We start from the raw sequence: 70,363 nt of genomic DNA, 5'->3' as shown, positions 1-70,363 counted from the left end.
CTTGGGAGGGTTTCTGGATAAATTCCGGGACGAATTTCTGGGGAAATTTCTGAAGGAATCCTTGGACAATTGCTTGGAGAATTTGTTGGAGGAATTCCGGTAGAAATTGCTGTAGGAATTTCTGGAAGAATTACTTGTTCGATCCCTATAGAGGCGAACCAACCAAGGGCTGAAAGTCTCTTTAATAAAGACAAATCAATCAATCAATCAATCAATTGTTCGACTCCTGGAGGGAATTCTAAAAGAATCACTGGAGAATTTCTCAGTGAATTCTTGGAGAAATTGTTGGGAAGTCACTGGATGAATTCTTGGAGGATTTCCTTGTGCAATACATAGAGGCAAGCCTAGAGAAATCTCTGGAGGAATTCTTGGAGGAACTTTTGGAGGAATGCCTGGAAGTATTCCTGGAGGAATCCTTAACGTAATGTCTAAAGGATTCCTTAGAGGAATTCCAGGAGAAATACCTGAAGAATGCCTGGAATAATTGCCTGTAGGAATGCTTGGTAGAATCTGTAGAGTCATTCTTGGAGGAATCTCTATAGAAATTCCTGGAGGAATCAGTGCATAAATTCTCGGAGGAATCCTTAGAGTAAATCTTGTAGGTTCATTTCCAGGAGAAATCCGTAGAGGAATTCTTTGAAGACTCCTGAAGGTCCCAAGTAACAATCTTGTTACAGAAGAGTCACGTCGGTGCAGGTTTTTGTTGCGCATAAGTCACTGTGACTTACTTCTAGCGAGTCAGTATTTATTTGTAAGAAGTAAGTCGCAGTGACTTCTGCGCAACATAAACCTGCGCCGCCGTAACTCTTCTGTGACAAGTGTGTTACTTGGGATATTTCTGGAGGAATACCTGTATGAATTCTCGGAGGAATCTCTAGAAGAACTTCTGGAGGAATCTCTATTGGAATTCCTGGAGAAATTTTTGGTGCAATCCCTGCAAGAATTCCCAGAGAAATTCCAGGAAGCTTTCTTAAATTTACGCAGGAATTTCTTGAGATATTGCAAGAATCCCTGGAGGTATTTCTGGAGAAATCCCAGGAAGAATTCATGAGGGAATCCCAACAGAAGTTCTTGAACTTGAAGGAGTTCTTGAAGAAATCCTGAACGGATTCTAAGAAGATTTCGCGAAGTAACTCCTGTATGCATCCCTATAGCAGTTCCTTAACCTATCAGAATGCGCGCCATCAAGCAGCTAGAACTGCACCACGCTCACGCTGTATACTACGAGCAAGGTTTTTAGGTAGCGTTGTACTTTTTCACAACGGCGCGCGTCCTGATGGGTTAAGGGATTCCTGTAGGAATTCCTAAATAAACCCCAGAAGGTATTCCGGAAGCAATCCCAAGATGAATTCCTAAGCGAATCCCTAAAGTTTCTGAAGAAAGTTCTGGATTAATTCATGGTAGGGTTCTTCAAAGAATTCCGGGAGGAATTCCTGAAGAAATCCCAAGAAGAGTTCCCAGGGAAATCTTTAAAGGAATTTTTAAAATCCTTGAAGTTGTTTCGAAAAAAATACGGAAGGAATTCTCGAGTGAATCTCTGGAAGAATTTTTGAAGGAATACTTGGAGGAATTCCTGATGGAATTCCGTGAGGAAGTCCGGAAGTAATACCATGAGAAATTCGTAAGGAAATCCTAGAGGAGAGCTTTCTAAACGAACACATAGAAAAACTCTGAAGGAAACCATGCCTGCAGTAATTTCTAGACGAATTATTGAAGGAATACTTAGATGAACTGCTCAAGATTTTTCTGTACATTTTTTGAATAAACTCCTGGATTAATTTTTGAATAATGTCAGGTAAAATTTTCTGAGAAAAACCTAGGAAAGATATTCGACAAAAACATTTCGAATAATTTCATATGGAATTATTGGAACAATCTCAAGCGGAATTCATTGAGAATCTGTGGATAAATCTCTGAAGGAAACCTGACGAAAAACCTAAAAGGAATCCTCAAAAAAAGCACTGGAACAATTAATCACTGGAGGAACCTCTACAGGGGAAAATCCCGCAAGAATGCCTGGTGGAATCTCTAGAGGAATTCTAGAAAAAATCACTTTAGGAATCCATGATGGAATCACTAAAGGAAGCTATGGGAAAATTGCTGATGAAATTCGTCGATGCATCCTTGCTGAAGTATCTGTAAGAAATTTTGAAGGAATCGTGCGAGGAGTTCCTGAAGCATTTCTTGAAACATGCCCTGAAGCAATCACTATCGGAACTTCACAAGATGTTCAAGGAAGAATTCACGAATTAGAAATTCTTGAAGAAGTTCCCGAATGAATACCTGGAGGAATTTGTGGAGGTGTCGCTGGAGGAATTCATAAAAAAATCCCAGGTTTTTGCTCTGAGCATGATGTTTATTTGAATTGAATACAAGTGAACATTTGTAAACTTCTAGCTACTACACTTTATAGAAGCATATGTTTCTAGTAAGTCCTTTTCTTTCCCTACCGGAGCTGGTTCCGGCATATCCGGGAAATTGGGCATGTTGTTATTGTATTCTTTGGATGAGAATCACAAAATTCAGCCATTCAACCAAGCTAGTTATTAGGAATAAAATTCTATGATAAGATTTAAGTGGTAGGGGGATTAGAAGCGTAATAGGTACTTTAGGCCTGTATAACAGAGTAAAACTTAACATATTATAAATTAACTTACAACTTTAACTTGTTTTCTACGTCTTTCAATCATTTATAGGAGGTAGAATGTCTTCAATGTGAAGAAATAATGTATTTCTTAGAGATGGCAGAAAAGGTACGGGGCATAATGGACAACCCTGCATATTTTATGCCAATTCTTTGGTTACATCGACTAGTTAAGTAATTTGCCTACGGAGATCAATACCACAGATATAATACTCCATCTTAGAGTTTACATAACATCAAAGTTAATTAACCTAAATATTCGGATTTTTAACGTACTCATTTGCTTAGGGTGCCAATGGATCATTGAAGCCGACTTTTCCGCTACTCACCGCATCAAAACAAAAGCGCCACCATATATGGACGGCAACACAGTGACAGCAGTCGAGTTACGTCAAACACACAAGACTACGGTGGCGCTATCTTTTCATTTCATAGCGGCCGTTTTAGTTATTTTAGTGATCCATTATGCTCCCAATCCTCTACCTCTACCTATTTCTTCGCGGGATGTCGCTTATTATTTCATCCGGTATTTCTCTTATAGGTTCTCAAAATACCTCCTGGATTTTCTTCCAATTTTCTCTCGGGATTACTCACAGAACTTTTTTTTAGAGATGACCCGCTTTTTCAGGATATCTTCCAAAGTTTCTTGCGTGGCTTCTCGCTAGATTTCACTTGGATTCTGTGGGAATTTAGTTGATGGTTTTTGATGAGAATCGCCCAGCGCAGCGACCTGATACACTGACCGAAGAAAGAGAAAGAGTCGCGGCTTGCTATGATCTCGTCAGCAGCTGTCACTCGATAGAGTAGGCGTTATCCCGGATGGGCAATGTGCGTGCGTTATCAACTGTCTGTTGACATATTGAGGGATAAGACTCTCAACACACTGAGAGATGCTCATTGTCAGATATACTTATACCACACAGATTTCTTTCGTTAGTTTTCTCCAAGGTATTTCTTGGGTGATCCCAGAGAGTATTCCGAGTTGAAACGCCTGAAAATACCTGCAAGAATTCCTGTAGCAACTTTTAGAGAAATCTCGAAAAGAACACCCACAATTTCGGCACAATGGCCGTTAGGGATTTCGGGAAGAATTCTGGGAATAATCCCAAGAAAATCGCTAGAAAATAACCGCAGGATGATTCTTTCAGGGATTCCTATAAGAAACTCAGAGGAAGAAAATGGGATGTGTTAATCACCGTTAACTGATATTTATCTGTTCTATTGTATCTCTCGGTAAGGTAATGGTTGAGCTTTGGTGAGATAAATGAAAAGATAACTAAGAGGTAAAGCCTAACAAGTCTCTGAAAGAAATCGTGGTAAGAACTCCATAAGAAATATCAGTATTAGCTCCAGCAGAAATCCAGAAGAAACCCTGCATAAAATCTTGTGAGAAAGTTCACCATAGATTCAGAAAAATCTGAGAAACAGCTCAGAAGTAACAACGAAAAGAAACTGCTAAGAAACTCCCGATTGAAATCTTAGGTCAAACTTCTAGAGAAATCCCGGGAGGATCTTTAGGAAATAAATGTGTGAGAAACTCTTGTAGAAATCCCAAGAGAAACTCTTTACTTGACTCTAAAGCAAAGCTAACAAAAATTGCTTAAAGAAATTACGAGAGCAAACACCGTCAGGGACTATGGGAGTAATACAGGAAAAACCCCCGGAAAAAAAATCCTTGGAGGAACTCTAGCAGAAATCCCAGATTTTACTCCTGTACAAATTCAGAGAGAAATCCCGGGAAAACTGTTGGAGAAATCTCTAGACAAACTCCGAAAGAAAGCGGGGGGAATAATCCACGTGAAAACCCGAACGAAACCCTAAAAGAAATACCGCAACAACATCTGAGAAATATTTTAAGAGAAACTCCTTTCCGCAGTAAATATGTTGAGAGTGACTTTGCTAAGAAAGTCGATGTCACTACGTCGAGACTCTGGACTGTGGAATGAGACAAAAAAATACCTTATGTCCTAGCTCGAAAGACCAGACTTAAGTGTCATTACTCGGTCTCTGGCTGTTGACTGTTGGGTAGTACGCAGATCGTGAGAATTTTCTTGGCCTATCTCGATGCGTGGAAAATTCAGGCAAAGGAATCGCTCATGAAATAATAAAGCGTCGCTTTATTCCGGATCCTAGTACGGAGCTGAAACGAAACGTCAAATCAAAAAGGGCTTGCTGTGTTAAATTTCTTAACCATTCCGGTCATGGAAAAATTAATTACTGAACGAAAATTACTTGAGCGAATCCGTTTGAAGTGCATACCTCGCATATATATACAACTACACAATTCAAATAGGAACGAACTCACCAAATTCATAAATTCAAGAGTGCCATTGACCAATAACAGAAACGGATGTCCCTCTTCTCTGATTAGCCTCACTTCTGTCTCCAAATGAAGCACTAACAACACCATCATCAGCATACCTCATAGGTTCCAGAACGTTCCGGTGTACAAAATTCTTTACACAATGCCTTCGTCTATCGATTGGTTTCGATGCAATGTTTTGTTTGCTTTTCAGGTATCAGCAATCATTTTCCATTCGCAGGAATAAAAACCCATATAAACACGAACTAGAAAAAACGCGAACGCGAAAAACACGACGACAGCACAGAATTTAGAACACCGACTACTACGATTTCTTTTAAAAGAATTCTCCGAATCTTGTAAAAAAGTCGGTACGAATCTTGGTACGAATTCGGAAAAGCCTTCGGGATGAAATCATGAGAAATATGGAAAGAATCTGGTGAAAAAACCTGGAAGGCATTTCCAAGAGGTATCTCTCGAAAAATGAGTTGCAAATAATAAGAGCGTACTTCTTGCGATTGACGGCATCGTACAGCTAAATAAAATTGTATTATTTTAAGGGTCAACAAGATCTATACAAACAGTAATATTACGCCACCGTGAATCCGATTTAACCGAAAGATAAATATGCCATTCATCCACATTGCTTACACTGTTGTAACTCACTTCACACCTTTAGATTCCTGTTTAGATTGATTGAGTGTACAATTAGCAACTTCCACCTAACGACGGGAAATTTTCCTATCAAAATCGCCAATTACAGACAGAATAACAAACAAACATCTCTCACAAAGTAGGCACGTGTGCACAGCAACATTTCTTCGCATCGCATGTACGACCGCACCATTACCGTTGCTAAAATTGTCAATCAGTCAAATTGCACGCATCAGGCCTGCTTGGATCCTCCAATTACCGCGAACTTGAACCGATCTGACGGAGGCCATGACGATGATAATCGGGAACCGATTGGGGAACGGTCCCGAACAGGCTAATTTCTTTCCACAAAACTGTCGTCGCTTCCCACGGTTACCTTGTTTACTACACTACTGGGGGGCTGTTTATTGTGTTGTACTGTTCGAGTACCGGACGCATCTTATCGTACACATCGGAGCGGGCGTTTTTCGCCAGTATGAAATCGAGATGGTTGAACTTCCGGTCCGTCACCAGGTTGGCGGCAACTACGCGGGGTAGCATCTTGTAGAACTCTTGGACGTCCTTCGGGTGTACCATCCAGTCGTTGCGGCCGTAGAAGATCAGGACCGGTGCGGACGAAGCTGTGAGATTGTAGGCCGGGGGTTTGCCGTTGCTGTAGATGTGGAGATTTCCCTTCCGGCCGTGGTCGTACTGCCGGAAGTGGCCCGATCGGGCCACCTGGACGAAGTGCATCAACTGTCTGGTGGAAGCACCTGCGGGGGCGTGACCCATGTAGGCCGTTGCGAGTTTCTAGGAGAGGATGGGGGTATGATAAGAGATTGGGTAGGGTGGTTGATGGTTGATGAACTTACCGGCGAGTAGGACTCCGGATGAGGACCGGTCAACTGCCCCAGCAGTTCTTCACAGACAGTTTCCCTTGCGTTTTTCGGACAAAGGGATTCCATCACTTTGTGGTTCTCGTCATTGTACGGCAAAAACTCGAACACCCTTAGAGAATCCAAAACTTCCTTAATAGTGTCCGAGAGATCGATAAGGACCCGAAGTATGGGACTCCGTATTCGTTTGAGCACAACTGCTGGCGAGAGGGCCGTCATGAGGGCAATCTTTTGGTTGTACTCAGGACGTGCACTGGACATCACAAAGTACGTGGTGGTACCTTGCGAATGTCCGATGTACTGGAGTTTGTTCAATCCGGTTACATTCAGCACGTAATCGATCATACCAGGGAGATCGTAGTAACCGATTTCATGCCAGCTGAAGTCCCAGAATTCCTCTGAATGGAGCGGCAGGTCCTGGTGACGCCTAGAATACCGCGTTCCTCGGGCGTTTCCCAACCACACTTCGTAGCCATCGTCCGCAAGATAGTAGGCGAGGCTATTGTTCGGACCACTAATGACGAAATCTGCTGAACTACCAAGTAGACCGTGCATCACGAAAACGGGGAGCTTTTGGGTTTGGGATGGTTGCCGTGGCATTATCCGAAACAAAGTAAGCATGTAACCGTCTTCTGTAGTAGCCGAATGGACTTCCACCTTGTAACCATACTTTTCGATCAACTCTGGCTGTGAACAAAGAAAACCATGGCATACTAATCCTTTACGCCGGGTGAGTTAATTTTTACTTACAACTGTCATATCTCCATCCACATCTTCAATTTGAAACCAAGTGTCGTCCGGCAACGATTGGATTTCGTTTTCCTTTTTGAAGAAGTCATCTTCGTCAGGATATCCTAAGGCAGAACCGCCGAATAGAGCACCTGCCAAAAATAGCACCCACCAGCACCGAATAAAAGCCATCGAACTACTTTGAAAATTCTCAATATCCGGAAGTCAGTACACCGCGCGCGTATCAACCGGTCGGAATGACAACCGCCGAGGCAACGTTCTGATCAGAACTGAGCCAAGTTCAAGATTTGATCAAGTTCATCAGGCTCGTACCCCGGCTGGCTGACTCCGTCGTCAGCGCCTACTCCTCGCGCGCCGAGCGCTAGAGGATGATATTCCTCCTCCTCCTCCACTTCCACATCGTCATCGTCATCATCATCATCATCACATGTGAAACACCCCTCCGGGGGAAGATTACAGCTGCACAGCAAAACCGCTCAGCACTAAAATGTGTAAGCCCTACTCATAAGTGCATAATTTCCAGACCACACAAAAATGTGTTACAGTTACACATTTTCAAAAACAGCTCGTACACTCCTCCAGATGCGAAATGTTGATATTTTTTTTGTTTTCCAAGGTCACTAGTAAACCTAGCTAGATTTCTGTACAAAAATTTTTGCGAATTTAACGATTTTGCGGACACAGGAGCTGATTTTGTGAATGTGCAAGGGTTACACATTTTTGGTGTAGTCTGGAAATTATGCACTTTTGTGCTGAGCGGCGTTAGCGTGTGTACAGTTGCCCACCGCGCCGTCGTTTACTTACATCGCAACCACAGTAGCCTGGATGGAAGAACTGCTCGAAAAGTAATCGTGATCGCGGCGCGGCAAACGCCAGACGACGCGACGCGGCGCAAAGCGTCGTCGCCGTCGTCGCTTGCAGTTCTGCAACGAATCGAAATGCATTCGGTTACCCGCCCGCCAAGATTACAACCTGTTATAGGAACGCGCGCGCGCGCGATTGCATGCATAGAATTTCCTATGCTGACAACAAGCTTCGTTCGGAACAAGCACGGCGACGCGACATGACCCCACGGAAGGTTACACTCACTGCATACGTAGATAAACTAGCGTGCGCGTGACAGCCAGCTAGGGGTACAGCAGCGACAAGTTTTCTTCCGCGTGTGCCAGTCAGATCTTCGTTTCGATTACTCCATAGAACCCGAAGGGCGATGCTCGTCGTCATAATCAACGGGAAACTGGGTAGCATCCCGCGGCGAAAAGAAGAAAAAAGCCTCTTGGAGAGGGCTTGCGCGCGAATTTCTAGAACTTTGTCCTGCGATGAGCACCAGGCGGACAAAGCCGATCACCCTGAACGAGAGCGTTGTGCACTTGAACCGCTACGACGAATGCACCTCCTTAGACTGATGCAAATTTTGAAGGATTCGCTCGTCTATGACGTCAGGATAAAGTCGTGGATGCAAATGATGTGCACAGGCGATCCAGGGCTTCGTGGTACGAGGAATAGATCGAAGTAATCCATGCTTTCAGGTCTTACGACAAGGAGCAATCAAAATAATAGAATAACAATTAATTATCAAATCAAAATATGCTAGCCTAGTGAATTGCTCTGAAAGGCAACAACAACCAATGATCATCGGCGTCGTATCCAAGGCATCCTTGGGTTGATATACTTATGATACCTTGGTGAAAATCAGTAAACTGACAGCTGCGGTATATCCAATGAACAAAAGAGAAAAGAAACACCGCACTTTGTACCAGTCTAATAATTGCTTGCTGGCATCTTTGCGTTCCACCAATGGGAACCGCCGGTTTTTGTGGGCTTGACGGTGTTGATCCGATGCTCTTTTGTATGAAGTGCGTTAATTTATAGGTTAACAGAGGGAAGGATAAAGGATGAAATCCAGTTGCATTGAACAGGTTACAAATTGATTGAGGGGCTGGTCACATATCATGTCATGCTTCATGGAGTTCAGAAGAGAGTATTTTGTATAGTCTTATGTTTATTTTTGTGGTAGCTTAGTGTTTATCAAGTAGGCAAAGGGTAGAGTTTAATTCATCAATAGTACAGCTGTTAAGCAGCAAGTTCTAAACCCACTCAAAATTTGTTTAAGGGCTTTAGAGAATATGTCCACAGTTTTATGACATCATTTGTGTATGGTTCCTGGTGATAATAATAAAAAAGTTGTTTCTACAACGTCAGAACTTCACTTTTGCATACGTGTACCACAAACAAACAGACGAATCGCACAACACAGTGTTTCGGGAAACATGTTCACTAGATGGTGATGAAACTAAACTGGGCGATAGATTTATAAGAGAAGCATTACTTGTATTACGTCTGTTTGTCTGTGGTATGGTAGTAACCAAGGGGGAGGTCACCTCAGTGATAAAGTTTTAATATCAGGTTGATATTTTTGATATTTTTAATATCATCAAAGCAGCTCTAGATTACCGAAAATATTTTCCCATCAACAAACATCTGTCAACAGAAACACAGAGGTCGAATGCAAGGGTTATTGCGAGAGTATATTTGTTTGTCTGATTCAATATCTATTACTGCATTTAATCAATTCAATTATTTTCAGGGCAAATGGTCAAGTTCAGTTCAATGGTTATATAATGTGAGATAAGCACTCCGCGAATTTCTGCCTGTTGGAACCTTGGTACCTGCTCCACAGAGAACAGACGAACATGCTCGAACAAAATTGCTTGAAAATCTTGTGTAAAGAAAAAACAAGCTCAGTAGCGACATCGACGGTGACTTTCCCACTCAAAAACTTGTTTCGACACCATGATGGCGCTTTCTGAAGAAATATTTCACTAGCGCACCTTTAAATTTTCCTACTCAGATTCTGAGCTGTATTTGCTTAAATAACAAGATGTTTATGATTATTTTACTAATCCAGCAACAAAATTTGAGCAACCCATTGATAATAAGTTTCATTATTTTCAATAAGAAACAAGTTGAACAAGAATTCAATTATTGTTTTCCAAGTAAAACCACCACATTCTCTTGGTGGAACTATACTAGGGTGCACACTTGGTGACACTAGCGCCAAAAGGTAAAACAACGGCAAATTTGTACCCCGATTCGAAATGTAACAGCGCCGCGTAATGGCCACATTCCCAGTTATTTCAAAATAACCGTTGCAATGCCTTACACAATAACACTACATGAGCTTGGACGTCTGTTCTCTGTGCCTGCTCTGTGTTGGAGGTTTTCCACGTCTTACGATCATAATTACTTTTTATAGTATCCCTGAACAAGTTTGATGCAGCAAATAAATAAATGAGGGAAAATGGTAGACATGACTTTTTGATTTCCTATACAGCGACTCCCTTAAATCCACCCAATCCAATGCTGATGAATAGAATGAAAAATGTGAGAATAGTGTCGTAGAAAATTTGGGCTCATCTGTTGACGTTGCATTCTAATTTGTCGGTCGAGTATTATGTATATTATCGGCCTATGCATGCATGTCCAGGACATAGGGGGTCGTTTGCGAGGTTTGAAACATCAACTGTGCATTCCTAGCTACTATTAATAGTACCTACCAAATAGGCACTTAAATAATACTTAAAAGGCAGAAATCGGTTCTTTATACGATAATTGAATCGAGTGATTGGGATATTTCAGCTACGGGAATATTAGTCACTTTACTGATCCGCATCTCCTGAACAGCTCCAAGTCTAATTACATAACTCTACTTTCAAACCGCTGAATAACTTTATAAGTGTCAGTTGTAAACAATTCTAAAAATCAAAGCATACCTGATGATATTTTTAATATTAGGATTAATATTTGTGATATTTTACTAATTTTGATACGAGATCGGGCTGTCCGACCCCTTGGTAGTAACGTAAACTGGACGGAGGATTTTCAATGATGCCGTTTCTAGATGTAACGTCTAGTTATCTGCCCTTATATACTCAGTACATTTTGGGTGTGATAAAATTCACACACAAAATGCATGCTGGATGGGCTTGTCCGATCGGTATGCTAAAAAAAACAATCGTATGATAATTAGTAACTGATAAAGCATGGGTCGTTGTCGAACGACTTGTTTCTGCAATGATGCCATAAACAGGTTCTTCCTGCTGTAGATCTACACTCTGTTTTACATAGCTAATGTGTGTTCAAAAATGTGTGAATCCCGAATTATTATAAACCAAATTTGCAGATATTTACTGTAAACTTCATTCGATTGCCGTGTTTATAGGCAGGCACAAACGTTTGTCGAGTGACACAATTTGTTATACACTTCTGAAAGTGTGTACTGAGAGGATCGTAGTAGGCTTTAATGTGACCGGTCGAGTTGAGAAACGGCTGGTGGTGCTATCTTCCACAAATTTTACTTCGTAAAGTGCTTGCAAATTGATCTTCGGTGTTCAACATATTACTTTTATCTGACGATTTAGCAGATCGCGTACTGTTGAATCAAATAATTTGCGATTGTTGAGAGAGTTACAACAGACAGACAGACGGACAGACGGACAGACGGACAGACGGACAGACGGACAGACGGACAGACGGACAGACGGACAGACGGACAGACGGACAGACGGACAGACGGACAGACGGACAGACGGACAGACGGACAGACGGACAGACGGACAGACGGACAGACGGACAGACGGACAGACGGACAGACGGACAGACGGACAGACGGACAGACGGACAGACGGACAGACGGACAGACGGACAGACGGACAGACGGACAGACGGACAGACGGACAGACGGACAGACGGACAGACGGACAGACGGACAGACGGACAGACGGACAGACGGACAGACGGACAGACGGACAGACGGACAGACGGACAGACGGACAGACGGACAGACGGACAGACGGACAGACGGACAGACGGACAGACGGACAGACGGACAGACGGACAGACGGACAGACGGACAGACGGACAGACGGACAGACGGACAGACGGACAGACGGACAGACGGACAGACGGACAGACGGACAGACGGACAGACGGACAGACGGACAGACGGACAGACGGACAGACGGACAGACGGACAGACGGACAGACGGACAGACGGACAGACGGACAGACGGACAGACGGACAGACGGACAGACGGACAGACGGACAGACGGACAGACGGACAGACGGACAGACGGACAGACGGACAGACAGACAGACAGACAGCTAGATGAACGTAGGCGCTGGCGCAAGAGGAACAAGTGTGAAAGGTGGTACAGTGCCTGAGGAAGCACAGATGACGGGTGCAGACCTCACGCGGGTGCTGAACCGCAATAGAAGTGGATCACCTAAGATGTTGGTAGTGGCCGAGTCATCGGCGGCGACTTCAACGGCGATTGAGTGGGGTAGCCGATCGACTAACACGAGAGGCTGGGCACTACTCGAAGCCATGGCAAGGCTGAATTTGGATGTCGAGAATGTAGGTGAAAAAATGACCTACAGTAGGAACGGTGCAAAGTCCATCATTGACGTGACCTTCTGGAGCCCGGGTTTAAACCCTAGCTCAGACTGGAGGGTCAATGATGGGTACACGCACAGTTACCACCTGGCGGTACGATATAGGGTGGAACATGGTGGAAGGAGGACGCAGCCGAAGGTCATAGACAACCATCGAGGATGGCTGACTTCGCGCTTCGATAAGGCGTCATTCGTCGAAAGGTTGCGTATGGAGCCTAACATCGACGATCTGTTCAGTGATGATATAGTCGGATCTTTAAGCCGTGCATGCGATGCAGCGATGCCTAGGCGTGTGCTACGCAGAAATGGACGGAAACCGGTATACTGGTGGTGTCCTGGAATCGCAGAGCTTCCTGCCTAAGAGCGAGGAGGAGGATGCAAAGAGCTCGTACCGATGAGGGTACAGCGGAAAGAGGTGAGGCCTATAGGGCGGCTAAACTGGCACTGAGCAAAGAGATTAAGGCACGAAAACGAGCGTGTTTAACTAAGAGATGAACCAGCCTAGGGCTGAAAATCTCTATAATAAAGAAATAATAATAATAATAACGAGCGTGTTTCGAAAATCTCTGCCAGGCAGCCAACACGACACCCTGGGGCGATGCCTACAGGGTAGTCATGGCCAAAACGAAAGGAGCGTCGGCGCCCCCGGAATGCTCACCCGTGATGCCTCAGAGGATCGTGAAAACGTTGTTTCCACGCCACGATATAAGACCATGGGCTGCCATCCCCCCTGGCCGAATGGACCAGGGGTAGGTAGCCCTAGTGAAGAACGATGAGCTCATCGTAATTGCGAAGTCACTCAAGTTGAACAAGGCTCCGGGTCCGGATGGTATCCCGACGGTAGCCATCAAGTCGGCCATCGAGGCATGTCCTGATATGTTCAGAATGGCAGGCAAATGTGCCTGGACAGAGGCGAATTTCCGGAGAGGTAGAAAAGGCAAAGATTGGTTCTGTTGCCCAAACACGGGAAGCCACCCGGCGACCCGTCGGCATACAGACCTATCTACCTACTGGACACCTCCGGGAAACTGTTGGAACGAATCATTCTGTCGAGGTTAATGGTCTATACCGATAAACCTGACGACTCTGGGCTCTCGGATAACCAGTTTGGCTTCTGGAAAGGTCGATCGACGGTGGACGCTATTAAGGCCGTAACGGAAACGGCTGAGATAGCGATCCAGCATAAACGTAGAGGAATTCGTTACTGCGCGGTAGTCACGTTGGATGTGAAGAATGCGTTCAATAGCGTCAGTTGGGCAGCCATTGAATGCGCCATCCAACACCTAGGAGTCCCGGATAGTTTACGCCGGATGCTGGAGAGCTATTTCCACAGAGAACAGACGAACATGCTCGAACAAAATTGCTTGAAAATCTTGTGTAAAGAAAAAACAAGTTCAGCAGCGACATCGACGGTGACTTTCCCACTCAAAAACTTGTTTCGACACCATGATGGCGTTTTGTGAAGAAATATTTCACTAGCGCACCTTTAAATTTTCCTACTCAGATTCTGAGCTGTATTTGTTTAAATAACAAGATGTTTATGATTATTTCACTAATCCAACAACAAAATTTGAGCAACCCATAGATAATTAGTTTCATTATTTTCAATAAGATACAAGTTGAACAAGAATTCAATTAATGTTTTCCAAATAAAACCACTACATTCTCTTGGTGGAACTATACTATAGGGTGCACACTTGGTGACACTAGCGCCAGAAGGTAAAACAACGGCAAATTTGTACCCCGATTCGAAATTTGACAGCGCCGCGTAATGGCCACATTCCCAGTTATTTCAAAACAACCGTTGCAGTGCTTTACACAATAGCACTACATGAGCTTGGACGTCTGTTCTCTGTGCTATTTCCACGATAGGGTGCTACTCTATATGACACGGATGAGAGGTAGAGCATCACCGCGGGAGTACCACAAGGGTCAATCCTTGGCCCGGTACTATGGAACGCGGCGTACGATGGCGTATTGAGGCTCACACTTCCACCGGGCGTAAAGCTGGTCGGCTTTGCTGATGACATTACCCACACACCACAAGACGGAAGTGGTGGTGGTGAACAATCGCAAGTCTGAACAACATGCGGTGGTCACCACCCGAGCAGGAACAAATAACTGACACATAACTGCAGCATACCAAAATCAGGTATCATACCAAGGCGAGGTATTGGTCGGTTACCCAGGTTTTAAAAAATAACTTATTTTGGTATTTTCTAGGTATTTATAAAATACCTTGACGAGTTATTGGTTTGGTGTTGAGGACTGCTTGAGCTATTATTCAGTTATGGAAAAATCACTATTTCTATGGAAAAATCGCCTATTATTATTTAGGTATTGCGTATTGCCATACCTGATGTCATTATTCACGTGTTATGCACAGAATACACACCAGTTATTATTTTAGGTATTTTACCTCTTATACAGGGCTTCTTAATACCTCATTTAGGTTGTAGGTATTCGGTTTTCCATACCTGAGTTTGGTATTCTTCAGCTATTTTCTCCTGCTCGGGCACAGGCGGGTGCGAGATCAACTCCAAGCGCTCATTGAAGCAACTCGGAGTCATAATCGATGATAAGCTGAACAGTAGAATAACTAGCCACAGAAGTCCAATGTCGCGACTGATCGTGTGACTAACATCTAGTTTGCCACGCCCTTACAGCGTCACTAGCGGTACTAGAAGTGTCAAATAAATTTTGCTTATCAAAACAAAAGATTCTCTTCAAGTTGGACACTTAAAAACAATCAATAATTACAATAAAAGTTATAAATTTAATTTAATAGGAAAAGTGATTACAGCGCCATTGGAGTTCTAGTGTATTTCTATTAGCTGAACATTGGCAGCCACGTTGTTATAATATTCTACCTTGTATTCAAAACCCTTGTTTTCCTTTACCAGTCCATTATGCTCATATGTCATTGATACCATGATACACAATAATAAACTGGCATTCATTTGTTATCGTTGCTGTGATCAACACGCGTTCTTACTCAACCCCCTGAAGAAAGCGTTAGTTCTTGAAGCCGCCGCCTTTGGTGGGGCGCCACAGGTTTGTTTACGAAATATCAGTCTGCTGGCCAATCTGCCACGTGCGGAAGCGAACTTTGTCGTGCGAAGATAAATTCGTGAGCGAAAAACGATCATTTCCACATATTGTTCAATGGGTTTAGTGTTCTTTGTTAAATTTACAAGACGCACAAGTATGAAAATACATTTAACCCATTTAAAACAACACTGAAGTCAATTAAATTTGAATGTCGCACCTGCTCCAACAGAAAAATTCACTGTGTTTTCAGCCTTATGCAACCGCCGATTCAAATCAGCACCACGTCCAGCACCATATTTTTGGCTTCAATCCAGTTGTATGTGGATGACAGCCGTTTCATGGGGTTGTTCTTACTCTGTGCGACTATCCGAAAATACAACAGTTGGCGACGAAAGAAGAAGAAGAACCTACGAAGATTCGGCCGATTGCAGCCGTTTGGCTGGTGCTACGTAGCGGGGCCGATCGCCGGAAAAGAAATTGGACATACGAAGTTGAGGTTACGTGTTTGCTGAGGTGTTGGTTGCTGCTAATTGCTTTCTGCTACGACGCGGGCTGTACATTGCCGTTTTGCTGCTGCGCTGTTGAGTGTTTTGATGCTGCCAGGTTGGACCCTGTTCTATTGCTGCTACTGCTGATTGCGCTTGATGTGAGTGATGGCTAATCCGACGAATGTTGCTGCTGCTGCTGCCGGAAATGCCGCCGGAGCGGGGATTCCACCGACGTTTAATTTCGAACCCTTCGATAGAACGAAAACAAAGTGGGGCCGTTGGGTGAAACGGCTGGAAGGTGCAATGCGACTGTTTGGTGTGAACAACAACTTCGTCGGTGCAACAACGTCATGCAAAGTGTACTGCACTACTGCACTACATAGGCTCGGAGACATACAACATCCTTGCGGATAATGTGTCTCCCGACGAGCCGGAGAACCAGACATATCAACAAATCGTGGACGTGCTTGGGAACTATTACGATCCGGAACCTCTCGAGATGGTAGAACTGTGGAAGTTCAGATCCCGGACACAAATGGAAGGGGAATCGATTGTGGAGTTCATCACGGCGCTGCAACGTGAAGCGAAATACTGCAAATTCGGCGACTATCTGCAGAATGCGCTGCGAAATCAGCTGGTGTTCGGGCTTCGCAACCAGCGTATCCGGTCGCGTCTAATCGAGGAAAAGGCGTTGACGTTCGACAAGGCGAAGGACATTTCACTTGCGATGGAGGCGTCCGGTGAAGGTGCTGAAGTTCTCAACCGGAGGTTGCATGAGCTGAATCTGATTGACAATTCCGCTCACCACCAACGATCGTCGACGAGCAAGGTAACTAACAATACTAACAAAACGTTACCGATGTGGTAGTGAGACGCACCTTGCAAACGTCTGCCGACACAAAGATACTGCTTGCAGGGATGGGAACACTCACTTGCAGAGAGTTACACTCACTTGATGTTTTCTCAGCTCAGAAGCGTGCAATCAAGAAATGGTGTATGGACGACTTTTGCCTTTTGGTTTTGTCTAAAAGTTTGCCGAATAGAGTAGGGGTCGCACACGCATATCAAAGTCGTGACAGAGCTGTGAAAGCGACTCTCCACGAGGTGAGTGTAATTTACATTCACCTCGTGGAGAGTTGCCTTCGCAGCTCCTTCACGACTTCGGTATGCGTGTGCGACCCCTACTCTATTCGGCAAACTTTTAGACAAAACCAAAAGGCAAAAGTCGTCTATACATCATTTCTTGATTGCACGCTTCTGAGCTGAGAAAACATCAAGTGAGTGTAACTTTCTGCAAGTGAGTGTTCCCATCCTTGACTGTTTGTGGATTTTGCCGAAAGAAGGGACATTTGCAACGTGTTTGTCTCAGTACGCCACCGGACAGTAAATTCAAGAAAGATGATAATAAGAGATTGAAAACTCATCTGGTCGAGGAGGGGGGTGAAAATGATAGCGATTCTGGGGACGAAACGATCGATGAGATCTGTGTCATTGATGTTTGTAATTGCAATGTAAGTCATGAGAATAAACCGTTGTCGAAAATCTACATACAGCTTAAGGTAAATCAATCACTGATGAGGTTTGAGGTGGATAGTGCTACTGACAGGGCGAAATATCTCACAAACCTTCCGCTTAATCAGACAAATACAAAATTGCGTAGTTATTGTGGTCACAGAGAACAGACGTCTATCTTCGCTTTCTGCCTTGTGTAAAACTTTGTAACGGTCATTTTGGAGTATGTGGTTATGCTCCCGTTGCGCGGCGCTAGCGTCCCATCACTTGCATTGTTGTGTTGTCAAATTTGTTTTCAGTGCTCGCCGTTTTTGACCGTTTGGCGCTCGTGTCGCTTTATGGGCTAGTGTATTTTAACGATGAACACTGCCATCGTGGGGTCAAATCGACTTTATATGTGGGGCAGTCCCCGTTGGTGGCGTTGAGGTACACTTTAATCCTTTACACACGATTTCGACGTATTTTTGTTCGAGCTTAAATGTCTGTTCTCTGTGTTGTGGTGGTCAAATAAAAGTTCATGGTACCGTCGATGCTGATGTGGTATACAAAGGCAAAGTGGAAACCTTACGCCTGTTTGTGGTGGATTCGAACCGGCATCCCCTTCTGGGAAGAGAATGGATGCGTGCATTGCAACTCAATTGGAATGAAATTATGGCAGGCTCGGTTACTTCTGTCGATAAAATCACTATTCGTCCACCATTGTCAGATTCCGTAAAGTCTCTCATTGATCAATTTCCTTCCGTGTTCGATAATTCCGTCGGCAAGATGACTAAAATACAGGCTAGTCTTACTCTCAAACCGAACGCCAGACCAGTGTTTCTAAAATCTCGTACTTTACCTTTCGCTATCCGTGATACTGTTGAACGAGAAATCAATGAAATGTTTGACAATGGGATTCTGGTGAAGGTCAATAATAGCGAATGGGGTACTCTGTTGAAAAATGTGAGATGTGGTTAGTGGATGCCCGGACCGTCCGACCTAAACCTCTTGTAATTATTACTGTGGAAATCTCCACCAGACGTAATCATTACAAGTGCCTTTCTAGGCAACCAAGGTGGACATCAACGATCCAAGAATGGAACAAATATTGTGGAAACCTCCACCAGAAATATTTGTCCCAGGACCCTTTGGAACACGAGAGTTCTTTCAGAGAGAAAAACTCTCTACAAAAACTGTTCTGGTTTAGAACATTTATTTGACTTACCAAATGTAAGCTGGCATAACAGCGTGAGCGCCTGAATGGATTAATCGATCAAACAATCTGAAAGCTGCATGAGCCATGCCCTGCCACTAAATGCATGGCGACCTAACTACTCTATCGATGCATAAGCCTGGTCGCACATCAGTGCATTTGTGTGCGTGAGCACTCCTAACACTCCCGCCACCTCTCCGACAGTTGGCTCTTTAACTCCTGTAAACAACCCGGGCCACGTGGTCACTGCCAGCATGGCACTGACAGCATTTTCCTACACTGAGAATAAAATACTTTTGAAATTAAGAAATGCTAATTTCAACACTTCCCCTCATTTCTTCAATTTCAAAATATTTAACATTTCTTAAAGCTTTTAAGCTCCTAATGATTTCTGCTATTTACTCATCTGATACTGACTATGCCAGCATGAGCTTTTGCTCTCTTAACAATTCTCGAATATAAATATTCCTTACATCTATGTGTTTTGTTCTTCTGTTTTACCTACACTATATTCTTTCCTTGGCCGCTGCACACTCAGCAATCAGCTCTGCTTCGGTTGAAGTTAGTTCGACAAAATTGTTTCGTTGCACTCCAGGTTGCCAAGCCAGGTTTCACTACCTCCGGAAATGGAGTGCCTATCGTCCACATCGCCGCCATAGTCAGCATCGGCATATCCTGCCAACGGTTTGGTATCCTTGTCTCGATGGTATGCAACACCAAACGTTTTGGCTCCCTGATGACAACGAAGGCTGAGAAATGTCCAGTGGTGTTGACGAGGATCACTCTGAAATTGACTTGAGATATTTAAAGCAAAACAAACATCTGTTCTTGTCATAGAAACCAGATATCCCTGTAAAGCTCTGTATGCCTTTGAACGGATTGCTTCGTAAAAAATCAAGGCCAAACCTCTGTAATCATCTTTCGACGATCCTCGGTTGTCATCTGTCGAAGAAGCTCGGTTGCCATCTATCGACGAACCGCCTTCTGGCGAACCTTTTCCACCTTCTGATGAACAATTATCATCTTCCGATGGACAACCTTGCCGTGAATCTTTACTACCTTCTGGTAAACCATCATCTATCGATGAACCTCTACTTCCTTCTGGTGAACAAAAATCATCTATCGATGAACCATCGACATCATCCGTCGATGAACCTCCATCATCATCTATCGATGAACCATCGACATCATCCGTCGATGAATCTCCATCACCTTCTGGTGAACCAAAATCATCTATCGATGAACCTCCATAATTATCTATCGATGAACCATCGACATCATCCGTCGATGAACCTACATCACCTTCTGGTGAACCAAAATCATCTATCGATGAACCTTTATAATCATCTATCGATGAACAATCGACATCATCCGTCGATGAATCTCCATCACCTTCTAGTGAACCACAATCATCTATCGATGAACCTCCATAATCATCTATCGATGAACAATCGACATCATCCGTCGATGAACCTACATCATCTATCGATGAACCATCGACATCGACCGTCGATGAACCTACATCACCTTCTGGTGACCCAAAATCATCTATCGATGAACCATCGACATCATCCGTCGATGAACCTACATCACCTTCTGGTGAACCATAATCATCTAACGATGAGCGTCTATTATCATCTATCGATGAACCTTCATCACCTTCTGGTGAACCATAATCATCTAACGATGAACCTCCAAAATCAGCTATTTGTGGACCAAGATCGCCTTCTGGCAAATCAACATCACCTTCTGGAGAACCAACATCATCTAACGATGAACCTTTATAATCATCTACCGATGAACTATCATCTTCTGATGAACAGCTGCGACGTATTGCTTCCTCTGTTATTTCACCTTTCGATGAATTCAAATCTCTCGAAGCCTCACTTTCCTGAGAAATATCTTCCCCTGATTCTATAACGAAGTTGGATGGAGTATACACTGACATGGCGACCGGTAACTCCCGAAAGGGGTCACCGCAGATTCGCTGTTTCTTAATCTGCTCTTCATCATGCCGAAATTGAATATCTTCCATCAACTGCTGAAGCCAGGGAAGACCGGCTTGTTGCCGTTTCACTCCGACCCGATTCTGCCGACCCGATTCGATACGTCTGAATGGCATACGCATCACGCAATCATTACTTTCGTTAGTAATTAGGGCTACGTCACACTGCTGGCGAGACTTTGAAATGTTTGTCGTCACATGGGCTGGCTCCTGTGTTTCATGTCGGTAAACATCGCAAAAACGGCGTATGTGGCCAAGTTTACCACACTCGTGGCACCTCAGCATTTTGCGATGTTGCTGCTGCTTTGGTTTTGCTTCCTTCTTCCAACCATTTGTCATTCTATAAGCGACTGGTTGCTGATCAACTGATTCGGATACACTGATGTCAGCATCAATGAATATGCGCTGAACCTGAAGCAAAGTCATATTCATTAGATCGTCTTTTCTCATAACTGCAAGAGCTCCCAAAATATGACTGAACTTTTCAGGAATAGCAGCCAAAAGGGTATTGATTTGTTCTTGGCGAGAAACTTGTTCTCCCATCAGATTAAGCTGCCGGACCAAGTCTTCGTGTGTCGAAAATAATTCTTTTAGACTCTTGAATTTTCTGTTTTTAAGTAAGTAAAGCTGTGATCGCAGCCCAAGCATTGCATTCACACCTTTGGGCAAATATACTGCATCAAGTGTATCAATCACATCTTTGGCATATTCACAGTTCAAAACATGCCCCATGGGTTCATCATCCAAGCACAACATCAAGTCATTAACAACTTGAAAATCATCTTTAAGTCTCTTAGCCATTTTTGCCTTTCTCTGGTTCTCTGCTTGTGAAGAAGCATTGATACCAGGCAAAGCATATTCCTCCTCCAGCGGAGTTCTCTCAAAGACATAAAGTAAGTCATCTAGTCTGAAATAGTTTTCTATACGCTTTTTCCAAAAAGGATAACGTTTGTCATCTCCATTGAATGTTGGTAGAATCGTACTTCTCAGTCTGTTGTCCATTATGCAAACCTGTTCAACAACATTCCTTACGGTAGGTCAAAATACTTACGGATATCTCCGCCCGACGTCATAAACTCCTTAACATTCAACTATCTCAATAAACCATCTTGCACTATTCAGTGCTCATGCGGAATTCTCCACCAGATACCAAATATCAAAATATTTCTCACGCGGATAACTCCACCAGGATAAATAAATCAAAATTGTTCACGCGGATAACTCCACCAGAGTAAATCGGTTAAAAATGTTCACACAGATATCTCCACCAGGGTAAATTGGTTAAAATGCTCACGCGGATATCTCCACCAGAATAAAACGGTCAAAAATTATCATGCGGATATCTCCACCACAGTAAATTATTCAAAAGTTTCCATGCGGATAACTCCACCAGATTAAATCATTCAAAAATGTTCATGCGGATAACTCTACCACAGTAAATTATTCGAGAAAAAAAAATTCATGCGGATAACTCCACCAGATTAAATGTTTCAAAAACTGTTTTCCAGGCACGCGTTGCCTGGGCCCATAACCTGTTGAAAAATGTGAGATGTGGTTAGTGGATGCCCGGACCGTCCGACCTAAACCTCTTGTAATTATTACTGTGGAAATCTCCACCAGACGTAATCATTACAAGTGCCTTTCTAGGCAACCAAGGTGGACATCAACGATCCAAGAATGGAACAAATATTGTGGAAACCTCCACCAGAAATATTTGTCCCAGGACCCTTTGGAACACGAGAGTTCTTTCAGAGAGAAAAACTCTCTACAAAAACTGTTCTGGTTTAGAACATTTATTTGACTTACCAAATGTAAGCTGGCATAACAGCGTGAGCGCCTGAATGGATTAATCGATCAAACAATCTGAAAGCTGCATGAGCCATGCCCTGCCACTAAATGCATGGCGACCTAACTACTCTATCGATGCATAAGCCTGGTCGCACATCAGTGCATTTGTGTGCGTGAGCACTCCTAACACTCCCGCCACCTCTCCGACAGTTGGCTCTTTAACTCCTGTAAACAACCCGGGCCACGTGGTCACTGCCAGCATGGCACTGACAGCATTTTCCTACACTGAGAATAAAATACTTTTGAAATTAAGAAATGCTAATTTCAACATACTCCTGTCGTACCGGTGATGAAGTCCACTAATAAGGTCCGGTTGTGCGGAGATTACAAGTTAACGGTGAACAAGCATTTGTTGGTTGATGAGCACCCATTACCAACGGTTGATGAGCTTTTTGCGAATATTGCAGGTGGGCAGAATTTTTCAAAACTGGATTTGGCACAGGCGTACTTGCAGATGAGTGTGCGACCAGAAGATCAGGGAATGCTCACATTGAACACTCATTTGGGATTATTCCAACCGACAAGACTGATGTATGGTGTTGCCTCTGCGCCCGCCATATTCCAGAGAGAGATTTCGCAGATTCTTCGTGACATTCCTGGGGTATCTGTCTTCTTAGATGATGTCAAGGTTACAGGGCCGGATTACGAGACACACTTGAAGCGACTACAAGAAGTTTTGAGGAGATTTGCAGAGCATGGTATGAGAGTGAATGTAGCTAAATGCGAATTTTTCGCGGACTCTATTGAGTACTGTGGTTATGTCATTGATTCCGAAGGTATCCACAAGATGGAAGAAAAAATTTCCGCTATACAGAAAATGCCTAGACCAGAGAACCGTGAGCAGGTCAGGGCGTTCCTTGGGCTTGTTAATTACTATGGAAGATTCATGCCTGATCTCAGCACGAAAATCTATCCAATCAGCAATCTCTTGAAAGACCATACTCCTTTTGAATGGAACAACGATTGTGAAAGGGCGTTTGAATGGGTGAAATCTAAGATACAGTCCGATCGCGTATTAGTCCATTATGATTCGAGTTTACCGCTGGTTCTTGCCGTGGATGCCTCACCGTATGGTGTTGGGGCGGTGTTGAGTCACGTATACCCGGACGGAAGCGAACGCCCGATCCAATATGCATCACAAACTCTGAACACAACTCAGCAAAATTACAGTCAAGTCGACAAAGAAGCGTATGCTATTGTCTATGGTGTCAAGAGGTTTCATCAGTATCTTCTTCTTCTCTTCTTCTTGGCGTAACGTCCTCACTGGGACAAAGCCTGCTTCTCAGCTTAGTGTTCTATGAGCACTTCCACAGTTATTAACTGAGAGCTTCCTCTGCCAATGACCATTTTGCATGTGTATATCGTGTGGCAGGCACGAAGATACTCTATGCCCAAGGAAGTCAAGGAAATTTCCTTTACGAAAAGATCCTGGACCGACCGGGAATCGAACCCGTCACCCTCAGCATGGTCATGCTGAATACCCGTGCGTTTACCGCCTCGGCTATATGGGCCCCTTCATCAGTATCTGTTTGGCAGGAAATTCGTTCTTGTCACAGACAACAAACCTGTGGCGCAAATTTTCTCGCCGGAAAAAGGTCTGCCCACGCTTTCTGCTCTGCGTATGCAACACTACGCTGTCTTTTTAGAGTCTTTCCAATTTGATGTCCGATATCGACCCTCAAAAGACCACGCCAATGCAGACGGAATGTCCCGTTTACCTGTTCCAGATAGAGCCAACAAGAAACGCATCGAAGAAGTTGACGTCATCGAGTTGATTCAGATCCGTACGCTGCCCGTATCCGTGAAGGAACTAGAAGAGAATACAAAGCAAGATGCTTCCGCTCGCAACTTAATCCAAGGTTTGAAGACAGGGCGATCAGTAGAAGGCCGTGATCGATTCGGAGTTGACCAAAGCGAGTTCAGTCTGCAAAGCGGATGTCTGATGAAAGGCATAAGAGTGGATATCCCGGAACCTTTGCGTCGAAGAGTTCTTGAAGAACTGCATGCAGGACATTTCGGGATCTCTCGGATGAAATCTCTAGCGAGATCATACTGCTGGTGGGAATCTATTGACCGCGATATAACCGAACTTTCACGTGATTGCGTCAGCTGTGCAAGAACCAGGACTGATCCTCCAAAGGTACAAACACACTGTTGGGAGAGGCCAGTGGAACCATTCCAGCGTATACATGCCGACTTCGCGGGGCCGTTTATGGGGCTCTACTTTCTTATAATTGTGGATGCTTATAGTAAATGGCCTGAGGTTAAGGTTATCCCTGACATGTCAACCGATACTACAATTGAGCGAATGCGCGAGTTTTTCGCCACGTTTGGTTTGCCAACGGTGTTGGTCACGGACCGAGGTACGCAGTTCACATCTGCACAATTTCAAGATTTTTTGAAGCAAAATGGAATCATCCACAAAATGGGAGCGCCTTATCATCCAGCCACAAACGGCCAAGCCGAACGGTATGTTCAAACGTTTAAGGACAAAATAAAGGCTCTACAGTGTCCACGATCAGAAGTTCAGAAGGACCTGCACAATATAGTCATGGCCTACAGAAGAACCATCCACCCCGCTACTGGGAAGAGTCCTTCGATGATGGTTTTCGGGAGGCAGATGAGATCTCGTATAGCCCTACTAGTGCCCAAAAGCGACCGTGACGACAAGCATTTCGGTTCCAGGGGAGAAGAGGTGACAGTTCGTTCGTTTGAGATAAATGACAGAGTAGCTGCCAGAGACTTTCTTTCGCATTCGGATAGATGGAGGTTTGGTATTGTTTCGGAAAAGGTTGGGAAGTTGCATTATATGATCGAACTTGATGATGGTAGGTTGTGGAAACGTCATATTGACCAAATCAGACCAGGTCCAGTGAGTCAACAGTCTCAGTCAGAACTTCCTGTTGTTAGGAGTGTTGTTCGGCCGTCCATTCCTTTGCCACCGCCACAAGAATGTACATCTGAGGTACTGGTTGATCCAACAGAATCTCGAGACCCTTCCGAACCTGTCAGTAGCGCTGATCCCGAACTCGCTCGCAATCATTATCCAAGTCAAAGTCAAAGAGCGACACAAGCACACTGTATTCAACCAACGAATGCCTCGGGGACTGGAGATACGGACCTCAGAAGGTCTAACAGAGTTAGGAAAGCACCGAATAGACTCGATCTCTGAATTTGTGTTTACTAACAATACTAACTCTCAATGTATCAAGCAATCATCGTTAGGGAGGAAGAAATGTTATAATATTCTACCTTGTATTCAAAACCCTTGTTTTCCTTTACCAGTCCATTATGCTCATATGTCATTGATACCATGATACACAATAATAAACTGGCATTCATTTGTTATCGTTGCTGTGATCAACACGCGTTCTTACTCTGTGCGACTATCCGAAAATACAACACACGTGGAATATGCTTGCAAGAGGGCAAGCATGGTAAATATATCAAATAGCTCGGCATTAGTCTCGGGTAAGCGTAGACTTCTCGCAACAGTTGCGGTTTCCATACTACGGTATGATGCCGCTGCATGGTCGAGCGCGCTAGAGGTCAAGCAAAACGTAGAGCGGCTCGAAAGTACACACAGGTTGATGGGCCTTAGGGTCATCAACGCATAACGTACGGTGTCAAAGGACGCGGTATGCGTGCTGGCGGGTATGATGCCCATAGCACTTGTGTCAGATGACGAGGAGTGCTTCACTAGACGTGGCACAAGAGGCGTGAGACGGATTGCCAGAACATCGTTGATGTTGAAATGGCAGATGGATTGGTCATCCTCCAACAAGGGCAGATGGACACACAGGCTCATACCGAGCGTGTCCAAGTGGACGAGCAGGCCCCATGGCGATGTTTTCACTTGACACAATTTCTGTCGGACATACAGGTTCTCCTACATATCCGGAGTGTGCAGACTGCAACGAGACCGCGGAGCATGTGCTCTTTGAATGCCCACGCTTCGTGGAGCAAAGGTCGAGTATGCAGGAGGTATGCGGTAGAGATATCACTCCCAACAACATTGTTGAAAGGATGTGTATGCCGTTTCTTCCACGGTATCTCGAATCGTCCTTGAACTACAGAGAAAATGGCGAGCCGAACAACAGCTAGTTGAGTTGGCTCCCCCTCCCCATCCAGGAGCTTGAGCCTATGTACTAGCCAGGGCCCGAACCTCCGGGGAAGACGTTCACGCGACAGCAGCGCGACCCAAAGCAGAATCATCACTTACATCATATACAAACGAACGAATATATGATGGCAGAAATTTCCCAAATGGCTCTATGCTAGGGCGTAGTTAGGGCCGTAGGTCCGTGAGAAATATTCGGAATCCTGCCGTCAAATCGTATGTTTTAGAAAAAAGTCCTGGCCCTCGTCTGGAAGTCTTTGTGGCTACAGTGGGCGCTACAGTGTTTTTACTTTCCTTTAAAATCCTTCACTTAATTCTCTCTTATTGCTCTTCCTTAACTTACCTTTATCCTTCTCTTTGTAACCATTCTTTGAAACCGCTAATTATTTCACCTAAAACCTTTTTAACTCTCCCAAAAAGCTTTCTTAAACGTTTCTTGCTGCGGTTCCCTAAAAACTTAGTTCTCCAAAATATCCACAAATCCTATTGATTGGGCTTCTTACAACTCCATTAATCTCTCTTTCTCGTTTCCCTGTGGTTGGATAAATCATCGTACTCCTTGAGCTAAAACTCTTCAGGGAGCTCTCTGGAAAGCATATTTAACTACCCCTAACAACTTACCCATGAAAGCCTTCAAAGAAATCCTGAAGCATCTAAACGAGACTCTGTTCTAAGCATTTACAGAATAAATCAGACCCCCACGGTGCATATACTGTAGAAATACATCTTTATTCCAGCATAATATTCGAGATTCGCACTTACTTCAATCAACCCACTCTTGAATCCTTCTAATAACATCATCATACAGCAGACTCTTCACATCCTTAGCAATGAGGAAATCCAAATGATTGAACGTGCTTACTTCCATCTGCTTACATCCCGCCAGGTTCCGGATCATGCCGGACAACCGCTGCACATCCCTCGCCTCAGCCAGATAATCGTTCGTCCCGTAGTACAGCACAACCGGTGCGCTGATGTCGCTCACGTTGTACTCCGGAGGCTGCGCCATCCCGTACACGGCCAGGTTCTTGATCTTCCCGAAGTCGTACTGTTGGAAGCGGTGCGAGCGCATACCTTGCGCGAAGTGCACCACCTGTTTGGTGGACGCTCCCGCTGGACTGTGCCCAATCAAAATGGGGACGGATTGCTGGAAATGAAGGGGTGATGAAAACTAGGGACTTATGAATTTGGGATTGGTCTTACCAACTCCACCTGCTCGGGATCGGCCCCAGCTATCTGGAAAATCACGTTCAAGCATAGATTCCAATGGACGCTCTTCGAACACAGCAGCTCGGCAATTTCGTTCAGAATGGCCCTGTTGGGAAGGAACTCTCCAACGCCGAATATGTCGAACAGGGCAGTCAGCGAGTTCTGGAACCGCGACATGACCCTCAGCAGTGGACTCCGCACGTGTTCGGTGAAGGCAACGGGTGCCAGGGCTTGCATCAAGTGGATTTTCTCGTTGTACTCCGGTCGGGTGGATGCCATCACGAAGAACGAGGTGGTTCCTTGCGAATGGCCGATGTAGTGCAGCTTGCTTTGATTGGTTTGGTTGAGGGTGTAATCGAGCATGGCGGGTAGATCGTAGTAGCCTATCTCGTGCCAGGAGAACTGCCAGAACGCGTGCATTTTTGGAGTGAGAGAGACGTGTCGCCGAGAGTAGCGGTTGCCTCGGGCGTTTCCCATCCACACGTCATAGCCTAGATCGGCGAGCAGGTAGGCTAGGGCATTATTAGTGCCTATGATGACCCAGTCAGCCGAGCTACACAGCAATCCGTGCATGAGGAAAACCACCGGAGATCCGGGTAGGCTGGGGATGCGATGCAGTTCCAACTCATAGCCATCTTCGGTTGTGGTGTGATGAACTTCGACAGGGTAGTTATACTTCTGGATTAGTTGTGGAACAGTGAGCCGGGCGTCTGCATCGTCCACTTGAAACGCTCGAGTTCCGCCGTCGGACGATGGAGCGGCGTGAACCAGTCCGATAAGCGCAGCCACTACGACCGGGGTGAGTAACTTCTCCATGGCGTTCGGGGTTAGACTGTGTAGTATCCCATCGATAGCGCTGCCACTTAAATAGTTTGACCGTCTGTTTACGAACTGATTGAAAACTATCGAGTAGTTTTGATTGATAGCGTATCGCATCCGTCGCCGATAAGTCCAGGTCGGCCAGCTGCGCTCGATGCACCATCGGATTAGTCGGCTGGAATCAGCTGACTCAGGCAAGGCTGGATTATTCTAGTTTTCCTCGGTGGTATCAGTCGTAAATTCAGAATCCCAGTTTACCAAATTAGCGTATAAACAGAAGACGATAAGACGATGGCGGGGATGACCGGTTCGGTACTGCTTAATCTAATCTCTGAACTCCCGGCCACAGCCCCAACCATGGCGCTCTTCTGGATGTACGATAAGGAGAATTCTATATAAAATTCCTCGATGGAAATTTTGAAGGCAGTTTATCGAAAAATTCCAAGTGATCAACATATGATGAAACAGTTGCTTCTACTCTTAGCCGCTTTAGTGTTTGCCGTGGATGCGCAGATCCATCCGGATATTATAGAGGACGCGCATTTAGACGCGGTAAGTTCGAAACAAAAGTTCAAATTCATGCGACGGTATCTAATTTTGGCGTTATATTCCAAAAATAGCTTGGATTGTTACGGAAGTACGGTTATCCAGCCGAAGAGCACATCATAGAAACAGACGATGGCTACCTTCTGGGAGTCCACCGCTGCCCGGGCAGTCCCTTGTCCCCACCTGCACCCGGAAAGCCCGTAGTTCTGCTACAGCATGGCATGCTGAGTTCTTCAGCTGACTACATCCTGATGGGACCGCAAACCGCTTTGGTCTACATGTTGGCCGATGCCGGATTCGATGTCTGGCTGGGCAATGGCCGCGGTAATCGCTACTCCAACCGTCACCGAACCCGGAACAACTCGACCCAGCAGTTCTGGGACTTTTCGTGGCACGAGGTCGGCAGCATCGATATTCCGAACATGATCGATTTCATCCTTGCGAGAACTGGACAACAAGGTCTGCAGTACGTGGGACATTCGCAGGGTACGACCGCCTTCTGGGTAATGATGTCTCAGCATCCGTACTACAACCGTCGAGTCAAGAGCGCTCACTTGCTGGCTCCGGCGGCTTACATGCACCACACCCGCAGCCCTTATGTCATTTTCCTGGCCACTTTTCTGCATACAACCGAGCTGATGATGCAGATGATGGGCACCTGGTACTTTGCCCCAACCAACGAGATGGACATCCAAGGCGGACTCAACAACTGCCACGACGGAGCTCCTTTCCAACAGATGTGTACGATCCACACTTTCCTGATCGCAGGGTTCAACACCCAGGAAGTCAACTACGTAAGTACCGTAAACTGCACCACCTTCAGATCTGTGCCCTAACCTCAAACCATTCCTTCGAAACAGACTATGCTTCCGGTCATCCATGCTCACTCTCCTGCGGGAGCGTCAGCCATGCAGATGATCCATCATGCGCAGACAATCCGTTCGCGAATCTTCCGCCAGTACGACCACGGACCAACGTTGAACATGGTCCGTTACGGATCGATGGTTCCTCCGCGGTACAACTTCGACAACGTTCAGGCTCCAACGCTGCTCTACCACAGCACCAACGATTGGTTGGCAGCTCCGGAAGACGTTGAGCTTCTTCGTCGGGAGCTTCCGAACGTGCACAAGCAGTACCTGGTACGGCAGCCGCAGTTCAACCACATGGACTTCATCTGGGCCATCAACGTACGGCCGCTCCTGTACGACGAACTGTTGTCCGACTTGAGGGCATACGCCTAAAACTCCCCCGCCGATGAGAGCAACGAATAAACATGACGTAGCTGAAATATAGGTTTAGTTGATTTACAACCGGGATGACTTTTACCTTATCTAATCGCAAATGGGCCGAAATCAGATCCAAGGGGGTCCGTTGGACGTCAATTGACATACAAAGAGTAAAAGGCCGGGAAATTCCAGCTTGGGCTACGGGTGCAATCGAGCAATTCCGTTATCGTACGCTAGAGGGATTTGGAGCCGCAACTGATTATGGGGTATTGTTGTTATTTCGGGATTAGCTTTGTCACGCGACATGACGAAAGTCGGCTGGGGGCTCAAAGGAAGGACGCGTTGCACGGATTAGAGGGGAAATTCCTAACAATCTTTGAATTTTGAAATCGGAAATCGGTGTCGGTAGTATTCGAGTAAAGGCTAATGTGCATCCCTAGCAAAGTCCAATCAAAGTAGTCAGAAAGAAGTCAAACAAGGCCTAAACAAAGCAGTCGGAAAGAGGAAATATATAGGAGACAACAGATAAGTCTCCACAACCAGCGATATCCAACTCACGATATTTTTCATTGAACGAAGGAAAATTTGACAGATTCAGGTCATTTTGACAGATAACGCATGAGTGAACCAAGGACAAACACCAATGCCGTCTGTGTCTTACTGATGCAGACAGAGTGATCTGAGAAATGTCAAATCTTGCTATGAACAATGGCCTGTTCAATGGCGCAGGTTCCTGCTCTTATTGATTTGTCAACAGCGGGTAAGAGCATTATGCAGCAACTTCGAGCAAGTTCAACCTACGTCGTTGAACAGGACTAATATCTCGACGTATGAGTGAAACAAGAATGAACCAATGGAATCAATTGACTATACGGGTAGCTGCTGGGGTGACGTGAGACAAGACCGTGTATTACCTCCACTATTGCTCCCCATCCAAATTGAAGAGACAATGATGGTCAAGGTTCAATCAATCAGCCACCTATGAGATGATGATTAAGTACAAGACACTGAAGACGACCTTACAGTTGAGGTCGAAATACGTATCTGTCAAAGGATGCAAATTCGTAGTGGAATTCAAAGGAACCGTACTTAACCCGATTTTCTTTTATTCACCTATGAGAGACCTTTCACCACTCCATAGATGCTTAGAACACATGAGTGAATGAGTAACTGAGTGACTGAGTGGTCGTCGTGTACTCTATTAGTTGTATTGATCAAGGCGATGACGTTTCACAAAACCCTTAACCAAGTTCAATATTTAACCACAGAGAATTCTCTGTGATTTAACTCTTATCATACCTCCTGATCATCTCAATAACTTGATCATACACCAACCCGCGAACATTTTTCCCAAGTATAAAATCCAAGTGATTGAATTTCTCATCGGCCACCGGTCTAACCGCTACCACCCGAGGCAGCACCTTCGCCAGATCCTCCACATTCCGCGGATGCACCAACCAATCGTTCAATCCGTAGAACAGCGCAATCGGTGCCGTGGAGAGCTCCAACTGGTACTCAGGCGGTTCCCTCGAACCGTACCTTCGGACGTTTTCCTCCCAGCCGAAGTCGTACTGTTGGAAACGACCACTGCGAGCGATCTGCACGTAATGGATGTCCTGATGAAACGATCCACCGGCCGGAGTGTGCCCGTTGTGAACGGTCATCGCTCTTTCGTCGTACGCTTCCGGATGGGGCCCCACCAGGAGGGCCGTGAGCTCCGAGCAGATGTTTTCCGGGTAGCTTTGGGGACAGAGCAGCTCTCGAAGCATTCGATGTATCCTCGAGGATGCCGGCCATCCATAAACGTTCTGCGAGTTGAAAAAGCTCGCGATCCATTCACTCATTGGCATCACGAGTCGTGCGATAGGGCTACGAATTTGCCGGACGAACGCAGTAGGCGCGAAAGCTACCATCAGTGCTATTTTGTCGTTGTATTCCGGCCGAGTCGACGTCAGCACAAAATGCGTAGTGGTGCCTTGCGAGAATCCTACGCAATGCAGCATTTCACAGCTGGTCACGCCCAGAATGTAATCGATGATGGCGGGCAGGTCGTAGTAGCCGATCTCGTGCCACGAAAAGTCCCAGTATTTCTTGGAATCCAACGGAAGCCTCGAATGCTTCCTGGAGTAAATGGTTCCTCGTGCGTTCATCAACCAGACATCGTAGCCACTGTCGGCGAGCAAGTAGGCTAGGCTATTGTTCGGACCAAGAGTAATGAAGTCGGCTGCGCTGCCCAAGACGCCGTGCAACATCAGAACAGGGAGTTTAGGACTGCTTGTCATAGGTTGCTGTGGTGGAATACGGAACAGTGTCAGTCCGTAGCCATCTTCCGTGGTCACTTCGTGGCTCTCCATTTGGTATCCATATTTGCTGATCAAATCGGGCTAGGGAAAACATCGATTGATTAACTTCGACTCAATTTTAATATAACGAAGGCAGACTTACAACAGACAGCGCAGCATCTTCGTCGTCAATTTCGAACCAACTACCAACCGATGCGTAAACCACGTGCCACAATATGCAAAATATCAGTGTCAACCAACGGCAACTCGATCGATTCATACTGAAAGACAGTGGGTGTGCTGTATCGTGTTCTAACGGAAACTGAATCACCCATTTTCAACTGGCAGTAAGCTAAGCATTAGATTGACCTGTGGGTCACAGCACACTGCGATTAACGGTTTTTCCTATCGATTCTCACCGATATGGGATCAAATGTGAATGATGTAACCGATATGGGAGCTAATGAGGAAACACAATTTGATCGTGGAAAGCGATCGTCGGTTCCGCATGTGAAAAGTGTCTACTGCAATTACTAAAGAAGCCTCCTCTACACTACAGACAGAATGCAACAAAACCAACGTACCCGGAAACCAAAATGGCGTCACAAAAAATGCGAATAATTCATTGGGTCTTTATGACCTAGAAATTCAAACTCTTACAGAATGTCGAATATTTTACCAATTCAAATGATCAATGCCTTATTTGAGAGATAATTTCACCAAGAACGTGTTGATATGATAAAACAGTGGTTCCGGGAACATTGACCACCGCGAATCGGCTATCGGACATGTGGGGCAGCATTATATTTTGCAAGCAGTTGTGGAATATCTCGCAATCTGGACCATTTAGAAGAATACCATCTTCGGTAAAGTGGCTCAGAACGCTAAGAACTTTAACATGGAACACAATTTAGATCGACAATTACTCACTACGTGGCGCTAGTGTTCTTAGGAGCTTCCACTTTAGCCTAAACGTAGTATACCTCGCGTTCTGGACCACTTGGAAGGATACTGTCTTCGGCAAGATTTAGAAGAAGGCTGAAATGTTTTTCATCGACAACAATTTAGTTCTAGATTTACTCACTACGTAGTGTTAGTATAGTAATGAGCTAATTTAGCTCTAAGCATCGTATATCTTGGTTTTGGACTTCGTTGAAAGGGTGCTGTTTTCGGCAAAATTGCTTGAAAAAAGTATTCATCTGGAAAATAATTTATGTTGGAGATTCACACACTACGTGGCGCTAGTATTCTTAAGAGCTAACAGTTTATTCTGAATCATTTAGAAGGATACTGACTTTGGTGAAGTTGCAAAGAAGGGTCCCAAGTAACATTTTTTAATTAAATAAGCTAGTTGAGTTTCTTCAAACCATCATGCATTCAAAGTAAAGGGTAATACGTTTTATGACGGTTCTCAAAACCTCTTCAAAACTAATTGGTCATCAAAATGTTACTTGTAATGGAAGCTTTCATCCAGAAAAGCATTTAGATCGAAATTCACTCACTAAGTGATGCCAAGGGCTGCAATGATTTAATCAACGTATATATAGCGTACTGAACCGAACGATACTCCCTTTTACGAAGTTGTTCAGAAGACTAGCTTTCATCTAGGAAACAACCCAGTTCAAAATTCACACACTACGTGGCGCTAGTGATCTTAGCATATTCCAGTTTAGTCTAAACGTAATATATCCCGCGTTCTGGACCACTTTAAAGAACACTATCTACGGCAAAGTTGCTGTGATGAATGAAAACTTTCCTCTAGTAAACAATTTAGTTCAAGATTCGCTCACTATACTGCTTTAGTGTTGTAATGAGCTACGAGAGTTTGGTCCAAGCGTCACGCTATGAACCATTTCAAAGGATGCTGACTTTAAAAAGAAATGCTCAGAAGAATAAATGCTTTCAAATTTATTATTGGAGTTTTTTAATAATTCTCTTTGGAAACTCCCATGGAAATTTACCAGACAATTTAGGAAACTTCCCAGGAGATAATTTGGAGTTTTTCATCAATTCCTTTGGAAACTGGTTTGGCATTTCATTAGACAATTGATTCAGCACTTCGTTTTCTGTATTTCATTGAAGAATTTATTCAGATATTGTTTATGATTTGTTTTTTTTTTTTCATTTTTCTGATAATTTCTCAAAAAGCTAAAGCTAAAAGCTAAAGAACTAGTATTTTGCGAAATTTTGGGAACTTCGATTTATCGACTGTTAGAATTCTCACAATTTTTCGTTTGACATGCAGTGGTTCAAATCAGAATGAAATAGAATTTTGTCTATTTTTCGACATTTTCCAGCGCAATGTTTTTTTTCCTTTTTCTTCGAAAACTTTTTCGAAAGTTCCTTCCTAAATTTCTTTAGCAATTTTTCGGGGAGCTCTTTTGGAATTTTTCCTTTGGCCATTTTTTGATAATGCATTTGCTGTAATTTCGCATGAAATAACTTTGGTACTTCTTTGGAAAATACACAGTAAATTTCTTTGGAATCGATTGAACTACTCCTTTAAAATTTCTTTCTGTGATTTTTTTTTTTTTTATTTTTTTCGAAAGTGCCTTTGACAACTTATTTGGTATTCTTTTTGATATTTTTTTCCAGCAACTCTTTTAGATACTTTTTTTTTGCTAGATACTGAGTGATATCCTTCAGCAATTCCTTCGGAATTGCCCAAGGAATTGCCTTAGGTTATATTTGTAGCGATTCCATTGGAAAGTCCTTCAACTATTCTTTTAGGATGCCTTCAGCTTTTTTTGCAAACGTTTTTGGGAATTGCTTTGTGAAATTTTGCGGCAAATTCTTTGGGAACTTCTCCGGCAATCACCTTTATTTATGGAAATTCCTTTAAGATTTGTTTTTGCAATTCAGTAGTAAATTCTTGGATTTTTTTTTTAATTCTTTAAGTCGGTAACTTCCAAAGACAACAGACAGAATTTCTTTGCGGAATTATTTATTTAATTTCCAGAGGAAGGATATTTTCAGAGGAACTATGAGAGGAATTACCGGACAAACTTTCAAAAATTGTCAGAGAAATCCACGAACGATCTGATAAAGGAATTTTCAAAACACCTGCTGAATGAATTTCGAAAATAACTATCGATAGATTTACAAAAGTAGTTGACAGGTTAACTACCAAAGGGATTGGCAGTGAAATTTCCAAACAAATCACTGAAGAAAATCCCGTAGGAGTTGCCTGATAAATTTCCAAATCAATTGCCTAAAGAATTTCCAGAAGTAATGCAGTAGGTATTTTCATGTTTAATTACCTCTAAATCGATTTCCAATGTTATTGCCTAGAAATTTGCAAAATAGTAATCAAAAATAATCTCAAAGAAATTTCCGAAATAGTTTTCCAAAAAAATTGCTGAAGAAAACCCCAAAAATAATATTATTGGAACTTCTGGATTGAATTCGATAAACATGCTGAAAGAATATCCCAAGCAACATTTTAATAATCAATTGGTATTTAGAGGATATAAGAATCGCTATAAAACCTAATCCACAGAGAACAGACATCCAGGCTAGAACAAATTTCATTCGGAAAGTTGTGTAAGGATTTGAATCTTTACTTGAGTAAGGTTGCAAACCAATACACGATGACAACATTAACGCCACCAAACACCATATTGCCACAGTCAGTGGTGAATTGAAACATTTCAAGTGGTGAATTAGATTTGTATGGGACATTAACCGATTGCAGCGCCACGCTATTGCCACTTGTGTTGCCGATTTCAAATAACCGTTAAATTCCTTACACAGCTTCGGAACTGGACTTGGATGTCTGTTCTCTGTGCCTAATCTAAGGATGGCTCTGAAGACCTTTTCTTATCTATTCGACCAAAATATGTTACATGGGTTCCAAACGATTTGCTGAAAAAGTCCACTGAAGATAATTTTAAAGATAACTCAGGATAACTCACAGGATCATAGCTGATTTCTAAAGGAAATGTCAGTTTAATCCCCCCCATCAATTCCCGTAACAATTGACAAAGAAGTGCCAGACAGACCCAGACCGCTGTTATGAGAATTGCCTCCTTTCCCGTCCGTTACCTAAGCTCAGGGATTTGAGGTTAATCATTGACTCTAAGACGGGATTGACGCAATCCTCCAATGGTTGAAGGCTGCCCTGGCCACGTCTTTACGACAACTGAGGGATGGAAAAGGAATATTAGTTGAAAACCTGAGAAAGGAATATAGCAATAAAGATCTAACAATACGCACAGAGATGGAGAATGTACATAACAAAGTAAGCATAGACACGATAGGGCAGTTAGGCTCGGTAGATGTCAGAAGACGGAACAAGAATAAACACGAAGTGCGAGTTCATGTATATTATCTAAGATTTAAAGCTTTATATATTCTAAATTCATCCGTACTCCGAATAGGACTCTACAACTACGTCCTCTAAGGCCTAGGTGTAACGTGTCACAAGAATTTGGGTATTGTTAGTTAGTTGAACCCGAGCAGAAGGGAATAACAACAGCATAAGGAAATGTGTTATCTTGGCAAAATAACTGAGTCATTACTATAAGTAATTTTCATGTTATTAGCATAACAAATTATGTTATAAACTTGGCTGTCATAAGCAGCAAAATAACAAAAATCATAACAAAAAATGTTCCTGGAAGACCAATTTGATAACATGTTTTGTAAGTACGGTAACAACATAATAACAATGAATTTGGGAAATACTTCAATAACAAATTTTATTTTAAAGTTATTGATAACAATCCAAAAGAGAGACGAACCAGCCAAGGGCTGAAAGTCTCTCTAATAAAGACAAATCAATCAATCAACAATCCAAAAGCAAAATTAGTTATGATATTATACTAATAACAAAATCAGTAATAATGCTAGGGTCTTGTACCATTTGGGCAGGTGTACCTAATTCTGGCACTTGCCGCTGTAACTAAATAAATTTTATACCTGAATTGCACACGATGAGTTACATACAAAATTCAAATCGATTGGTTTGAAATTGACATCAAGTGCCCAAAATAGGTACACCTGTCCAAATGATACAAGGCGCTATAACCTATATGGATAATAAAACAAGCGTTTAGAGTACATCAATAATCATTGCTAGTTATTATATAAAATCAATTGTAAGTTACACAACGAAAAATACAAGATGAGAAAATTTGTACAAAACATTTGTACAAAACATGGCTTGCTCACTGTGCCCCACCCACAAAAACGATACGAGCGCCTCGGGTGGGGCAGTTGGCCAACTTACAAATTTGTAAATAGATCGCTAAATTGGTGTACGATTGGAATTATTAGTGTTACGTCTGATACGTCATAATTAGAGAAACTAATTAGATCATACACTCGACATGCTGTAAGCAATGTGCTGTAAACAAAATCTCGAATGATGTAGTTTCAATTTCAAAAGTTGTTATTGTTGTGCTATTGTTTATTAAATATTTGTACACTCTCAATAGTATAATAATAACTAAATTTGTTCCATAACAAAACATATGATATGATATGATATTTTATGGGTGTATATCAATAGCTTGATCATAACAAAATAAGATTGTCAAACAAAACATGTTATGGAAAACAAATGCCTTGATAAATTAATAATAACAAAACAAGATATATAAACAGATTATGTGATTTGATAGTTATTAGTTTGATATTCCCCTCTGCTCGGGAAGGGTTAATGCCGCACGGGACGACGTGTAATTTTTCCTATCTTTCTAACAATTTGCCTTATGATTTTGAAGATGCAAATATCAAATTTCACTGCACTAACGTAGCTGAAACTTTAGTCGATTGTGCACCGCAAGTGAGCAAACGAACGATCAAATTTTTAGACAATAATATGATGTAGAAGTTGAGATTTGCATTTTAATAACAACAGAGCAATGGCGGCCGATTCAACCACCGTCCCGTCCAGCCTTAAGTCCAAAGGCTTAGTTTGGCCAACGTTTAGGTAGGCATCACAATGATCCAGCAGCACTATCACCAAAAACTGTAAATGAACCACGTGAAATGGAAGACGAATTCCAGCACCCCGATGATAACACAGCGCAACATTTTTTTGTCTCAAGAGCAAACTTATGTGTCTCCGAAGGATTTTGGGCCGCTGAATCCGAATCCGGGCTCAGATTTGCTCCAACACGTCACAATTTTGAGCTATACCTCTATTTATAGGGCAAAATATGCGATTTTGGGCTTTTTTGACTGCAAGCCATTAAGCGTGGAAATATTTTTTTTAAGCAATCAAAAGGATAATTGGTCAATTAACATCTAAATGAACGACTCATGCAAAATATTTCGTTTTACCTTATCAAATTTGGTAGATTTAAGCATTTTATGTAAGTATGAAAACTTGCATGCAACTTTTGGAGGGTGACTTGTATGGGAAATATCGTACCTAACATAAATCGCTTAAAACTATCAAATTCGATTTGGTAAAACGAAATATTTAGCATGAGTCGTTAATTTAGATGTTAATTGACCAATTAACCTTTTGATTGATTAAAAAAATATTTCCATGCTTAATAACTTGCAGTCAAAAAAGCCCAAAATCGCGTATTTTGCCCTATAAATTGAGGTATAGCTCAAAATTGTGACGTGTTGGAGCAAATCTGAGCCCGGATTCGGATTCAGCGGCCCAAAATCTGTCAGAGACACATAAGTTTGCTCTTGAGACAGACCAAAAGTTAATTTTTGTTACGCTGTGTAATAAGACAAGCTCTCATAACAATCGCAAAGTATCCGTAGTTTAATTTCAAGCAGTTTCCGAGGTAAAATTTGCTAGATCAACCATTTCTCGATTCGGCCGGCCATAAACAAAACAAAGCGGAGCAAATAAAACACGTGAGAGTTTCGAAAACGCAGCCGCTAGCGCGCACAGCCTGCTACGATGCTTCAGGATTTTCTTAAGCAATCTCCACTGGGGAAAATCTGCATCACAAAAAGAGCCGCTCGTTTGATTTCAGGACACTAGCGAACCTGGTGGTGGAAAGCAAGCTTTTCTCTACAGCGAGTATAGGGCGGGAGCGAGGCACGCTTTGATGATTTTTAATTTCACCATGGAAATTCATTCCAATCTAGTTCTCCAAGTCAAAATTGTACGACTTTTACCTCGAAACCTCAAATTTGTTCCAAGATATACATCTGTTCTGTGCAATCTCTGCAAAATTTCCTGAAGGCATTCCAGAAGAAATCCCAACAGAAATTGTGGAAGGAACATCTGGAGAAATCCCGGCAGGAATCCTGAGAAGAATCTCGAGAGGAATCTTTAAAGAAATCTTGGATGGAATCTCATCTCATCTCGTCTCATTTTATTTCTTCAGTCTAATCTCTACCCTTACTCTGTACCCTACCCTTCATACAAACAACCCTCTACATTACCGTCTTCCCTGCCCTCTAACCCAACCCTCTATCATACGCTCTGTCTTAACCCTTTATCCTAACCTGACCTAACTATCTCTATAGTATCCTCCATTCTATCGTTCACCCTATCTCTCTGCCTAACCATCTATCCAGCCTCTACCGTAACAATTCACTACATTCAGACATAACACTCTTATAATTTCCATCGTACACCGATTTAACGGTATATTTGAAAATTTGATAGTTGGCTAATTGTCAATCTATGGCGCTCGCATCGCATCGGTTTTGTTCGAGTTTGACGTTTGCTCATTATCACCACCTAGCTCAAGGTTGGCCAAACTCAGCTCTTTTACCGTTGGGAGAGTATGTTTCCGTGACTATGATTTGAATCGTGAAATGTTCAAAGTGTTGCGTCTGTTTGTCGGTGCCTTCATTCTAACCTCTGCCGTAATCGTCTACCCTAACCCTTACCTCTATTCTTCCTAACCCGCTCCCCTACTCTACTCTTGCTGCTCATGTCACTTTATCTGTAAGCACTTGCATGCAATGTTTACTTGCATGCACGCATTACAGAGAGATAGACAGACATTAGTCTTTATATCTTTTTTTGTTGATATTCAATATCAACGAAAGAGATATATACTAGTAGTGACATCAGTCTGTCTGTCAGTTGGACTAAGCTTGACCGGATAACGATAGATGCAGAAAACACCCAAATTGTATCGCTTTGTTGATCTGAGATATTGACTACAAATAAATGTAACAACTGCGCCATCTCGTGAGGGTTTTCCCAACTAGAGATCAATTGAATAGCAGTTGCATATTTGGCATTCGGCCAAATGACCCGGAGCCCTTTCTGGGAAATCCTAAATAAATCCATGTGAGGATTCCTCTATGAAAGCCATCTGTGGATTTCTGCTGAGTATTACTCCAGAAACTGCCATAGGGGATTCCAGCAGCAATTTCTTCTGAGGTGTTCTTAAAGAAGCCTCTCCTGGGATTACTCCAAGCGTTCCACCTGGCGATTACTTCGGAAACTACTTTAGAAGTTTCTTTAGAAATTCCTACAAAAGCTTAGTCTGGTATTTCTTTGAGAATTCCTTCTCTTCTGTGAATTAAAGCAATAATTCGTTCAACCTTCCCAAGGCATGGTTTCCCAAACTGTGGGTCGCGACCCCCCAGGGGGATCGCCGGCCTTTATCCAGGGGGTCGCGAGGGTCAATTGAATAATTTACTGTAACGGACAACAAATGAGGGCATTTCTATGGTGGGTCGCCGAAAGCAAGTCAACTGGCAGAAGGGGGTCGCGCACCTAAAAAGTTTGGGAACCTATGTCCTAAGGCATTACGTTGATAACAGCTCGCTGACGTAGTACAAGGGCTGGGTAAAAAATGATGCTGGGTCATTAGGTCGAAGGTCATTAGGCCGAAGGCCATTAGGCCGAAGGTCATTAGCCCGAATGGTCATTAGGCCGAATGGTCATCAGGACGAATTGAAAGTTAGTCGTTGTTTTTACCTTTTCCAACAATTTTTGCCAAAAACTAGTTTAACAATGAAACTAGAAAGAATAGCCTATGTTTTAAAGAAGGAAAAATTTATGAATTGAATATCAGCAGTTTCAGCGCCAAAAACTATTTTAGCAATGATACTAGAAAGAACAGCCTATATTTAAAAGAAGGAAAAATTCATGGGTAAATTTCAGTAGATTCAGAATTAATAAAGTATCTTCGTGCCTGTCACACTATACACACATGCAAAATGGTCATTTGCAGAGGAAGCTCTCAGTTAATAACTGTGGAAGTGTTCATAGAACACTCTGAGAAGCAGGCTTTGTCTCAGTGGGGACGTAACGGCAAGAAGAAGACCCAATGACCATTCGGCCTAATGACCATTCGGCCTAATAACCATTCGGCCTAATGACTGTTGCGAACATTAGACGCGACAAAAACATGTTTGCTCGGGCACTGCCGACGCCCGTCGTCGCGACCACGCGAACGGGTTGCCTTGGCAACTAACGAACCGCATCGCAGCAAGCGAGGTTCAAATTTGAATTTTGCAGTAGAGTAGAGAAAATTTTGTAGCGCAAGGAAGACGCACATGGTCGTCTGTTAAAAAATTGAAAATTAAATTGTGAATTACTTTTGTATAAAATAAGTTTGAATAAATTAGTTTTAAATTCCAAATAAAGTGTGTAAGTGATCAATCGGCGAGAAACGAACCCCTGTGAAGTAGAAGTAGTTTTGGTGACGTGACTGTGGCGCAAGTGAGTTGGAACTTGAGCCGAAGCCGAACCTGGTGCTTCCCCTAATCCCAACACGCTGCCCAGAAGCCAAACGGTGGTCTACAGGTGAGCGATTTTGTCGGTCGATTCCGGTCCAGCCACGCTGTAACAATGACCATTCGGCCTAATGACCTTCGGCCGAATGGCCTGACACCGTAAAAAATGACCCTAATGCAAAAGGAGGGTTAAGGGATTCCTTTAAGAACTCCAAGATAATTTCCAAAAGATACCCCTGAACGTTTCCCAGAAAAAAAAACTTCTGGAAGATTCCTAAAAAAAAACCGGAGAAATTGCCATCTGGCAAGAATGATATCTAGAAGAAACTTCTGGAGAATAATCAAAAGGAATTCATGAAGAATTCCCAGAAGTAAGTCCTGGAGGATACTTAGAAGAAAGTCCTGGAATATTCCTAGTTAGAACTCTAGGAGTTTTCCAGAAGAAACACATGGACGATGGAACTTCTTGTAGATTTCCAGATTGATCTCTTGGCGGATACTCAATACGAAGTCCTGGAAAATGTCTAAAGACAAATTCAGCAGAAGCTTTTGGAGGAATCTAACAAATTTATGAATAAATTTCAGGAAAAAGAAAGAATTCCAGAAAGACGAATTTCCTGAAACAATGACATAAGGAAATCTTTGAAGAATTTCAGAACAACTTCTGATGGAGTCACACAAAACAGCTTTTGCTGAAATCCCAAGAAGAACTGTGAACCCTAAGAGAGAACCTCCGGAGGATTTTCAAAATTATTTCCTGGAGAAATTTCAAAAAAAAAAGTGAAAAGAAGGATTTGCTTTCGTAATGTCTGCAGTTCATGTCCAATGGTGCAGCTACTTTTTGCGCGGGAAAATATCTTTTCAAGTTTCCGCTAGAAAATGTAACATTTCTTCACATATTGGATCAGTTGTCAACGTTGTTAGTTGAGGAAGGTTGGGAAACTGTACCTGAGTACAGGGTAGGAATGTTAGTTTATCGTCTACTTCAAAGGATACAGGGCACCCGAACTATCTCTAAGGTATTTTATTATTAGCTTTATTAGGGAGATTTTCAGCCCGAGGCTGGTTCATCTCCACCTAAGGTATTTGTGTTAGTAGGGTGGGATTGTTATGAGAAGCTCTAATCGACAGTCTAGAGCGCAGTTTATATCGGTGGACAGTTTGAAGATTTGTGAATATGAATCTAAATAACATTTAGATATTGAAAAGGGCCGAAGGATTGAGACAACCAACCAACAGTCGAGAAACACTTAATCATGTGTAGATAAAAAAAAAGAGAAACCTCCATAATAAAAAAAAAAAAAAACAAACATATGAAGTGTAACGGGACTGGGAAAAGCGGAAGATAAGGTTCGGAGAAAAACAACCTTCACTTAAGCGCCAGGTGGCTATCAACCACCGCGAAGGAGCGTGTCCACAACTCTATCGGAAAGTCCCGTACCCGGCCAGGAATCCTCAGGGCGAGTCCTTTCTTCAGTCCTTAGCCCAACAATCGAAACTTCAGCGCAACCGAAACCGAACCGAAGGAATAGCTAAATTCAAAATATATACAACTTACAGGGTGGTCCGGTTACCAATAAGGAGTCCCTTTCCAGAGCCTATTCTAATCCAACGAGAAAAAAACCGAACTGTGTTGAAACTTCTCAGACACTAAAACTGCAACAACTAAGAATTGCTTAAAACATGCGTTTGCAGAGCTCTTCGTTTATTTCCCTAATAACTTGTGGAACTAAAATGGCAATTGACGATCTTTGTCTTAGCGCTTGCTTATAATATGTACATTGGTATGGGGGGGTTAGTATTTACAAAATTAGGTCGACCTTACTTGGTTTACAGCTACCAGGAACGATGGCGTGGTCCCACGGAGTCCAGCGGAGGATGGTAAGTGCACTTACTGGTCATCAACGTGGTCAAACTTACGCCTTTGACCGGTCACGTGGCGTATACGCAGGTGATGGCGAGGCGTGCAATCTTTCATGCAACAAACCGCCGGGCTTGCATGCGACAGATCGTGTTGGATGGTGACGAGTCGTCCTCTATCGGTTGCCCGTGGAAACGCTTGCGGTTGGTGGCTTGGACAGACCGCGTGGTGAGTTGAACTGACACACCAGCGAGTGACGTCACGATTTATGCTGCACTATGTATGCTTCGTCACAGCCTTATCGGTCCAACAGAATGACGCAAACGATCAGTTCTGTGATGTCACGCCGTCCGGGCCCTAGGGGTGCACCCTCGTTTGAAGGGATCTTCAAACGATTTTTAAATTACTTAATTTGTCAAAACCGAAATCACTTTTTTACAATTACCTGTACGATTTTGATCGGTTTGTTCGAAAATACGTTGCTGTACAGATTCTCGCTTGTACACGAGGGTTACCGCGATACTGGCCTCTGCCTGAATGTTAAAAGATTCACTCCGTAAAAAGAACAATACATTCTATTGTTTTACAAACCTTACTAGTCACACGTGTTTTTATAATTTCACTTTCTGTCATAGAAACTTTTGGCCTAAAGAAAACCTGTAATTCTTTTATAATTTACCAGAATTAGCTACACATTTTTTCGGTAGTACACTAGATATTACTTTTACTTTCAAAATGGTTTGATTTTCTTCTCACACTTTATAATTTTTCACGGTTTGCCACTAGACTTCTTTAACTGTAGACAGTCAGAATGAAAGAGAAACCTCAACTCAGATTTTAGTTTTATCAAACCTACGCGCGACCCGATTCTATTCATTCGGCTATTTTCGGGGCCTAATTTGAAAGTGAGCTAATTTTTAAAGACCGAACTCATTTATCGGACTCTCTAGGTACGTTCGTTAAGTCAGAGACACGGAACGCCAACTTCGCTTCTGACAGTAAAGGCTCTATTTCAAATACTTTTTAAGGTCAAATATTTTTATAACTTTTATTTCAATTTTTGTTATTGGAATTTGTTTTTTTCAGGTGATGGGATTACATAGTAAAATATAGTTTAAGTTTTTCTTTTAATTACTGTTACCATGTTACAGAAGATCTGTCTCGCCATAACAGTTTGCACCGAAGAAGCATGGTCCAGTAATGGATAGGCTTCGGGTATATAGACATTAGAAGACAAAATTTAAGGCAATCACAAACGAGACTGAATTAGAACAAGGAAACATTGAGAAGAGAAGACATTACCATGAAAACAGATAATATGTTTTCGGACTTAGGTGCTGCCCGATCATAAAGAGAAATCTAGATGCGAAATATCGAAAAATAGGGAGATTCAGGTTTTCAATATTTCAATAAATAAAGTTAAAAATATCTTATTCACACGGCCATTTATTCTCAACCGCCCTATAGCTTAATCATCTGAATTCGAGGATTCCACTAGTTCATTTTTTTTTTTGACTTTGTTAAATTTTTTCTGTAGAATATTTAAAAGATACATACACTTAAAAAAAACAAAAATATCATCTTTGGTGAATCAATAAAATAAAGAATATAGAGTCCACATACCGAAAGGAAACAACAAAGAACAAACTCACCGGATGCTCCAGTTTAACTCATTTTTCGTGTTCACCACAGAATGAAGCACTCCAGAAGGCCCAGAAATCTCCAACAAAAAGCATGTCCAATATAAAAATAAATTTTGAATATTTTGTAATTTTTATGTTTTTGAACACAAACCTTATCTAAATTTGCAATAACAGCTGCATAGTTAAGTAAGCCCTGGAAGGGTTAAAGCTGTTTTGAGCCAGATTCGTTACTATGATTACTAGGGTACTCGTCTCAGGAGTACACCACTCAGTTTTGATTGTATTCCTCCATCGCCTCGATCACCTGATCGTACAGCAGCGATCGGACGTTCTTCGCCGCGATGAAATCGATATGGTTGAACCGTTCGTCCGTAACCTGCTTGGCAGCGATCACCCTTGGCAGTTTCTTCACCAGATCCAAAACGTCCTGCGGATGCACCAGCCAGTCATTAAGGCCGTAGTACATCAGGATCGGTGCCGTCACCAGTTTCAGATTGTAGACGGGAGGTTTCTTCGTACCGTACCGTTGGATGTTTTGCTTCCGTCCGTAGTCGTACTGCTGGAAACCGTTGTTCGTATAGACTTGAGCGTAGTGGATGAATTGGTTGATCGAAGCACCGGCCGGAAAGTGTCCAGAGTATTCCGTTATCAATTTCTACGGTTTACATGAAACGGAGTTAGAACTTGAGCGCTTGGTGTACAACACTTGGAACTTACTTGATCGTACCCATCCGGATCGAACCCGGTAAAGAGCGATATAAATTTGTAACAAACGTTATTGGGATCGTCTTCAGCGCATATAACCTGCACTATATAATAGGACAGGTATGAATGAGGAACAATTTCGAAGTTACCGTATGGAATTTTCCGTCTTTTGATCTCCTTCAATGCCTCTACAATCAGCCATACAATCGGACTGCGAAACCGCCTGATCAATACGGCAGGCGAGAGAGCGATCATCAGCGCTATCTTGTCGTTGTATTCCGGACGTGTGGACCCCATCACAAAGAAGGCGGTGGTACCTTGAGAGAAACCAATGTACTGCAGCTTATTGCTACTGGTAGTGTTTAGGATGTAATCGATCTTGGCCGGTAGATCGTAGTAGCCGATCTCGTGCCACGAAAAGCTCCAGTATTCTTCCGAATCAACCGAAAGTGTGGAATGTTTTCTGGAATATCGCGTTCCTCGTGCATTCGCCAGCCACACATCGTAACCGTTGTCGGCGAGTAAGTAGGCGAGGCTGTTGTTGGGGCCAATGATGATGAAATCAACTGAACTACTCATTAGGCCATGTACCATCAGAACCGGAAGTTTTTTAGTCTCAGTAGGCTGCCGCGGTAGAATACGGAACATTGTCAGCTCATAACCATCTTCTGTGGTAACCGAATGACTTTCTACCTCGTATCCATATTTGATGATCAGATCAGGCTACAAGAATTCAAATAATGTTCTTATTCATTGATTTATGCCAATTGAAACTGCTCTCACAATTAACAAACTCCCATCTCCTTCGTCAATTTCGAACCAACTTCCTTCTGCGCAACGCACAGACTCCAACAATGCACAAATCAACACAACCATCAACGAACGACCCGATAAACTCATTCTACTATATCCCGATGCAACGTAAAAGTTGTTCGACCAGCCCCGTGTTCTAACTCGTACTAACCAAGTACTAACTATCCAGATTCCTATACTCGATCACCTCGGGATCTAGTAGTCCGGTCCGGCATGCGGACCAGTACAGTTACGCAATCCTAATCACACTCATCTCCCTAGATTTTACTATAGTACTAAGTGAGATTAGCCTCAGCTCAGCATCAGCCAGCGCCAGCGGTTCGATCTCGTGCATGCCGTTTGACCCGCGCAGTCTGGTCACAACTCGGGACACGTCACACACCTTTGTTGCTACGGGTTTTGCTGCATTTAGCCGGGTAGCATTACAGCTGATTCTCACTAATGCGATATTCAATTTTAATACGTTCGCTTACTAGATACAAATCGTGCCTAATGTTGTTCTCTTTACATCTACGGCTCCTTCAACGTCGATCAAGGGAGAGCTTACTGTAGTTGATATAACTGTTGCAACTTCGATCAAAGCAGTCAGCGGTGAGAACATTTTAATTGTTATGTATGCCACGATATTCTATATTAATTTGTAAACTAATTGATTTGCTTAACTCGTTCGACTACAACATTGCAACAAGGCCAAACTGATTTTGGAAGCCACGTTTTGTCACGACGCTGTTGATCATTTATTTGAAAACATTTGTTTTATTTTGTTTCAACAATTAATGACCTATAATGTAATATATCCACAAGCAATCAGACCTTCTTTAAAACATAGGCCATTCTTTCAAACTAAGCTAATATGATTATTATTGGCGCTGTTCTTGCGATTGGTTGGATACAACATGCATCTGTCCTTAAACTTTCATCATGGCAAACCAGATAAAAAACATATTCTAAGAAATTGCATGACTTTCGGGCGAATGCTCTTTTTGGGCGAATGGTCTATTCGGGCGTTTGTCATTCGGGCGAATGTGACAGAATCACTAGGAGATCTCAACATTACAATGGGATCCCAGGGAATTTCAGGGTGTCTCAGGGGCGCGTCGGGGGCGTTTCAGGCGGTCTCAAGTGGGTAGAGGAGGCCTCAGGAGTGCTTCAAGGGGTATCAGGAGATCTCAGGGGAGTTTTGGGGGGGGGGTCTTAGGGGAGTTTCAGGGGGTAGTAAGGGGATACCTGAAAGTCTCAGCGGCGTTTCAAAGAGTACAGGGCAAGAATGGGAACACTCACTTGCAAAGAATTACACTCACTTGCTGTTTTCTTAGCTCAGAAGCGTGCAATCAATGAACGATGTATGGACGACTTTTTCCTTGAGGTTTTTTCTAAAAGTTTGCTGAATAAAGTAGAGGTCGCTCACGCATACCGAAGTCGCGAGGGAGCTGCGAAGGTAACTCTCCACGAGGTTAATGTAAATTACACTCACCTCGTAGAGAGACAGCTCTGTCATGACTTTGCAACCCCTACTTTGTTTAGTAAACTTTTAGACAAAACCACCAGATAAAAATCGTCTATGCATCGTTTCTGGATTGTACGCTACTGAGCTGAGTAAATAGCAAGTGAGTGTCAGGGGCGCCTCAGGGGGTCTCAGAGACTTTTCTGGGGTCCCACAGCTGAGTTCTAGAAAGGTTTCAGGGAGTCCCAGAGGATGCCAGGGGGTCACAGAGGTGCTTCAGGAGGTCTCAGAGGCGTTCCAATAGGGCCTCAGGAACGTTTAAGGGTGCCCCAGGGGGCCTTATGGGCATTTAAGTTGGTCCCAGGAGCGTTTCAGAGGGTCTCAGAGTGTTTCTGTTGGATATGGCCGTAGATCGATTAAGGTAAAACACTTCTGATTGGTTTAAGGTTCTGATAACGAATGCATATTTTATTGATGGCTGTCATAGATTGCACAGCGCAACATTTTTTTGTCTCAAGAGCAAACTTATGTGTCTCCGAAGGATTTTGGGCCGCTGAATCCGAATCCGAGCTCAGATTTGCTCCAACACGTCACAATTTTGAGATATACCCCAATTTATAGGGCAAAATATGCGATTTTGGGCTTTTTTGACTGCAAGTTATTAAGCATGAAAATATTTTTTTTAAGCAATCAAAAGGTTAATTGGTCAATTAACATCTAAATTAACGACTCATGCAAAATACTTCGTTTTACCTAATCAAATTTGATAGATTTAAGCATTTTATGTTAGTATGAAAACTTGCATGCAACTTTTGGAGGGTGACTTGTATGGGAAATATCGTACCTAACATAAACCGCTTAAAACTATCAAATTTGATTTGGTAAAACGAAATATTTTGCATGAGTCGTTTATTTAGATGTTAATTGACCAATTAACCTTTTGATTGCTTAAAAAAAATATTTCCATGCTTAATAACTTGCAGTCAAAAAAGCCCAAAATCGCATATTTTGCCCTATAAATTGAGGTATAGCTCAAAATTGTGACGTGTTGGAGCAAATCTGAGCCCGGATTCGGATTCAGCGGCCCAAAATCTTTCGGAGACACATAAGTTTGCTCTTGAGACAGACCAAAAGTTATTTTTTGTTACGCTGTGTTATAAAAGTCAAGGCTTGCTTGTTCCTAGCTCGTCGTTATCTCCCACACTCCTCCTCGACGGCAGGACACCTGCAGCACCCTGCAGCCTCTCGGATCAGTTTCAGCTTCACGGCTTGAAGTGGCTTGGTCAGCATGTCCGCCACCATTTCTCCCGTCGGGCAGTACCGAAGTTCGATTTCGCCGTTCTGCTGCAACTCCCGGACATAGTGATATTTTATTTCAATGTGTTTCGATCGTCATCCCACGGAAGGTGAACTTGATTGTTTGATACATCCTTGGTTGTCTTCAAACACGATCACCGGACTTGGAATCTCCACGGAAAAATCTTCAAGTATACGTTGAATCCACCGGAACTCTTGGCAGCATTCAGTTAGTGCAACTCATTCGGCCTCTGTACTACTCAGAGTAACACACGTTTGCTTTCTGGCACTCCAGCTGATTGATCCTCCGGCAAACCGAAACAGGAATCCTGAGGTTGATTTTCTGTCGCTTGAATCGCCGGCCCAGTCAGCGTCAACGTAGATGTGCAACGGAGAGTCATCCACACCCAGCACCAGCTCGTAATCCATCGTCTCCTTGAGATACCGTAGTACTCTTTTGGCTTCAATCCAGTCGGCTTGAGAAGGGTTGCTTGTTTTTCTTCCCAGGATAGACACGCTTACAGCAATATCCGGGCGAGTGTTGACGGCAACATACAACAACCCACCGATCAGACTTTGCGTACTGATGGTTGTTCGGCAAGTTGTCTGACTCCTCCTCGTTTGTTTGGATGTGGCCGGGGCTCAGGGGAATTTTGGATGATTTTGCATCTTGCATTCGAAAACGTTGAAGTAGCTTGTTAATGTATGTTTTTTTTTGCTACAGGGATACTCCTTGGTTTGTTCGTTGAACTTCGATGCCGAGAAAATGGCGAATGTCTCCCAAGGACGTAACTTCAAAGTTTTGATTCAGTGTTCGAATAATTTCTTCGTACTCCGCTTCTTCCTCACAAGCCACCACGAGATCATCCACGTATACAACCAGGTAGGCGATCTTTCCACCGTTGTTCCGGAACTTCCGGATGTACAAACACGAGTCGTTTTTTAATTGTATAAATCCCATTTTCTTGACGACGATATCGAAGGTTTTGTTCCACACACGGGCGGCTTGTTTCAATCCATACAGGCTTCGTCGTAAGTGACACACGAGACTCGGAACGACCTCTGATCCCGGTGGCGGCCGCATGAAAATGTTTTCCTCCAATTTTCCATGCAGGTAGGCTGTCTTCACATTCGCATGCTTGATGATCATACCCTTCTGACTTGCGACAGACAGCAATACCCGGAAGGTCATCTGCTTCACAACTGGCGCAAAAACTTCATCGTAGTCGGTGCCGTATTTTTGCGTAAATCCTTGCGCCACTAAGGGGCGATTTCTTCACCCTGGCTTAAGAGTTAAACCAGGTTTAACTATGTCAATTTCTTGATTTTGCTTTGGCTGACCAAGCCATGTGGGAAATTACACTGTTGAAAATGCTTTGACATCCATGTGCACAACAGAACATGAGCACATGTTCTGTTGTGCACATGGATGTCAAAGCATTTTCAACAGTGCAGGTTTAACTATATGGGTAAGCCTGGCTTACCAGCAAAGCCGAGGTGAAGAAATCGGCCCTAAACGTACACTGAAAATAATCGACACGCCTCATCCATGTTCTTTTACACGTTAATGTATCGTTCAAAACAGCATGCTATATTAACGTGTAATTCTTTTGAATCAGATGTTGAATTGTTGAGGTTCAAAACCACTGTCTTTTACACATGATTTTATCGTGTTTGACAGTATGTTTATGTATCAATAATGGAGATGGTTCGCCTATAACGTAATGTACAACACCGAACTCGCCCGCGTTAAGTATGTCCAAGCATACTTCATTTTTTGGTGAACAGGGACCCGCAGCTGGGTGCCTGGTACTGATATTCTAAAAAATTTGACATTTATGATGCCAAACTAACGTGTTTTACACATGATTTCGAAAAGTAGATTTATGACTGGTTTGACACGTTAAATTCAGATGTTTCGAATTGATGTGGCTCGAACGTGTAGAATATTTTCAGTGTACTTAATAGCGAACAACGTTGCCATGCTCACCTTCTTTCCGCTTGAAAATCCACTTCGATCCTATTGCCTTCCTCCCGGGTGGTAACGTGGTCATCTCCCGTGGCAATTCTTGTTGAGTGATTTCATCCCCTCCTCAATTGCCGCTTTCCACAGGGCGCTTTCCGGTCCACTAATAGCTTCATCGTAAGTACTCGGTTCAGGAAAAAACTTCTTTGCCATGTAAACAGTATGAACTGGGGGGTTTTCTCACGGTTGGAGTAATGATCCGTACTCAACAATAGGGAACTGCACGAAATTCTCTCCTTCTCTTTCACTCTTACAGAAATTTTGTAAACAACAAGGCCAAGAAACGTCAAAATCCCATATAAAATCAAAACAATGCAGTGCCCTATAGTCACGATACAAAAGAGCTGATTGCTCCGTTTATTCAACTTTTATACGATTCATCGTACACTTTACTTTGTGATGGTAGTATTACATTATAACAATCAGAGACCTGTCAACTGGTGTTGCACTGAACTAAACCGAATTGCTAATTCTGAATGGATATTACACCATGTTGATGGTTTCACTGTACCTCACCGGCGGCAATCCTCTTGTAATTTGCTCTGAACGTCGTATTGGTGTCACTACCTCTTCAGACGATGATGTTAGCTTCTCCTCGCCGGATTCTTACTCCGATTCGCTTTCAATCTCGTCTGCTGCAACGGCTGGCACCGCCTCAGGGTCACTCTCGGAAATAATCGTCGACTCGATTTCAACTACGTGGGGATTCTTCGGGTGTTGCTTGACGGCCTTCTCATTCTCCAAAAAACGTGCATCTCGACTGAAGGTGATCTTGTCACTCGCTGGATCGATGAAACGGTACGCCTTGTGATGGTCCGAGTAACCCACAAACGTCATCCTCGTTTCCTTCGGTTCCAGTTTTGTACAGTACTGCGCTGGGATGTGAACGTAAGCTTGACATCCAAAAACGTGCAGGTGGTTAACGTCGGGGTTTCGTCCATGCCATATTTCGTAAGGAGTCATCTTGACGGATCTGCTGGGCCACAGGTTCTGCAAATGCGTTGCAGTATTGACCGCCTCGGCCCAATAGCGGTAGCTCATTCCAGCGTCCAGTAACATGCATCTTGCCATTTCAACCAGGGTTCGATTTTCCGCTCTGCAACGCCATTTTGCTGTGGCGTGTAGACGGTGGTGTATTGCGGTGTTATTCCCTTCTCTTGGTAGAATCTTCCCAGCTGCTTCGCTTTATATTCTCCTCCTTGATCTGAACGGATGGCTGTCGGATATCGTCCAAAACGAATGTGCACCATCTCTGCATACTCCTGGATTTTCTCCACTGCTTCGGATTTGCACTTCAGGAAATATACTACAGTATAGCGACTGAAGTCATCTATCATCACCATGAAATATTTCGCTTCTCCTGGGGTTACTGTATTCATCGGTCCGCAGATATCGGTGTGCACCAAGTCGCCCAAGAAACAATTTTTAATTTAAGAAAGGTTATGGCGTAGAAACGAAATGGTGGGAGAACTACTCATCGATGTCGGCTACAGTAGACTCTTCAGTTGCCGTTCAACGGTGTTTTCCGTGGTTTCGTTGCTTTTGGTGAATAGGTGAGTTGTAATGTTTTAAATAGTGAAATATAATTATGTGCTGTTGCAGCAAGGCTCATGTGTGATGATCAATTCTTGTAATCAGCAACCGCGTAGACCAATGTGAACATGGCGAGCAATGACTATTAAGTGATACTGTTACATTACTAATCAGCAGCTGAAAAAAACTGATTAAGCAAGTTTTGTTAAACTACGTTTAAGCTTTTTATTCCACTGTGAATCATATGTGGAATAGCGGCATCCGATGCGTTGGAAACAGCCTGTGTTCTAACATTATTACAAACCTCTTAGGCAATTGGTGGACATTTCTAAACAACTTTCCTTAAACTTTTGTTCAATTTGTTATTCAATTACCAATTATATGATGAACAAAGGTGCTATTTTCATTGTTTGAAATGCTTATTCGCTACTTTGATCAACACATATGCTTGTTCAACTATTGGCGCTTTTATAGAACATTTGTTAAACTAGCATGCTTATCAACGGTTTTGAATTGTTACTTGGGCGGCTATCTTCGTGGATTGTGGTCTGGTGTGCTGCGGGAAAGGCAATCAGGCCATCTTACCTGCAGGCAACATTCGCAATCTTCCTGGATGAGGCAGTCTTGAATGGACAGGCCAGTCGTCAGCCCCTCGCGAACCATGCGTTGAATTGCTTCCACATCACGATGTCCAAGTCTTCGGTGCCAGTTATGCAAACAATTCTTCGGATGTTGTTCCGCAACCGCCATCGCATTGCCCTTCGAAACTTGCAAGTTGTAAAGCCCGCCTCGTCTGGCAGCTACCGCAGCTACAAAGTTGTTGTGCTCGATAGAACATTCCTTGGCAGTGAATCTGATCTCCGCACCCTTGTCGGCCAGTTGACCAACCGATATCAAATTCGCGTCGAGTTCTGGAACATGAAGCACGTCCGACAATGTGATAATCGTTTCCTTACCGTTTTTGTTTCGGCAGCGCAGTTTTCCTGTTCCTTTTGCGGCTACTTCAGCTACTCGACCATCAGCTAGTGTTACGAACATGTTTGATACGGATGTGATGTCTTCGAAATAATCTTCATCGCTACACATGTGGCTGGATGCCCCGGAGTCTACGATCCATTCCTTCATCGTCGGACGCTCCCAAACTGTGGCTGGGACAGTCGAAGAAGCAGCAACAAACGCAAAATCTGCCGGATGGTTCTCCTTAACGGCTCTAGTTCTTTGTTTGGACATCGGTGTTTTCGGTTTGAACTTGCGCTTTTCATCCGTCTTCTGATTCAGCAAACGACACTCTCTTTTCACGTAACCGGGTTTCTGGCAGTGATGGCAGATGATACTCTTGGGTCCAACTTCGGCACGCAGCATGGTTTCCGCGCGACCCGATTTGTCACTTCGCTTCAGACATTCATCCAGTAACTTATGCTTGATTACGTTCATCGTCAGTTCGTCCTCCGGGCGGCTCTCCAAAGCCGTGGTTAGCGCTTCAAATGATGATATAAGGCTTCTCAGAACCAACACTACTGTCAGGGTTGCCCCGAGCTCCAGTCCCGCGTTCGTCAGCCTCTGGAACGTGTCTTCCATTTCATGAAGGTGGTTCTCCATATCGTCCCCATCGGTGTATGTCAGATCGCAGATCTTCTTGAGGATCGATACCTTGGTGGTGAGCGACGTCTTCTGGTAATGGTTCTTGAGCGTGTCCCAGATCTCCTTGGCTGAATTGCACTTCCGGATCAACGATTGCTGCATGATCCCAACGAATAACGAGATTGTTCCCTGGGTCTTGGCATTTCCATTCTTCCAGGCTTCGGTGACGGGAACCGGCGGAGCAGTCGTGGCAAACTTCCAAAGCTCTTGACCTAGAAACTCCAATTTTCATAATTCTCGCTTCCTAGCCTCTCGATTCCAAATTTGTCCATCTTGATAGCTTCCGGCAAATCCAATTGCGGCGGACTCTTCACAGGACTTGAAATTCGACTTCAATATTCTCCAAATTCACAGCTGGCCCATAACCTGTTGGATATGGCCGTAGATCGATTAAGGTAAACGTCTGTATTGTTTATGGTTCTGATAACGAATGAATATTTTATTAATGGCTGTCATAGATTATAAAAGTCATGGCTTGCTTGTTCCTAGCTCGCCACTATCGCCCACAAAATTGACGCATATATACACGCAGAAAAATCTATGTTAATATCAAAAATATTTGAGGTAAATTCAAATGAATTGTAAATTTGTTCATTCCACAAAAATAAAACTGTTTGGAGCAAATCGAACATCATATTTGAAGCAAATGCAATCCATGTTTGGAACAAAAATGCATCTTCTGACAGATTATGTTAGAAATAAATGTAAATATTTTTGTTTTCTTGTGGCAGGTCGGCCCTACGGAAATGTTTGTTTCCCATTAAACTTATAAAGTCATTCTTCCTTCGCTGGAAAAACCCACTTCCCGTGTTGTACTTTCAATGCCAACAACTATTAGATAACATACGCTCCCGAAAACAACGGGATTTCGTGCAGACTTTCGGTGAACCTTGCCTTTTTTGCAGGAGGAAATCTTGTTTGATGTTGCAGCTGGAACTTGTGTGTTTGGTTTATGTTCTCGACGGCGGAACGGGGGGCTTGTCGAAATAAATGTGTAATTGAGTTAGTATTGACGCAGTAGGCAATCGCCCTAATGCCCCACCCTGGTTACGCCCTTGGTGACCAACCACTGTTATTTTTTTCTAACAGTTATTCACAAGCCAGACCTCAAGTCATACAGACGTATTTCCTTAATAAACTATTTTCGTTTGTTAACCTTCGTCGTTATTCGTTACTCGAGTCGTCCCTTAAAAGGTTATGGGCACCCACGCGCGAGAATCGGCACACGGAATTCCACAATTCGATGGCGGACCAGGATTCCAGAACTGGAGCTACAGAGTACGGATGTTCCTGGATTCTGCTGGTGTGTTGAAGACTCTCACGGAGAACCCTCCGGCGGCTGCAGCAGAGAGAACGAAGTTTGACGAAGCGGATCGTAAAGCCAAGGCCCATATTGTGAGTTTCTTGGCCAACGAGGTACTGGAGGTTGTACGTGAACAGAACTCCGCCAAGGACATGTGGAAGGTGCTTAAAAATACTTTTGCGAAGAAGTCTATCGGCACCCAGAATCTACTCCGGAAGCAGCTGAACCGTTTGAAGCTAGAAGAAGGAAAGTCCATGCGAGCTCATCTGATGGCGTTTGAGGATCTCATCCGACAACTGAAGACGGCTGGCGCAAAAATCGATGAAGCGGATGCGGTGATTTCCTTGTTCCAGACCCTTCCGGACAGGTATGATCCACTGGTGACTGCTCTAGAGAATATCCCGGAAGAAAACCTGACTCTGGAGATGGTCAAGCAACGTTTATTGGCGGAGGAGCTGAAGTACACGGAACGACAGGAAGACGGTGGAAGAACCAACACGGCAGCGTTTGCGGGAGAAAAGTCCGAAAAACCCAAGAAAGACCCGAAGAAGTTTCAGGGAAGATGCCACAAATGCGGAAAGCGTGGACATTTCAAGCGAGACTGCAGATCGAAGCGGGAAAACGAAGCAAACGTGGCAACGAAGAACGCGGTAGTATTCATGGCAGATCGGTCAAGCAAGAAGACAAGTACGAGCAAGGTAACCTTTAAACTTGATTCTGGTGCGAGCGACCATCTGGTCAACCGTCAAGATGTGTTCTCGGCCTTCAAGAGGCTAAGACAGTCGGTTGTCATCGACGTGGCAAAGGACGGAGAGACGTTGGAAGCGAAGATTGCCGGAACAATCACTGGATGTAGCAACCGAGGAACACCACTTCGAATGGAGGACGTCCTACTGGTATCGGAATTGCGCGACAACCTCATGTCGGTCAAAAAGCTTGCCAGCGCAGGTGTGGAAGTAACGTTTTCCGGATCAGTGGCGCTGCTCAAGAAAGAAGGGAAAGTCATTGCTACAGCGCAGATGAGAGGTGGACTGTACGAGATAGAAGTGAAGCTGGAGAAATCATCAGCAAGAATGAGTGCTACGACTTCGAATGACCTGTGGCACCGAAGGTTGGGCCACTTGAGCCAGCGAGGAATGGACACGATGATGAGGAACGGCCTGGTGACTGGTATCAGCTGTAACCCAGATAAGGTGAGTTTCTGTGATGTATGCGTTCAAGCAAAGCAGTGTCGTGATCCCTTCAATGGCACCCGAGAGAGAGCAACAAGGCCCCTAGAGCGAATCCATTCAGATGTCTGTGGCCCGGTGGATCCCCCAGCGTACGATGGTTCAAGATACTTCATTTCGTTCATTGATGATCATACACACTTCGCCGTAATATACCTGCTCAAGCGGAAGAGTGAAGCCTTTGCCAAGTTCCGTGAGTATGAAGCGATGGCGTCCAGTATATTCGGAATGAAGATTTCAAAGCTGAGGATTGACCAGGGACGTGAGTATTTGTCGAATGCCCAAAAGCAACACTATACACGGAACGGGATTCAAGTCGAGACCACAGTGGCGTACACGCCCCAACAAAACGGAGTGGCAGAACGGTTCAACCGAACCGTTGTTGAGAAGATACGAGCGATGCTGTTTGATTCCAAGGTACCAAAGTCCATGTGGTCGGAAGCAGCGTTGACGGCAGTCTACTTGATTAATCGAAGTCCAACTGCGGCGCTTCCGAAGTCAGTGAGTCCAGCTGAATGTTGGTACAAGCAGAAGCCATCCGTGGAGAAGCTCAGAGTTTTTGGCTGCAAAGCTTACGCCTGGATTCCTAGTCAACACAGAGGAAAACTGGATCCCAGAGGACGTGAAACCGTTATGATTGGATATGCTGCCAATGGTTACCGGTTGTGGGATAAGATTTCAAGACGAATTGTTATCGCTCGTGACGTCAAATTTGATGAATCGTGTTACCCGTACAACGTGGACCCTGAAGGACCTGCTGATGCTCCTCTAGTAATTCTACCACCCGATGAGCAAGAGGGGGAATGTTCCCATGCGATGACGAATGAAGATACCGATCAACCTGAGGTAGATGACGAGAATCCCGGAGGCGCAAGATTTGAACTCACTGATGACGAAGAAGAGGTCCAAGATGAAGATCTAGATGAACACGACTCGAATGGATCAACACCAGGCGCGCTCCCTTCGCAACCAGAACAGCACGAGCCCGAAAGGGATGTCGTGCTGAGGCGCAGTGAACGGGAGCGCAAGCTCCCTGGTAAGTTCCTAAATTTCTTCACCGGATATAGAGCAACTTCTGCTGGCCCGTTATCCACAGATCCCCCTGAATGCTATTCCGACATCCCATCGAGAGACGACCGTGAGCAGTGGTTACGTGCTGTGAAGGAGAAAGGGAAAGTCTGCAAGCTACTGAAGTCCTTGTATGGTTTAAAGCAGTCTCCACGCTGCTGGAACGAAAAGTTCAATGGAGAACTTATCAAGCTTGGATTTACCAGATCAAGACACGACTACTGCTTATATACAAGATGTGATGAAGGTGATGAAATTTATATTATCCTGTACGTAGACGATTTGCTGATAGCAGGAAGAAGACTTGCATCCGTGATGAAGTTGAAGAAGCAATTGTCCTCCATTTTTGACATGACCGATTGTGGAGAAGCTAACCATTTCCTGGGCATGAAGCTGGATTACAACAGGCAGTCCGGTGTCCTCAAGATCTCACAGAAGGCACAAGTGGACAGGATTCTTCAACGCTTCGGGATGATTGACTGCAATGCTACGAAAACACCAATGGAGAAAGGTTTACAACTGAACCGCCTTGGACAACCTACTCAAGAACCGTACCGGGAATTGCTCGGAAGTTTAATGTACGTAATGCTTTGTGTTCGTCCCGATATTTGTTTTTCCATAGGCTACATGGGTCGCTACCAACAAGCTCCTACCGATGACCATTGAAATTGTTTGAAACGGATCATTCGATACCTAAAAGGAACCTCCGAGATGACCCTGGAATTCAAGAAGAACAATTCAGACGTTCCCCTGGAAGGATTTGCTGATTCTGACTGGGCGTATGACACAGAGGACCGAAAGTCAGTGAGTGGCTTCACCTTCAAGGTATTCGGATCAACTGTATCGTGGTCCAGCAAAAAGCAAGCAACGGTGGCCGTCTCATCAAGCGAAGCAGAATACATAGCTCTGAGCGGTGCAACAGCTGAAGCTCTTTGGTTATCTGGATTACTGGAAGATATGAAGATTACCCGTCCTGGAACATCGGTTGTGATACGAGAAGACAATCGTGGCTGTATAGGAATGGCCACTAACCTGGAAACTAAGCGAAGCAAACATATAGATGTCAGGCATCACTTTATCCGGGACAACGTTGCCTCTGGTCGAATCAAAATTGAACCGATCGAGACTGAAAATCAAGTTGCCGATATTTTCACGAAAGCTTTGGACTTCAACCGCTTCAGGACGCTTCGTAGGACTCTTGGACTATCCGATTGATGAGTTACCGGAGGATCACCAAACGGACGATTGAGAGGGGGTATTGACGCAGTAGGCAATCGCCCTAATGCCCCACCCTGGTTACGCCCTTGGTGACCAACCACTGTTATTTTTTTCTAACAGTTATTCACAAGCCAGACCTCAAGTCATACAGACGTATTTCCTTAATAAACTATTTTCGTTTGTTAACCTTCGTCGTTATTCGTTACTCGAGTCGTCCCTTAAAAGTTAGCTTTAAAATTAAAATTTCAGTTTTAAACATTTTATCAGTTTACCGAATAAACATGAATATTTTTGTTTCAAACGAACAAAATTTGTCTCCGTGACATACAAATACACACATACATTGACTCTTATGTGTATTTATTAATAACTCTGCCGAAGACATGAACTATAAATTTATAATTATTGTCAACATTCCAGGGAAATAAATTTCTTTCGCATAAGAAATCAAGCTCATAGACCGTGACAATATGGAACCTTTGCAGCATCGTTTTAATACACCAGCTAGTGAACCAGTCACAAACTATATTATCCACTATGAACAAGGTATGGACACGGATGTGGAGAACAACTTCTCTGGAGAAAGTATTCTAAAATTGATTCTGGAAATATTCACGTCAAAAGCACTGTCCTATAAATAGGATTAGAAGAAAGTGATAATGTATGCGACCCGTGTCGTTCATCCACATTTTTCCGCTAGCAGTAAAAAAAAACTAGCACTAGCTAACTAACGCTAACGTTGTCATTTATGAGAAATTTATGGAAATGAAAATATCAGTGGGGTGACACGGCTGTCAAACTCGGTACATCGCCGCTGCACCCAACATCATTTTTGGTACGGCGCGTTTTGGTACCCACTTTCTGGTCGGTTTACCCTAACTTGCTCCTGATTTTCGGGTGTGTGGCTCGTGTGTTGCTAGTGCTTATTTCAGAAATTACACATTTCAAACGAAATCGTTGTTTTTGATGATTGTTTCCCTTTCCTTATCACTTTGCACGATATTATATGTAGCAGCGAAGCAGTTTCGATGTTTCCAGCGCATTTTTTCCATGAATTAAGCAATCAAAACAAAAACATTGGACGCCATGTTGAATTGAATGCTGGGTAGATGATTTTGGCCCTTCGTCATCCCCCTGGAAAATATATATCAAAACTATATCAAAACTGCCTTTTCATCAGCATTATCAAGATGAATAAACTAATCTAAGCGTGCTTGACAGCGCGCGCGCGAAAACGCGTGAACGCAGTCGACGCCTACTTAGCATCAGCACGTGGCATTTGTCGCGCGCGCGATAGTTTTCCCATTCAAACGCATTGACGCTCGTGAGAGTTTATCGGAACTCCATCAAATACAGCGGATTCTACGTATGTCGATACTACTCATAGTCGCAATTTCCCAGCCCTCGGCGATGGTATGCCTTTATGGGTTGGTTGGTTCTGCGTATTTCGGATGCGACATGCGGCGACTCAACTGTCCAATTACGCCCGGCCTTTACGCAGCTGCTGGTTAGTTCGCCGGGCGGGGGACAATGCAAATCGGATAAAACCGCAATCCATGGCGCACCGCACCGGTGCGCGACGGCCAGGCCAACCGTTAGTCACCTCGTCGCGGACAATACGTCATCATCCGACAACCAACGGGTACCTAGGTACGAAACACCGCACCGCGTGGAGATTTGCCTGATGATGTGGTTGATGGTTGGAGAGCGAATTAGCGCGCGGTTGTAGGTGGCAATTAGCCGAGGCCCGCGCGCGCAGATTCCAGTAGTGGAAATCTTGACCACAGGTAAAATTATAATCCAATGAAACAATATCGCTAATGATAAACACCAGTGGCAACTATAAGGTGGAGCAATTTGGTTAATGGAAGGGGTGAGGGATAAGGTTCTATGGGTACAGCTTTCCCAGAATGTGGTTATCCAGAACGGTTGGAGTAGATCAGTTCAGAAGGTGATTTGGTACAGTACGGTCTTGGTAGGAGGATGTTGTGGAGATTTTGGGCAGTTATTGTGTTCTTTGGGGACTATACTTTGGGTTTCAATCAGTCGTCGTCGTCGCCGTTCTTGGTGGAGGAAAAGGACGCTCTGTTGACGGTGGTGAGTATTCTAGATGGCGGAAGATCAGTTGGAAGCGGGTTTCATCGAATTCTGTTTCCGTTCTAGCCGCAGTTGATCCGGAAATACGGATACGAAGTCGAAGAGCACGAGGTCGTTACAGAAGATGGCTATTTGCTGGCGATGTTCAGGATTCCGGGTAGCAAGGGTGCTCGAAGGTATCCAGTGTTCATGATGCACTCGTTGTTCAGTAGCTGTGCCGATTGGGTGGTGATCGGTCGAAAGCATGGTTTGGCGTATCTGCTGGCAGATCGTGGCTACGATGTCTGGATGGGGAACGCCCGGGGTAATCGTTACTCCACGAAGCACCAACGGCTGTCCACGGTCTCGCCCAAATTTTGGGACTTTTCGTTTCATGAGATTGGATACTACGACGTCCCGGCGTTGATAGACTACGTCCTTGAGCAAACGGAAGCTCGAAGACTACAGTACATCGGCTTCTCGCAAGGAGCGATGACCAGCTTTGTTGCGCTGAGCAGTCGACCGGAATACAATGAGAAGATCCTTCAACTGCACGCGTTGTCTCCAGCAGTTTACATGTATCGTAGTGGAAGTGCATTGATTAGAGTATTAGTGACGCTCTTGCCTTCAATCATAGACGTGTTTATGTCTATTGAGAAGTACGAATTTTTACCGTTCAACGATCAGCAGTATTACTTGTACCGATGGCTGTGTCCCGCTCCGAAGCAAACGATTTGTCGAGCCATCATCTACGATGTTGTTGGACGAAACCCTACGCAATTGGACGCGGTAAGTTTGATAATCTGTCTGTCAACTAAGTAAACTCTAACTCCGATTTACCACATCAGAAAATGCTACGGATCTTCCTTGGACACTTTCCTGCGGGGTCATCTCTCAAGCAGGTAACTCATTACGCGCAGATTATAAAGGATGGGATCTTCAGGCAGCTGGACTATGAAGACCCGAAAAAGAACCACCAAGTCTACGGGTCCAACGTGGTCCCACGATACAACCTCTCTCAGGTAACGGCTCCAGTGAGGACCTACTATGGATACAATGACAACACCGTAGTCTACCTCAACGTGCTTCAGCTGGAGAGTGAACTGTCAAACGTGGTCAGCAGCTATCCAGTGCCGGACAAACGCTTCAGTCATGTAGATTTCATACTGGCAAACAATGTCAAAGAAATTCTGTACAAAGAGATTATCAAATATGTGGAACAGGCGGAGAGGTCGGGTTCTTCAAAATAAAAAAGCATCTAGTTCAAACCATTGTTAGCAAGCGTGTATCCTTCCGTCAAGTATCCATAAACCGTATCAAGCGTACGCTCGCAAATCGGCCAACAGCTCGTTGTACAGCAGCGAGCGTACGTTGATGGCCCAGACAAAGTCCATGTGGTTGAACTCGTGCATCGGAACCAGGTAGCGCTTGTGGACGTTCGGAAGCTGACTGGCCAAGAGCAGGACGTCTTCCGGCGTAGCCAGCCAATCGTTGGTGCTGTGGTACAGCAGGGTCGGTGCCTGGACGTTGTTCAGATTATAGTTGGGCGGGGTCAACGATCCGTATCGGATCATGTTCTGCGTCGGTCCGTGATCGTACTGCCGGAAGATGTGCGATCGGACCGTTTGGGCGTGGTGGATCATCTGCATGGACGATGCTCCCGCAGGCGAGTGACCGTGCATCACCGGGAGCATTGTCTACGAAGAAGACTTCGGTTAGCAGGTGGTACAATACGGATGACTAGGTTAACTTACGTAGTTGACTTCCTGAGAGTTGAATCCAGCCATCAGGAAAGTGGTGATCGTACACATCTGTTGGAACGGAGCCCCATCTCGACAATTATTGATGCCACCTTGAATGTCCATCTCGTCCGTCGGAGCAAAGTAGTACGTACCCATCATCTGCAGCATCAACTCCGTAGTGTGCAGATACGCAGCCAAGAATATAACGTAAGGACTGCGAGTACGGTGCATGTAAGCGGCAGGAGCCAACAAATGGGCACTCTTAACCCGTTGGTTATAGTACGGATGCTGGGACATCATGACCCAGAACACCGTTGTTCCTTGCGAATGTCCCACGTACTGCAGCCGTTGCTGTCCCGTCCGAGCCAAGATGTAGTCGATCACATTCGGAACGTCAATGCTGCCAACCTCGTGCCAGGAAAAGTCCCAGAATACCTGCGTCTGATTGTTCCTCGAACGGTGGCGGTTGGAGTAACGATTTCCCCGGGAGTTACCCATCCAGACGTCGAACCCGGCGTCGGCCAACATGTACACCAGACTGGTTTGCGGTCCCATCAGGATGTAGTCAGCCGAAGAACTCAGCATTCCGTGCTGTAGCAACACCACAGGTTTTCCGGTTGCCGGAGGAGACACCGGACTGCCTGGACAGCGGTGAACTCCCAGCAGGTAGCCGTCGTCCGTTTCGATGATGTGCTCCTCGGCGGGATAACCATATTTGCGGAGCAGTCCCAACTAGAAGATATTGCCATGTCTCACGAAAAAGTCATTACAGAAATGAAACTCAGAGTAACTTACGGAATCCAAGTAGGCGTCCTCAGCGATATCCGGATGGACCTGGGCGTAACCAAGTCCAACGGTAACCAGCAATAGAGCTACTGTTACAAACTCTCTCATCGTCTTCAAGGCTCTAACCTGTATGATTCAAACCGTGAACTGAGTTTGACCTGCAGCCGAATATCAACAGCAAAATCCAAGAGTTGCTTATCTGTTTCCATAAACCACACCAATTTTTTTTAGAAATCAAGTCCACACGGGCCTCATTGATTAGATTACAGAAGCATTGGGGGTCCATAAAACATTCCAGCAGCACCTAACAAAAGAACAGCCGCATTGCTCGTGGGGAAGCACTGGATCGAACCGGTGTGGGGTCTTACATTGGGATGGCCAAGAGAGTTCCAAGAACCTATAAAGCGGGAGATGCAGACGGGAAGAGAATCGACAGTTATTGCGATTGAGAGTGATGAAAAGTAGACGAACAGTACGTACACTTCTTTTTTCATGCAGATCTAATTTATGCACCTTTTTTATGCCGTGCATCCTGAAAGATTCTAGGGGGTCTCAGAGGCGTTTCTGGGGGTCCTAGAGGTGTCTCAGGGTCCCTCAGGGGGTTTCAGGGGGATCACCAGGAGTCTTAGGGGCGGTGCCCCTTGGAGCAGCGGTGTTCCAGGGGGTCTCAGAGGGTTCCAGGGAGTTCCAAGGGGCGTTTACGGGCACGTACGGAATCTTAGGGGCAATTTGGGAGATCTGAGGGGTGTTTTTGGGAGTCTCAAGGGTGTTTCAGCGGGTCTCAGAGGGCTACATGGGGGGTTCCAGGAGATCTCAGGCGTGTTTGCGGGGGGATCCAGGAGGGTTTTAGCTAGTCTCTGAGAGTCCTTTGAAGCCGGAATTTTTCCAAGCCTTATTCTGGAGTTTTTTCTACGTTTTTCTGTAGTTTTGGTATTTAATAGTATAAAAACGGTAGAATATTATGCGGAATATTTTTTCTGGACATCCTAGGTCATCCAAATTATTCTTAAGTATAGATCATTAAGTCTATGGGTGTAACGGTAACTTCTTTCATTATACAAAGCTACGATTTGTAATCTATCATGTCCAGTAAGTCTTCTGAAAGGCTAATAGACAATATCAGATCAGTCGGGATATCCTAAGTCATCCAAACTGTTCCCGAGTTTTGATCCTAAAGTCTGCGGGTGTAACGGTAATTTCTTTCATTGCACAAAGCTACGATTTGTAATCTATCATGTCCAGTAAGTCTTCTGAAAGTTCAATAGATAGTATCAGATCACTCGGAATATCCTAGGTCATCCAAACTGTTCTTGAGTTTCGATCCTAAAGTCTATGGGTGTAACGATATCTTCTTTCATTATACAAAGCTGTGATTTGTAATCTATCATGTCCAGCAAGTCTCTTGAAAGTAAATAGACAATACCAGATCAGTCGGGATACCCTAGGTCATCCAAACTGTTCTTGAGTTTAGATCCTAAAGTCTACGGGTGTAAGGGTAACTTCTTTCATTATACAAAGCTATGATTTGCAATCTATCATGTCCAGTTAGTCTTCTAAAAGTTCAATAGACAATATCAGATCATTTGAGATATCCTAGGTCATCCAAACTGTTCTTAAGTTTAGATCCTAAAGTTTATGGGTGCAACGATAATTTCTTTCATTATACAAAGCTACGATTTGTAATCTATCATGTCCAGTAAGTCTTCTGAAAATTCAATAGACAGTATCAGATCATTCAGAATACCTGTAAACGGCCCGCGGGATGTTTTATGACCGGAGTCCGCGCGTCGACTCTAGTACGATCTCGCGGTGTTCACGCGATATTATCACAGAGAACAGACGTCTATCTTTGCTTTCTGCCTTGTGTAAAGCTTTGTAACGGTCATTTCAAAGTATGTGGTTATGCTCCCGTTGCGCGGCGCTAGCGTCCCATCACTTACATTGTTGTGTTGTCATTTTTGTTTCCAGTGCTCGCCGTTTTTGGCCGTTTGGCGCTCGTATCGCTTTGTGGGCTAGTGTATTTTAACGATGAACACTGCCATCGTGGGGTCAAATCGACTTTATATGTGGGGCAGTCTCCGTTGGTGGCGTTGAGGTACACTTAAATCCTTTACACACGAATTCGACGTAATTTTGTTCGAGCTTAAATGTCTGTTCTCTGTGATATTATCGATAGCTGGTAAACGCCAATAGAGTTCGTTTCCCCAATCTTCCCCTTCGGACTGACAGGCTGGGTGATCCAGTACCTGCTGGCGGAAGGTTTGACTAGAGAACCGTGTCTCTTTAACAGTTAAGCACTGATTCGTCGGATCGACACTCGCCAGGCGAGTAGTCCGCAACCGAAGGAAGCGAGTGTTTAACCGTTGTTATGGCGGTTCGACAACAGAGGAGAACCGGTCGTGGATATTTCCTCTTGTCTTTCCCTTCAGACGGACAGGCTGATGTTTTAACCAGTACCTGACAGTGGAAGGTTCCAATAGGGAAGTCTTTCTCTTAACGATTGAAAGCTGACTCGTCAGAACGACACCCGCCAGGCGAGTAATCTGCAACCGAAGGAGTCGAGTTGTCAGACGACCGTGAATGTCCCAAAGGTTTATAATAAAAAAAAGTAGACTTCAGATTGCTCCAGTAACTGCGGTTGATTATGAAGCGTTATTCAGTATAACAGATATGGATACTGTTACGAGTGTAGACCTGAAATCCTGAACTCCAAGGTAGTTTGGCTAACCTGGAATATCTCTGTAGTGTCCTTTAAATAACATATTAGATTTGAAAAGCATCGCGAATCCCAGCAGGTTATGCAATACCATTATTTATGGCGAAAACACATGAATTCTTGTAGATTTGCAGGATTTCATTATAAAAAAGTTTGGACGAGCCTGAATGTCCCAAAGGTTTATAATAAAAAAGTAGACTTCAGATTGGTCAAGTAACCACGGATAAATATGCAACGTTACTCAGTATAACAGATATGGCTGTTGTTATGAGTGTAGACCTGAAGCACATAACATAAGTGGAACTCTGGCTCAAAAAGTTGATGCCTTTCCGAGTTCGTACGCTGGTATACAGGGCATCGAAATGTCAAATGCATTATAACATTATTGCCATACTATTTTTCAGCATGTATACCATTTTTCATTGCTGTGAAGTAAAACAAAGACCTCATAGATCTAGACTGGCAGCACGTGGAGATCTAAAATAGGACATAAATTGTAATAAAACTTTGTAAGCTCAAGTCGAAAGTACGTTTTATGGCTTTATATATTAAGGGAGAACGATATGTGGAACGTGGATGTGTTATTTCGAAGATTTTAATGAATTTATGACAACATGAATAAGTGGATTTCCAGCAACTAGTTTTGCGCATATCTCAGATGCCAATCTTCGTTCCTGTATTCTTTGCCAAAACTGGAATACTGGTTGGATCAGATGTTTTTTGTTTACAAAAATAAGTGACAGTTCGACGCCTTTTATGAAAGATATAACAGTTACGCGTGCTGGAAAAGGATACAACTTTTTCCTTCGCTCTGACCATGGAGTTCCACTTATGTTATGTGCCTGAAGTCCTGAACTCCAATGTAGTTTGGCTGACCTGGAATATCCCTGTAGTGTCTCTGAATGACATTTGAGATTTCAAGACCTTCGCAAACGGACGCAGATTATACAATACTATTATATATGGTGAAAATACATAAAATTATTCTTATGAAATTGAAGGACTTCATTATAGAACAGTTTGGACGACCCTAGATGTCCCAAAGGTTTATAATAAGCTATTAGACTTCAGATTGCTCCAGTAACTGCGGTTGATTATGCAGCGTTTCTCAGTATAACAGATGTGGATACTGTTACGAGTGTAGACCTGAAGTCCTGAACTGCAAGGTAGTTTGGCTGACCTATAATATCCCTATAGTGTCTATAAATGACATTGTAGATGTCAAGAACTTCACGGATCCCAAGTAGGTTGTGCAATGCTATTAATTGTGGCGAAAATACATCAAATTATTCTTGTAGATTTGAAGGACTTCACTATAGGACATTTTGGAACACCTAGAACATCCCAGAATATAAAAAAACCTTTTGATACTCTTGGCGAAGGTCAAATGGATACATATAAACGAAACCTACATCCAAGTTCAGCTTTTAGAACAACTGGTATGTCAATGAACGTGCCTCTGGAGCCGACCTACTGATACCTGATGTCAATGATTTGGTTTTTCCAAATTTCATGGTGTTGAGGATGTTCTAGGTTATCAAAGTAGTCCCAAATACAAATATGGGGCCGTCCATATACCACGTGGACAGCTTGGAGGGGGGAGGGGGTTCGATAAAAGTCCACGCTTGTCCACGAAGAGGGGGGTGGGGGTTCAACAAATGTCCACGTGGACAACATTGACATAAGAATAAAGAAACAAGGATTTACAAACAAAACAAATTATGGCGCATTATTGAAAAAAGATCTCTTCAGTTCTTTCATACATTTTATGTTATTATACATTGTCTTTTAGCTGGTAGTGAGCTCTTCTAGGAAAAAAAGATTCACTGACCAATTTGTTTAAAATTATCAGAATTTTGAATTACTAAGTTTTCTTCATTGAGGAAGATTATGGAGTGTTGACCATGCAAATGTTGGTGTTTCAGTCTGACATTTTTTATTGAAGTTCTGTTAGGGTTTCTCAATGTTTTATATAAAACTATTTCGAAGCTTAAAAATACATGTAGAGATTTTCAGTTTTATCTCAAACACTTTTTTGTACTGAAAAACTTGTAATTAGATGGCACGAAATGTTGCTAATTGACAAATTGAGAGATGAAATTTGTGAAAAAAAAATCGCGTTCTGGTGGGATTCGAACCCACGACTCCGTATTCGCTAGACCGGCGCTTTAACCAACCGCCGGTCTAGCGAATACGGAGTCGTGGGTTCGAATCTCACGAGAACGTATTTTTTTTCACAATTTTCATCTCTCAATTTGTCAATTAGCAACATTTCGGGCCTTCTAATTACAAGTTTTTCCAGTATGTTTCAGACATACCAACAAATCTGGTAAAATGCCAGTAAAATGGGCAATAAGTGTCATTGTGCACTTTTTTCTAGCTTCCTTTAAAATTTAAGACGTTGAAGGATATTGAAGCAATATAATTTAGTTTCGACTATACTCTGCATTTTTGAAAAGTTTCTGTAATTCTTGTTTTTGTAAGAATCTAAGAAATACAATCTTATCTCAACAAATATTTAAGGAAAAAAACACACAAAACATTCAGCTAATCATAGATTGAACACTCTTAAACACCGTCTTCAATCAGAGGTTTCACAAATTGAACAATCACTAACATTAGGTGAAGGACATCACATGAAACACCCAGTGAAGAATTTTCCTT

General features: G+C 43.6%; 7 protein-coding genes across 7 annotated transcripts; 2 read left to right on the top strand and 5 right to left on the bottom strand.

Moving 5' to 3' along the window:
- Positions 1-5,942: 5,942 nt before the first annotated feature.
- On the bottom strand, positions 5,943-7,584 carry LOC134287955 (lipase 1-like). The gene is made up of 3 exons (XM_062851288.1): positions 7,226-7,584; positions 6,452-7,162; positions 5,943-6,389 (listed from the first exon to the last, which is right to left on the bottom strand). The coding sequence occupies exons 1-3, from the start codon at positions 7,394-7,396 to the stop codon at positions 5,985-5,987; spliced, it is 1,287 nt and encodes a 428-aa protein (XP_062707272.1). The 5' UTR covers positions 7,397-7,584; the 3' UTR covers positions 5,943-5,984.
- A 20,022-nt stretch (positions 7,585-27,606) lies between these two features.
- LOC134285833 (lipase 3-like) lies at positions 27,607-29,174 on the bottom strand. The gene is made up of 2 exons (XM_062847449.1): positions 28,100-29,174; positions 27,607-28,043 (listed from the first exon to the last, which is right to left on the bottom strand). Exons 1-2 carry the CDS (start codon positions 29,039-29,041, stop codon positions 27,660-27,662), a joined length of 1,326 nt encoding a protein of 441 aa, XP_062703433.1. The 5' UTR covers positions 29,042-29,174; the 3' UTR covers positions 27,607-27,659.
- Positions 29,175-29,235: 61 nt separating this feature from the next.
- On the top strand, positions 29,236-30,758 carry LOC134285832 (lipase 3-like). Its single transcript, XM_062847448.1, has 3 exons — positions 29,236-29,476; positions 29,545-30,264; positions 30,331-30,758. Exons 1-3 carry the CDS (start codon positions 29,333-29,335, stop codon positions 30,709-30,711), a joined length of 1,245 nt encoding a protein of 414 aa, XP_062703432.1. The 5' UTR covers positions 29,236-29,332; the 3' UTR covers positions 30,712-30,758.
- A 1,099-nt stretch (positions 30,759-31,857) lies between these two features.
- On the bottom strand, positions 31,858-33,283 carry LOC109412883 (lipase 1-like). The gene is made up of 2 exons (XM_019686538.3): positions 33,142-33,283; positions 31,858-33,080 (listed from the first exon to the last, which is right to left on the bottom strand). The coding sequence occupies exons 1-2, from the start codon at positions 33,256-33,258 to the stop codon at positions 31,980-31,982; spliced, it is 1,218 nt and encodes a 405-aa protein (XP_019542083.3). The 5' UTR covers positions 33,259-33,283; the 3' UTR covers positions 31,858-31,979.
- Positions 33,284-45,656: 12,373 nt separating this feature from the next.
- Positions 45,657-47,890, bottom strand: LOC134287948 (lipase 1-like). The gene is made up of 3 exons (XM_062851278.1): positions 47,592-47,890; positions 46,821-47,531; positions 45,657-46,758 (listed from the first exon to the last, which is right to left on the bottom strand). Exons 1-3 carry the CDS (start codon positions 47,706-47,708, stop codon positions 46,372-46,374), a joined length of 1,215 nt encoding a protein of 404 aa, XP_062707262.1. The 5' UTR covers positions 47,709-47,890; the 3' UTR covers positions 45,657-46,371.
- A 14,018-nt stretch (positions 47,891-61,908) lies between these two features.
- On the top strand, positions 61,909-63,705 carry LOC134287945 (lipase 1-like). The gene is made up of 3 exons (XM_062851253.1): positions 61,909-62,476; positions 62,543-63,244; positions 63,304-63,705. Exons 1-3 carry the CDS (start codon positions 62,363-62,365, stop codon positions 63,703-63,705), a joined length of 1,218 nt encoding a protein of 405 aa, XP_062707237.1. The 5' UTR covers positions 61,909-62,362.
- Positions 63,706-63,717: 12 nt separating this feature from the next.
- Positions 63,718-65,174, bottom strand: LOC134287947 (lipase 3-like). Its single transcript, XM_062851268.1, has 3 exons — positions 64,993-65,174; positions 64,210-64,929; positions 63,718-64,152 (listed from the first exon to the last, which is right to left on the bottom strand). The coding sequence occupies exons 1-3, from the start codon at positions 65,089-65,091 to the stop codon at positions 63,772-63,774; spliced, it is 1,200 nt and encodes a 399-aa protein (XP_062707252.1). The 5' UTR covers positions 65,092-65,174; the 3' UTR covers positions 63,718-63,771.
- Between the last annotated feature and the right edge of the window lie 5,189 nt (positions 65,175-70,363).

Source organism: Aedes albopictus, chromosome 1, assembly GCF_035046485.1.
Source record: "Aedes albopictus strain Foshan chromosome 1, AalbF5, whole genome shotgun sequence".
Taxonomy (NCBI): domain Eukaryota; kingdom Metazoa; phylum Arthropoda; class Insecta; order Diptera; family Culicidae; genus Aedes; species Aedes albopictus.
The sequence above is the reverse complement of the archived record's forward strand: the minus strand, read 5'-3'. Positions and strand labels throughout refer to the sequence as shown.

Excerpts from the sequence above, each read along its gene's own strand:
- LOC134287955 (XM_062851288.1), bottom strand. The coding sequence starts at position 7,396 with ATGGCTTTTATTCGGTGCTGGTGGGTGCTATTTTTGGCAGGTGCTCTA. Across the intron at positions 7,163-7,225 it reads TGGATGGAGATATGACAGTT|CCAGAGTTGATCGAAAAGTA; the intron begins GTAAGTAAAAAT and ends CTTTGTTCACAG. Across the intron at positions 6,390-6,451 it reads ATCCGGAGTCCTACTCGCCG|AAACTCGCAACGGCCTACAT; the intron begins GTAAGTTCATCA and ends ATCCTCTCCTAG.
- LOC134285833 (XM_062847449.1), bottom strand. The coding sequence starts at position 29,041 with ATGCGATACGCTATCAATCAAAACTACTCGATAGTTTTCAATCAGTTC. Across the intron at positions 28,044-28,099 it reads ATCCCGAGCAGGTGGAGTTG|CAATCCGTCCCCATTTTGAT; the intron begins GTAAGACCAATC and ends CTTCATTTCCAG.
- LOC134285832 (XM_062847448.1), top strand. The coding sequence starts at position 29,333 with ATGGAAATTTTGAAGGCAGTTTATCGAAAAATTCCAAGTGATCAACAT. Across the intron at positions 29,477-29,544 it reads AGGACGCGCATTTAGACGCG|CTTGGATTGTTACGGAAGTA; the intron begins GTAAGTTCGAAA and ends TTCCAAAAATAG. Across the intron at positions 30,265-30,330 it reads ACACCCAGGAAGTCAACTAC|ACTATGCTTCCGGTCATCCA; the intron begins GTAAGTACCGTA and ends CCTTCGAAACAG.
- LOC109412883 (XM_019686538.3), bottom strand. The coding sequence starts at position 33,258 with ATGAATCGATCGAGTTGCCGTTGGTTGACACTGATATTTTGCATATTG. Across the intron at positions 33,081-33,141 it reads AAGATGCTGCGCTGTCTGTT|CCCGATTTGATCAGCAAATA; the intron begins GTAAGTCTGCCT and ends TGTTTTCCCTAG.
- LOC134287948 (XM_062851278.1), bottom strand. The coding sequence starts at position 47,708 with ATGAGTTTATCGGGTCGTTCGTTGATGGTTGTGTTGATTTGTGCATTG. Across the intron at positions 47,532-47,591 it reads GAGATGGGAGTTTGTTAATT|CCTGATCTGATCATCAAATA; the intron begins GTGAGAGCAGTT and ends GAATTCTTGTAG. Across the intron at positions 46,759-46,820 it reads ATCCGGATGGGTACGATCAA|AAATTGATAACGGAATACTC; the intron begins GTAAGTTCCAAG and ends TGTAAACCGTAG.
- LOC134287945 (XM_062851253.1), top strand. The coding sequence starts at position 62,363 with ATGTTGTGGAGATTTTGGGCAGTTATTGTGTTCTTTGGGGACTATACT. Across the intron at positions 62,477-62,542 it reads AGGACGCTCTGTTGACGGTG|CCGCAGTTGATCCGGAAATA; the intron begins GTGAGTATTCTA and ends TTTCCGTTCTAG. Across the intron at positions 63,245-63,303 it reads ACCCTACGCAATTGGACGCG|AAAATGCTACGGATCTTCCT; the intron begins GTAAGTTTGATA and ends TTACCACATCAG.
- LOC134287947 (XM_062851268.1), bottom strand. The coding sequence starts at position 65,091 with ATGAGAGAGTTTGTAACAGTAGCTCTATTGCTGGTTACCGTTGGACTT. Across the intron at positions 64,930-64,992 it reads AGGACGCCTACTTGGATTCC|TTGGGACTGCTCCGCAAATA; the intron begins GTAAGTTACTCT and ends AATATCTTCTAG. Across the intron at positions 64,153-64,209 it reads ACTCTCAGGAAGTCAACTAC|ACAATGCTCCCGGTGATGCA; the intron begins GTAAGTTAACCT and ends TCTTCTTCGTAG.